Source organism: Diorhabda sublineata, chromosome 2, assembly GCF_026230105.1.
Source record: "Diorhabda sublineata isolate icDioSubl1.1 chromosome 2, icDioSubl1.1, whole genome shotgun sequence".
Taxonomy (NCBI): Eukaryota; Metazoa; Arthropoda; class Insecta; order Coleoptera; family Chrysomelidae; genus Diorhabda; species Diorhabda sublineata.
The window spans coordinates 257,903-314,023 of record NC_079475.1 but is presented as its reverse complement, the minus strand read 5'-3'; the positions used below and the strand labels follow the sequence as shown (position 1 = coordinate 314,023).

Here is a 56,121-nt window from a genome sequence, read left to right as displayed (position 1 = left end):
CTGGAAAGTGAGTCTGGAATACAAATTAGAGCTTGATTAAAAAGTATTTCAGTTACATTAAAAAGTTAATTGTGAAATTCAATTTAATTTGAAATAAGAATTTTATCATTTTTTTAAGTTATAAAGTTTTAATTTAAGTTAAATTTATTTTATTATTAAAAGAAAAAATTTATTTAATTATAGTAAATTGTATTGTGAAAGAAAATTTTATCATTAAAAAAAGAAAAATTGATTTTTTGTACCTTGTGTATGAGGGTTTATTAAATAATATTTATATATTTAATTTTTTCAAATTTAAAAGAGCTAAAAAATTAAAATTTTTATTGTAGAATAAATAATTTTAAATATTTTTTTTGTAAATAAATTTTATTCGTTTTTAAATATATATAGTTTTTTAAGAGAAAAATTTAATTTATTTATTAACTAATATGAATATTTTTTGATATTTTTATATTATTAATAGTTAATATTTTTAGGGATGAGCTTAAAAATAAATTTTTATTAGTATATTAATAATTAAATTATAAAATTTGGATTAAAAATTTTCATATTTTGAAGTATGTTATAATTTATAATTAAAATTATATAATTTTCATTTGCTACAAATTTTTTATTAAAATATAAATTTAAATATAAAAAATTTAGTAATAATGATAAAATTAGTATATAAATTTGTAAGTTTGAAATTTTTTTATTAGGTTAAATAAAGGAATTCGGCAAATATTTTTTCACCTGTTTATTAAAAACATGTCTTTTTGTGTTAAATTTAAAGTCTGGTCTGCCCTCTGAATATATTGAATGGCCGCGGTATTTTGACCGTGCTAAGGTAGCATAATCATTAGTTTTTTAATTGAAAGCTGGAATGAAGGGTTGAATGAAAAAAAGACTGTCTCTATTTAATTTTTATAATATTTTATTTTTAAGTCCAAAAGCTTAAATAATATTAAAAGACGAGAAGACCCTATAGAGTTTTATAATTTTTTTATAAAAGATTTAGAATTAATTTCTTTATATTTAAAAATTATTTGATTGGGGTGATTAAAAAATTTAATGAACTTTTTTTATATTTTTATATTAATTAATAAATAATTGATCCAAATGTTTTGATTATAATAATAAAGATTGCGACCTCGATGTTGGATTAAAGTGTATAATTGGTGCAGAAGCTAATTAATTAAGTCTGTTCGACTTTTAAAATTTTACATGATCTGAGTTTAAACCGGTTTAAGCCAGGTTGGTTTCTATCTTTAATTAAATTTAACATTTTAGTACGAAAGGACCAAATGAAAAAAATAATTTTTATATTTTGAATTAAAATAATTATTTTGGCAGATTAGTGCAATGAGTTTAGAATCTTTAAATGTAATTTATATTACAAATAATAGATGATATTAAAAGATTTTTTAATAATAATAATTTCAAAATTAATTTTAATTATTTGTGTATTAATTAGAATTGCTTTTTTAACGTTGTTAGAAAGTAAGGTTTTAGGATAAATTCAGATTCGTAAAGGTCCAAATAAAGTAAGATTTATTAGTTTAATTCAACCTTTTAGGGAGGCCATTAAATTATTTAGTAAAGAGCAAATTTATCCTTTTATAGCAAATTTTAATTTATATTATTTATCTCCTATTTTTAATTTATTATTATCTTTATTTATATGAATATGTATACCATTTATTAGAATTAATATTAGGTTTAATTTAACAATTTTATTTTTTTTAGCTGTTTCAAGTTCAAGTGTTTATACAATCATATTAGCTGGCTGATCTTCAAATTCTAATTATTCATTATTAGGTAGGCTTCCTTCAGTAGCACAAACAATTTCTTATGAAGTAAGATTAGCTTTAATTTTAATATCTTTTTTATTTTTAATTTTAAGTGTAAATTTAATTGATTTAATTAAATATCAAGAATTTATTTGATTTATATATTTATTATTACCATTATGTTTTATATGATTAGTTTCAAGATTAGCTGAAACTAATCGGACTCCTTTTGATTTTGCTGAAGGAGAGTCAGAATTAGTTTCTGGATTTAATGTTGAATATAGAAGGGGTGGATTTGCCATAATTTTTTTAGCGTAATATGGAAATATTTTGTTTATAAGAAAAATATGTGTTTTTTTATTTATATGTAAGAATATCAATAATTTAGACTTATAAGTCTACTAATAAGAGCAATTGTTAAAGTTTGTAGTAAAAGTATTAAACCACAAGTTAATACTTACTACTAATAAAAATAAATATTAATGATAATATAGGAAAAAATATAATTATATCAGATATTAGTTTAAATAAAATATAAATTTTGGAGATTGATGATGAAAATTATTTATATCTGAAGTTTTAAAAGAAACCTTATTTTTGGTTTACAAGACCAATATTTTATTTAAATTATTAAAACTTTAATGTTAATATATTTATTAATAATTATATTTTTTTCTGATGGGTTAATATTTGTTTCAAATCGAAAACATTTATTAATAATATTATTAAGATTGGAATTTATTGTTATTTCTTTATATTTTAGGTTATTTTTATATTTAAGAAATATAACTTATGAATATTTTTTTTTCTATGATTTATTTAACAATAAGAGTATGTGAAGAAGGATTAGGACTGTCTATATTAATTTTAATTGTTCGTGTTCATGGTGATGATTATATTACAACTTTTTCATTTTTATGATAATATATTTATTAGGGTTATTAATATTGATTCCTTTAAGTTTTAAGAGCTTTTGGTTAATACAGTAATTTTTTTATCTTATCTTTTTTTAGGGTTACGATATATTATCTTATTGTTTAATTTTTCTAGGTTTTTGAATTTGTAGCTTAATAATTTCAGCTAGAGTAAAATTGTATACTAATAATGAATATTATCATTTAGTTATAATAATTTTAATTATTTTATTATTAAGCTCATATTTGACATTTTTTCTCTTAATTTATGAATTTTTTATTTATATTTTGAAATTAGTTTAATTCCTACGTCAATGTTGATTATTGGTTGAGGATGTCAACCTGAGCGTTCAGAGGCTGATATCTATTTATTATTTCATACTTATTAATATTATTACCAATATAAATTATGATTTTTTATTTAAGAGAAAAATATTATTTAACTATATTATTTGTATGCATCAAAATTCAACTTCTATTTTTACATTTTTATGTATTAATTTAATTTTTTTTGTTAAAATTCCAATATATTTTTACAGTTATGACTTCGTAAGGCACATGTAGAGGCCCCTATCTCTGGTTCAATAATTTTAGCAGGAATTATATTAAAATTAGGATATGGACTTTTACGGTTTATACTTATTTTTAAGCAATTTTTAATAAATTTAAATATTTTTTTATAATAATTTGTTTATTAAGGGGTTTTATTGTTTCTTTAATTTGTATTCGTCAAAGTGATATAAAATCTTTAATTGCTTACTCTTCTGTTTCTCATATAAGTTTAGTTTTAACTAGAATAATAACTTTAAATTATTGAGGATTATGAGGAGCTTTATTAATAATATTAGCTCATGGTTTCTGTTCTTCAGGTTTATTTTGTTTAGCTAATATTTCTTATGAACGAATTCATAGTCGAAGGCTATATTTAAATAAAGGTTTATTAAATATTATACCTAATTTAAGGTTAATTTGATTTTTGTTAGTTTCTTATAATATGGCTGCTCCACCTTCATTAAATTTAATAAGAGAAATTATATTAATCAATAGGATTTCATCTTTTAGTTTATTTAGTATATTATTTTTATCTTTAATATGATTTTTTAGAGCTGTTTATTCATTGTTTTTATATTCATATACTCAACATGGTCAATATTATTCAGGATTATATATATTTAATAGAGGGTTAATTCGTGAATATTTACTAATAATTTTACACTTACCTTTAAATTTATTGTTTATAAAATTGGAATTTTTAGTACAATGAATTTAATCTAAATAGTTTAATAAAAATATTAGTTGGTGATACTAAAGATATAAATAAAGATTTTAGATTATTTGTTATATTTATTTTCTAATATTTTTATATTTGAGATTAATATTATTAGGATTTTCATTATATTTATTGATTATAAATTTAACTTATATTTTAGTTTAATTTGTTTCATTAATTTGTATTCGTCAAAGTGATATAAAATCTTTGATTGCTTATTCTTCTGTTTCTTATATAAGTTTAGTTTTAGCTGGAAATATAACTTTAAATTATTAGGGATTGTCGGGGTCTCTATTAATAATATTGGCTCATGGCTCGTGGCTCATGATCTTCAGGTTTATTTTGTTGAGCTAATATTTCTTATGAGCGTATTCATAGTCGAAGTTTATAATTAAAAAAAGGTTTATTGAATATACCTAATTTGAGATTAATTTGATTTTCATTTTCTTCTAATATAGCTGCGCCTCCTTTGTTAAATTTGACAGGAGAAATTATATTAATTAATAAAATTTCAGCTTTTAGTTTAATTAGAATATTATTTTCATCTTTAATATCATTTTTAGGGCTGTTTATTCTTTATTTTCATATTCTTATACCCAGCATGGTTTATATATATTTAATAGTGGGCTAGTTTGTGAAAATTTATTAATAATTTTACATTGAATACCTTCAAATCTACTTCTTATAAAAATGGAGTTTTTAGTTCAATGCATTTAATCTATTTTATATTTATTTATCTATTTTATATTTATGTATTATATTTACATTACTTTTATATTTAAGATTAGTATTATTAAGGTTCTCATTATATTTATTAATTATTAATTTATCCTATATTCTAGAATTTAATTTTTTAATAATAAATTCTAGTTATATTTATTTTGTTAGATTGGATATCTTTACTATTTATAAGTTTTGTTTTGTTTATTTCTTCCATAGTAAGTTTTTATAGAGAAGAGTGTATATCTGGGTATATATATATATATATATATATATATATATATATATATATATATATATATATATATATATATATAATCGGTTTATTTCATTGGTTGTAATATTTGTTTTTTAGGTTTAGTTTCTCATTGTTTACTAATTTATCATCAAAATTTAGAAAAATTCAGAACTGGAATATTAACTGCTTTAAGAAATCTAATTGGTGATTATTAGTGTGAACATTAGTAAAATCGATTGTTTGAATATTAAATTTTGGTAGTTGAAATTTTATTTTTTATTTAGAAATTATAAAAGAAGATTATATTATACAATTAATTAGATATTTAGTAGTTTTAGCAGCAATAACAAAAAGAGCTCAAATTCCTTTTTCTTCTTGGTTGCCTGCTGCTATGGCTGCACCTACTCCTGTCTCTTCTTTAGTTCATTCTTCTACCTTAGTTACTGCTGATGTTTATTTATTAATTTCTTTTAATTTTTCATTTAGTAATAATTTAATAATAATTTTATTATTTATTTCATCAATAACAATATTTATATCAGGTTTAGGAGCTAATTTTGAATTTGATTTAAAAAAAATTATTGCTTCATCAACATTGAGGCAATTAGGTTTAATAATATTTATTTTAGCATTAGGAGAATATAAATCAGCATTTTTTCATTTATTAATTCTTGCCTTATTTAAAGCTTTATTCTTTATGTGCTGGTAATATTATTCATAATTTATTTAATTGCCAAGATATTCGTTCAATAGGAGATTTAGTTAAACATTTACCTTTAACATGTACTTATTTTAATATTTGTAATTTATCTTTATGTGGTTTGCCTTTTATATCAGGGTTTTATTGTAAGGATTAGTTGTTGAATTTATATCAATAAATTATTTACATATTTTTATTTATTCAATTTTATTTTATATTTCTATTGGATTAACAGTCTCTTATAGATTACGTTTAACTAATTATTCAATAACTGGGTCCTTTCATTTTTTATCTTCACATGTGATTCATGAGAGAAGAATAATTATATTAAAAGTAATAAGGGGCTCTATTTGATTTGTAATTTTTGGTGGAAGAATATTTTCATGATTAATTTCTTCTATCCCTTATTTTATTTGTCTTACATTTTTTATAAAGTATTATAATGTTACAATGAAAATGTAATGTTTTTTTAATTTAAATGCAACTTACATGTTATAATTAATTATTATCCTAATTAATTCAATTTAAGGCTCCCTGATTTCATTCATGGTATAATCCTCATAATAAAATGAAAATAAAAATAATTAAAATTATTGAATAGTTTAGGATATTAGACATTTTTATTGTTATAATTAATGGTAAAAGTAAGGTAATTTCAACATCAAAAATTAAAAAAATAATTGCAATTAAGAAAAATGTAAACGAGCTGAATTTTTTGGATCAAATCCACATTCAATGGATCTTCTTTTTACTCTAAATTAACTTTAATTATTAATAATATGAAAATTAAACAAATTATTGTTATTAATCTTATTTAAATCTTAATTATTTATACTAGAATCTAGATTTTTTGATTGGAAGAATAGAGGAGAAATGATTTAAAAATTGACGAATGGTACAAATTAATAAAAATGTACCAATAATAACATGAAATCCATGAAAGCCTGTTGCTATAAAAAAAGAAGATCCGTAAACAGAATTTGCAATTGAGAAAGGGGCTTCAATGTATCCATACCCCTGTAAAATTGTAAAATAAATTCCTAAAATAACTGTAAAAATTAATTCCTGGAATCCTTGTGTAAAATTATTTTCTATTAACCTATGATGAGCTCATGTTACTGTTAATCCTGATGTTAGTAAAATTAAAGTATTTAGAAGGGGAATTTCAATTTGATTAAATGTTTGAATTCCTTTAGTAGCGACTAAGGATCTATGAAAAAAGCAAAAAAAAAAGGAAATAAGGAAATACTTCGCATGTAATAAATAAAATTATTCCTCAACGATGACCTTTTGTAACAAAGAAAGTATGTAATCCTCGATAGGTTTCTTCTCGAACAATGTCTAGTCATCATTGATATATAATAAGTATTGTAATTAATAAACCAATTGTATAAATGAAATCATTTAATTAATCCTATTATTGTTGTTATAGCTCTTAATGCTCCTAATAACGGTCATGGACTAATATCAACTAAATGAAATGGGTGATTTTTATGTATCGAGATTAATTTACTTCTTTAAAATATAAAGTTCTTAAAATAGCAAAAACATAAGATTGAATAATTGCAACCGCCGATTCAAGAGTAATAAGTAAAATTTGAAGAATAATTAATAAATTTACTAAAGTAATTGTTCTAGTTGGTCCAGTATTTCCTAATTAAGTTATTAATAGATGACCAGCAATTATAATTGCTAAAGTTCCGGGGCAGATAATATTTCTAATAGTTTCAATATTATAAATCTTAGTTATATATATATATATATATATATATATATATATATATATATATATATATATATATATATATAAATCTGGTTCTTATGAAAATATAAGGTAATAAGCATAAAAATTATTAAATAAAATAATTGAAAATAAGGAAATAAAAATTAAGGATCTTCCTTGAGATTTATGATTTCCTAAAGAAATTTTAAATTCTTCATGTGAAGTTATAATAATTTTATTTTAAAAAATATTAAACCGCGATGGGATTAATCAAAATAATGGGGGGATAATTCTTAATCCAATAAAAGTTTTTAATCAATTTAATGAAAAATTAAAATTTGAAGTTGAATCAAATGATGAAAATAATTAAAATTATTAAAACAAAACAAAATTCTTAAAAAAAATATCAATTTTAATAGATATAAAGGTTTTATTTGTGGGATTAAAAATTATCAAAATGAATCAAAAAGTAAAAACTGCATTGAAAGAAAAATAATTATCCGGAAAAAGTGATAATCAACATATTCAAGAAAAAGGTAAACATATACTACAATCAATTAAAAAACAAAACAGAAATTAAAAAAAAAACCAAAGAAGTAAGTGTATCAAGTGGCTTGTTCTAACGCTGTCTATATGAGGCAGACATCTCAGTATTTGGAAAATAGACCAAAAGGTGATGAATATGATAAAAAAACTACATTAACGAACAATGAAATAAAAAAAAATATAAATCCAATTATAAAGATTAAAAAATTCTTGAAACAGAATCTAATACACGAAAAAGAATATTTTTAGAAATATAGAAATAAATATATATATATATATATATATATATATATATATATAGAGAGAGAGAGAGAGAGAGAGAGAGATATTGTGAAATTATAACAATCATTAATTTTGTTGGTTGTTCGATGTTACTATAATCTTTTTATCAGGAATTTATTACGTTATTCTATTTTTAAGGCTGATATCATACAGGTATAGATATTATATAAGATGCCGGCATGTACTATGTGGCTTTATATATTTGAGTCACGTGACCGTCCAGACATTGGGGCGAAAATCGAAAAGGATTTATCGTCTCTTCTACACAGAATATTATATGGGGCGAAAAGTCGATGTCATAAATGCATTGAAAAGGTATATATACAGGACGAAAAAAAATATCATGTGAAAAAGGGTATATACAAGAAGTATCGAAAATTAAGTGGTATAAACAGAGTAAAAATTATCAATGTCAAAAGGGGCATGTTACGACTTCTAAATTTTATATGGAAGCTAAACCTGGTAACGCTGCGACCACGAGGGCCCAGAAGAGAGACAGCAAAAACCCAGGTCATTCAAGATACACACAAGAGTAGCAGACGTAAAAATTTATAAAAATTCGTTTAATGTATAATAATTCAATATCAATATATGAGATGCAAGGATAATATAAGTAATTAAAGTTGTGCGTTTACGAAATACAATAGTGTATCATTATTATTATAATAAAAGAAGAAAAGAACAAACACCGACACCTAAACAGGGCTTATACAGGATATATCAAAAATCGATGTCAGAGGGTATATACAGGGAGAAAGATCGATGTCGAAAAGGCATTATTATCTCTACTTCACATATAGAATATATTCAGGGTCCAAAAAATGCTATCGATGACAAAGAGACCTCTGGTTTCACGAATGGCCATCGTCGAGTAGGCATAACATGAATATAGGTACAAAGGGAAAAATCAATGTCAAACTATAATTCTTCAATGAAATTAACGGTACATAATTTACGTAAAGAACGAGAAATCATATACGTTTACGAGCCAACGTAACCCTGGTAAGTGAAGACGTTCTAGAAGCTAGATGATGTTGCTGCAAAATAGATTATACATACCTTTACACACAGCAGGCGGCACCGGTGCGCATATAGTAGAAAAAAATTTGTAGGATTATCACTAAAACAACTTCTATACACACAAATTGGATTTAAGAGTTTAAACAACGACGAAAAAGCTTGACTTTAAAAAAAGCGATAATCGAAACTACTTACATTATTCAAAATTAATCGCTATAAATAAAAATTATTTTTCAAACAAACCAAGCCACGCCCAAAATAACAATATGAATGGATTTTAAAAATAATAATTTTGGTGCGTCATTCACACACCTAACACCATGGGATTCACAATTTAATAATTATACATGATTTTTATTAACAAACGAATACACACATTCATACTCGTATTATTACATTTTTTCGAACGACGATTTTTGTCCTAGACACATTTAGACATTTTTTTTTGTATTGGAGACTCCAAATTCAAATGAAAGTGAGAGAGCCTTATTTAAACGTTATAACATCTCCTTTCATGATAGATATACCAGCAAGTGCATGAATCTTGAAAATGTCATTGTTTATTACTACATCACCATCGGCGTTATAATGAGATACACTTGAAATTTTACAACTGTTTGGAAATTTGAATGCAATCCCTCCATTATCCAATACATAAAATTCCTTGTTCAATTTAATCTTTTGTCCTTTTATATATATATATATATATATATATATATATATATATATATATATATATATATATATATACCACCACCCTATGTATCCCCAATATCTTCAATATGTGGTAGCAATGCAAAGTGATTCGTATATTTGTTGTTCAATTTAATCTTTTGTCCTTTTATATATATATATATATATATATATATATATATATATATATATATATATATATATATATATATACCACCACCCTATGTATCCCCAATATCTTCAATATGTGGTAGCAATGCAAAGTGATTCGTATATCTCTCTACTCGTGCGTAGCCACGATCTTTCTTGTGAACATAAAATTAGGAAACACGGTGCATTATTTGGTGGTGATTCTAAACGGAGGTTAATCATTGGACCTAGCGGAAGTGGTAAAATGAATGCGATGCTTTCATTAATTGATCACCCCAACGGATTGAGATTTGAAAATATTTCTGTGTATTCTAAGAGCCTACATCAACCAAAGTATACTTACTTGCTGAATCTCATCAAACCCATGAAAGAAATTAGTTATGAGGAATTTAATATTTAACTAGATGTAATTCATCCGAAGGATATTAAAAATGGCTACATGCGATCAAAAAATTATTCAAAACCTCTTTTGTTTTGGTGGCCATAGATCTACAGATTGCTTTTATCTATGTCAAACATATTCAGCAATCCCTAAACATTAGGAGAGGGACAATGTGATCTTTTTACTTATATTCCAACAAGATTTAACCAACCTCAAGCACATGTATGATGACCATCTGAGTGTTGAGGTATCTTATCGAGATTTCAAAAATAAATGTTTTTATTACTGGAACAATCAATATATGCTTCTTACGATAGATAAAGACTGTCGCCTATCTTTTGGTAGATACCGAAAAACATTTGATAAGTATATATACAGAAGAAACGAAGAAACAAATTCGTCAATCAAGATGAATAATAAATTAAATGCACAGTTAGTTAAATCTAGGAAGGTTCTATTAGAAAAAAATACAAGAGTCTTAAAAGCGATATTGCCCAGTCATAAACACAACTAGAAAAAACTTATCAACCAATAACTGAACCCCTTAAGCAGTTAGTTACGCCAATTGAAAGACCTATTAAGCAGGAACGTGTCAAATCAGAACCACCGGAATCTACTAAACAGCCAGATGTGTTTACTACACCAGGTTCGACCTATAGACAACATACTAGATCGTTTCATAGACTAGTATATGTAACTCCCGGTGAGCATCTTAGCAGTACACTTATGAAGTAAACCAATTTTTCAAGAAATGAAGATACTTATGAAACTAGAAATGATGATGGCGACTTACCGGATCGTATTAGAGTAAATGAATACAGGGTCCTTCACGACCAGCTGAATGGATATGTATATGGGAAAGTACTGGGCTAGAGTTCTGAAAATGTGCTTGCATGGGTTTTCCGAAATGTTCGTTTCAGCTAAAATTTGGAAACTTCAGGAAATTCAGGAAAATTTGGTAATTCAGAAATTACTTCCAAGCCTATAAAACAAAATGGAAGGGAGGTGCTGGTACTAACATCAGTGTTAAGGGCGTTTCATATCCTGGAACACCTGGTTTGTATGAGCTACTGTTCAAAAAATCGCCCATATCCTTCATAAACTATGATGTCATTAATCACGTGAATATTATTAAACAGACAAATGCAAATCGTCGTGAAAATAACCGTTTTTCCAATTAGAATTTTTTCCAGATGATATCAAAGGCAAATATAATTCCACTATACGACCAGTATCGTAAAAGGAAAAGCAAGGAGTGAGAGAAAGAACTGACTCCATACTATGTTCATTTTTGAAAGGAGTAATAACCCGAAATATGAAAACAACAAGAAATTATAGATTACAATGATATAGTAGCTTCTCAAGATGCTTGAAAATATTATGAAAGGCAAACGTAAAATGAGGTGAGGCGAAAAAAAGGTGGTACAAGAAAAAATGTATAATTCGATCACCTAAAAAAGGTGAGTTTCTACCGCTTTTGCAACCACTTCTTGCAGATTTCAACACCATACAAAAGATACGGTATGAAATTAAGAAACTCAACCTCTACTAGATAGTAGAGGTTGAACATTATCGATGAAGAAAATGCTTTAATGGAGTTTATATTGAGAAATGAAAATATATATCCAATACGACAAAAACCTGACGATACTCGGAACGGGGTAAAATCACTTTATGCAAGTAACGCTCAAAAATTACTCGAAACTCGATGATGACTACAACGCTCAAAGATAGTGTAAAAACTGGAGGAAGTTCTGCGAGGGTACCCTACAAATATCCCAGATGACGCTCCTGTGCAAGACTCTAGCTAGGAATCACAGTAACAAAGTAAGCTCAATATCCTTTCCGGATGGCGGCTATATAAAGAATCCCTAGAAGGGATAATTTGAGCTGTTAAGTACTTTACCACAATGGAAAATGGTATTGTTTGTTTGTTTAAAAGCCTGGAAGGATCGATAGGTATTTGAAAGAAAACATGTTGATCGAGAGATCATTACATGCTCAACAACATACTGACCAAACGGGAAAATTAACGAACCCGGTTCCGGTGTAAAGGATGGAGAGACTATTGAGCTGGTGGCATTCCTTGTTGAAGGGAAATTTGACAATGCTACATTCGATTAACTAAGTCGAACATTCGAGAGATATAGCGCAAAACTCTATCTCATAATATGAATAGATGCAATGCTCTCTTAACGTTTGGTATCCACCTAATTAAACAGCATAGTTGTGAAGATGGTAGTGTCCTGGGTCTGCCCGCAAAGCGGGACTGTGTGTGGTCGTTGACGGCTTGATCGCTGACCTAAAAAAGGCAGGCTTGTAGATACAAGCTTATGCTGATGACTTCTCATCCTTTTATTTTTATTTATTATCCTCTAGAGCTGAGAAATATCTGAAAGTAACTTTGCATACAAAACTGCTCTATCAGAAACATGTTGAAAACAAAATAAAAAAGGCTAACTGCGCCCTCTGGGCATGCAGAAGAAAAGCCTTCGATTATACATGGTGTCTTTTACCTCCACAGGATTTATATCTCAATGGATAAACCCCTTCTCACGTACAAGGCCATCGTGTGGTTGCCCTATACGGAAAAAGTGGTGTCAAGCGCCTCGAGTGTCTTAGTATCACAGGAACGATGCGTACGGTCTCAACTAAGGCCCTTTCAGTCCTACTGCGTCTCCCAACTACCGGATATAACGATGCAATTTGAAGCCAGAGAAGAGCATATGGGTTGACCATCCTCAAAATGATTGAAGGTAAACTGTTGACCGAGTCTCAGAGGACGATAGTAGTAGTGTAAACAATTTGTTCAGTTTTCCTAGTGATCAAATAGAAACAAGTTGTTTGGAGAACTGAGTTTATCCATACAAAGCTGTCGAAGCCAAAGGTACGATAACAGAAAATGCTGTGATCTCCATGCATGAATAAGGAAAAAGTACATTGTAGAATTTCTTCCATGTGCAAGCCATTCCTTACACCTAGCTGGTTACTTTGCTGCTAAAAAATTCTGTTTGTTATATATAGGGATTCTACATTTTCAGCCGAAATATTATATGCATAGAATCAATGAAAATAAGATGAAAACTGAAAAGATATTTCTTATGTTGGAATAAATAAGTAGATGATCTGCAAAGGCAAAATTTTTTGGAGCTAGACATAATAAAATCAGAAAATTTTTTGATGATTCTATTCGACACAAAATAAAAACTCTTAGCAAATAAGAGATTTAGATTCGAAAAAAAAAATTTATTATATCTATAAAAAGTTAATGAATACTGAGACAATTATTACTTAGAAAATTTATTTAAAATATTGACTTATCGTAAGTTGATTAATTCAAAGAGTTGTAATTATCTTTAGACAGATTCATTAAATCATGCTGGTGCTCGTTATCTAATCATAATACTGGATTTGATATTAAGTCGATTTTTAATGTTTGATTCTTTATTAACTACCTATATTAAGTATGCGTAATAAAACTTCAAATGCAAACAGTTCAGTTTGAACCAAAAAGCAAAAAATCTTGATGATCAATCCGGGCGGATCCAGTCGGATCAATGGTAATCAGCTCAGAACCGGTCGGATTGCAATTGGACCATAAAAGAATAATCTAGAAATAAGTGTAGTAAACATTTGGCAATAGTTTGGTATTTAAATAGTTCTGACTGACTGACAGAGAAAAATTTAGCGAAAGTTATAACTTATCATATTAAGTTTATGTTTGACGAGCCTTTGATCTCATTCAGCAAAAAAATTCAACGAAAGGAGAATTTTCGAATGGCTCTGGAATCGGTTTTGTGACCACAAATAGAATCGCTCCACGGCCGGGGAGCTCCTTTATAGACTCTGCGATCACAAAGGAATCAGTTCCAGGATCGTAAATAGAGTACCTCCGAGGTCTAGTGAGGGTTTCGCTCTAGTGGTGATTTAGGTGAATTATTGCAGCGAGGTAAGCGAAGGCCTCGTAAACAGTGGAAGTGTCTTTTCAAGAAACGCAACATACTAGCTAATATCCAGGAAAATTCCATGTGAGAACCTATCTATTTTTTTAGTCGGATTAACGTATTGGAAAAGGTGTGACATTCTCACAGCGAATGCACTAGATTTCGTTCTAATAGTTCATTCTTGATACAAATCCAGATATTTAAATACGTCCGTGTTATATAAGCAAGAAATATTAGATAGTTTATATATATATATAGACTTTTTTTGGTAAAAAAATAATGTGAGTTGGAATTTCTGGAACCGTTGGTGATATTCATACTGAATATACTGTTTACATCACCACTACACCAACACTAACAATTACACTGTCTGACGCGCGTTTCGATAACCAAGTTCTCGTCTTCAGAGAATGAAGGTAAACTGTATAATTGTTAGTTTTGGTGTAGTGGTGGTGTAAACAGTATATTCAGTAAGAAAATAATGAGAAACTAGAATATTGTCAGGAAATTCTAGACAATGGCCATATATACTTCTTTTTGTTAACGTTCAGGGGTAAGATTTTTTTATTAAAGTAAAGCTTGATGCCGTTCTAGGTCGTTGCTTAGTAAGGAATTTAATTCATTTTGTTATACAGTATATAAGGAGGTGCGATATTGTACCCAACGGAAGAATTCAAAAATTCGACCCGACTCAGTCAAACCTGACTTTGTGGTTGCTGGAAATTGTTTTGAGAGCAGCTGAAACTCCTCTTCAGGTACGAGTTCGTTCAGAAAGACAAGCTACGCTGTAAGCAGTTAGAAGAGTGATAGAAACGCCAAAAAAATCGCATGCGAAAAGAATTAATAATGGAGAAATGCATAAAACGCGCCGTCAAAATTTGTAAGATTGGTCGGTATTTAATGGTACTAGGTTTCAAGATGATCCTTCAATTCAATATCATAATCATTCTTTGATTATTATTGGCTCAATTAATAAGAAATGACATTATTGCAATGCTTTCAAATGGAAAGATGAAACCATTAGAATGTGTTGTTCCAGTGGTAAAGTTCCACTTCCATTACTTGGTGAACCAGGAGAGATTTTAAAAAGCAATTCTTAAGCAAAATAAGAAAGTATAACTCTTGGCGCACTTTTCAGGGGAAAATGGTACCGCGATCAAGGGTAAGGTAGAAGCGAACAAACTGGAGAACCTCATCGGGGAGAATAGAGGACTTCGTAGTTTGTAAGCCATAACGAACCACAGAGTTTCATGGGGAGCTAAGTAATCCTCTAACGATTATCTTTCCGCTCAGACTGCTTCTTTACTGAGAGGGTAACATATAACGCTTCTACCTTTGTGCCGTTTCCGCACTGGTGACAACTGCTGCCTTTCTACTGAGAAATAAATTGGTTTGATTACTACCCAGGGTCAAACCTCACAGTGATTGTACTGGAGTAGATTGTTTGCGCAAATATTAGACTGGTGACAGTGATAACGGAAACTTTGTCTCAAAAAAATCACCAGCTATAACAATTTATATGCAGAAGTAATTTGTAGTTACATTAATATAGTTCATAGTTACATTGTGAGCAGCCAAGGGGCCGTTGAGCACATAGGCCTTCCGATAGGCCCGTCGTGCCTCACTTGTCGTTACCAAAGGCCGATGTTCTTTGGCAAGCCTATCGGTTGCTTTAGCCTGAACCTTTTGATGTAATTAGGTAAGCTGTGAGGCTTACATAAGTTTTTGAATCGTGCTCGTGTGAATGCAGGGCACTCACAGATTACTGGGCCTGAGGTTTAATCCTCCTCTATACACCAACGGCACCTCGGATCGTCCGTGATGCCCATTGTGTATAGGTGTTGTCTTCAACATTTTTAGATACTCCAAGGATGGGTTCTGGGCCCATTGGTAAGTTCACAAATTCCAGTCTGGTGAGTGAATTCGCCTCGCCTCACCAGCTTTTATAGGACTTTTATAGGCGTATCCATCTTACGAGGCAGAGTTCGGCGCCACGTCTATCGAGTGCTCGGTAGATAACTTCGAAAGGTGTATTGTCGAATGCCCCTTCAATGTCATGAAATGCCACATTCCGACTTTTTCACAGTCCAATTCGCTCTCTACCTTCCTCACTAGATGGTGCAGAGCCAAGTCCGTGGAGGTATATTTTTGGGCATGTAATGATCAAATACCGATCCAGCAATTTCTCCACTGATTTCAGTAGTAAACTGGTAAGGCTGAGATTTGCAAAGTCGTGCCATCGGGGATATCTTCGCAGATATGCTATGTCACTCCGGGAATATTACTTCCAATTTTGGCCACAGGTGACGCTGCAATAAATGGGCGTGAACGACCTTATCGTCGTAGTATCCTAATCGTGTCACGTCACTGCTGTGGTCATAGACATTGTACAGGGTGTAGTTGGAAAGAGGTCGCGGGAAGCGTAAAAGAGTCGTGTATATATAAATTTGGATATTCAACCGCATAATATTGATTTTTGCTGAACGTAACTAAATCCCCCACAGAGTTTTGGAACACGTGCGAGACATTTGAGTGTCTCAATTCTTTAGGTAGGTAATCGACAATTGATTCTGAGGTTTTTGGTATATGCATATCGTCCAAATCCAACTTTTGTATTGTAGGTGCTAATGTTGATTTTCCTGTAGTCGTCACCGGCGCCGTAGTAATCAAAGTAGGTAGTTTTTATTATTTTCTCTGCTTCCCATACAAAGCTATCATAGCGTTTTTATCGTCTGTATCCAGTTTTACAGTATCTATTTGATACCAAGGATGCATGAGGGTTGTTTTGACACTGCTATGTCCCAAGCCGAGAGCATGTCCAATTTCATGAATTAAAACCATTAAAAAACAATGAAATATCAAGGCATATACCGTTTAGTGCAGGCTACTACGTAAAATATTCATATGATGATAATATGTCGTACTTTAATAGCTATAGAGAAGATGGATTTGTGTGCTGATGAAATGGCTAAAATTTCTAAATTCATTAATTCTCAAATTAAAACGTATGTACCAATGGCTAAAAAGTCTTCTTCTTCTTCTACTTGTGACAAAACAAACTGTCATATTTGTGAAAAAGACTTTTCAGCCACAAATGCTTTTGTTAGAGATCATGATTATTTTACCGGTCATTTTAAAGGTTTTGCGTGCAATTTAAATTCCAATTCAAAATCTAAGTGGATACGACAGTCATTTTACGATTGTTAATTTACTTCCCATTAATAAGGAAAAATAAATATATTTGATAGCGTTTCAATACTGGTGGATATATATCGAGAGTCGGTTTTATTCGAAACTAACTAACTATGAAATCATGTATGCACTCTCTCCATACAGTAAATTACAAATTCATAAGTTCAGACGATAACGAATCGATATTCTCATAATTTTAGGGGTGTACTACAATGTATGCATGAATGGAAAATTCTTCTCTTTCTTTAAATATTGTAGAGATCCATTTTTTACGTTAAGTTTTAATATCAAAAATATTGACGTAAATTTGCATATTCGCTTTAGCCAGTGTATTATCTGATACATTGAATTATCAATTGTAAAATACTGTTAAATTTACAATTTAAATAAAAATGTTTAAATATTTCGGACCTCTTTTCTTTCCCATGTATTGTGCAAAAAGAAAACACATGAAAAATATTGACTCTTGTCTTATAAAAGTAAATGATTCCCTTAAGAGCCGCATTTAAAAAATCATGCTGCACTATAGAACAAAAAGATTACAATATTTGCAATTGACTTTGACAATCATTAGCATTATTTATACAAAAATCCTATAACACCATAATAATATTCACAATAATTTAAATTTCCTAAAGAGAAATTCGTTGAGATATTAAATCATTGTTCAATTTCAAAATTTGATAAACTTCTTCAATCATATAATAGTTTTCATCGTGTTTGTTTATAAAAATAACTTTACTGCCTTGGAGAACATCTTGTTTAATGGTACAGTATTCATCGCGTGGAAACGATATGGGATAGGTAGGTAGATCTTGGTAAACAAAATCATAGACATCGAATGATATTTTACCAGGTCTTAAGTGCTCCCTCAAAATCACTACGGGTAAAAATGATCTGGCTGGACTGATTCCACAACTAATGTTATAACTGCAACCTCTGTTCCTTTTTTTTCGAATAAATAGTATAGTTAATTTTTCGCAGCCTTTTCATATAAGTTAACAGTACTGTCTATATTTAAATTGTACTCTTCAAGATGTAGATTGTGGACATCAGCATAAAGACCTGGCATGTCTAATCGGTAGGTCAAAAATTCATCCTTTTCACTGGACTCGATACTGCTATACCCGCTATCTGACGACATGTTGATAACAACTAAGAAGGAACTTGAACTGACTGAGAATACCAAATCGAAAAAACTTTAATTTATAAGACCTTTCTAAGAGAAATAACATTCTTATCGGTTCTTTGGAGTTTTTTTCCAATAACTTATTTGGAGCTAGTTTTCAATAACATGTTTGTCGATGGTACACTTCTGATTTGTAACCGTAGATGTAAACAAAATTTTTACCAATACATTAAATTTTACAATACATATCTTTAAACTTTTTTTTCGCCTGGTCGATAACAAAAACGCCTAGTTACACTACATCCACGTATTCTATCCCACTACTATGCTTTTTGTCTAACCCAAGTCATTTGACCTTTCCTTCTGAGTTCTTTTTCAACCAAGTAAATATCGGGGTTTGATGTTTTCTGCAGCTCTTTTTCATAAAAACCACCGCTGTTTTGTGTGCCTTGCATATCCTCTATTTGCCAAAGATCATCTAAACCTTCAATAGTTGCACGACGCCGTGTATAATTCTTATCTACAGGTATGTGGAGTGTTTCTTCTTCTTCTTCTCTTTGGAAGACATAATAATAGTTGTGTGTATCATAAATTCTTCAATTTCGTTAATTTTATTCACCACATCATCCACATATTTTTTAGTTGGCATATTTTTCGCAATGTCATTTATTTTATTGTAATATGTAATTTGGGGATTTTTGTTTTATGTAGTTCATTCCGAATATCATTAAATCCTATCGCCAACTCCTTTATATCATTATGTTGTTGCTCAAATTGTAATTGAGGTTGTTCGTAACCGCATCATTATCGTTTGTCGGATCATTCACATTACAAATTTACAAATTTTCAGCTTCAATGATACCATCGAGGATATGCGGAAATGTAGTTATAGATAGTCTACTATAAGGCACCCATCTTTTTGAAAGATATCCGAATTTATCGACAGATATGATTAGAATCAATATATTTAAATACATCATTATATTATATCTGCTTCTTTCAACTCATTTATAATAGCAACTATCTCGTTGCCGTGAGATGTGTTGCCAGCTTCTTTAAAAGCAATCAACAACCTAAATCTATCTCCAATTTCATTTGAATCGTCCTTATAAATATATTCCATTAAACCTTTTCCCAGCACATTCTCGGAAAAGAGCACGAATAATATTTCTATACTTGAACCGTTGTGAGGCTTTCAACCTTGCCTGCAGAATATCAGTGAATTTCTGTTGTGTGGAGAATACTTTTATAGTAGTTTGGATGATCGTAAAAAATAAGATTATATACTTCTGGAGCTCCTTTTGTCCAATACCCCAGTCCATCATAACCTAGTATTCTAAAACTTCCAGTTTTTTATCGAAATTAGTCTACTACCCAACATCCACCAATCCTGTTCAGCGTCATATCTCGGGCCACATATTTCATCAATTTTAGCTTTATGCGACCAAAAGTCCATAACGTATTGCTGGCTAACTGTAGGATATTGATCAACGTATTGTTGAATGGCTGAGGTGAAGGTTGAAGTTGTGATTTAGTGTCATCATCATCGCTAAGTTCTTCATTAACAGGACGACCGTCATCTTCAATTACACTCTCTAGGGGAAGAAACTTGGAAGATGATGTTCCTTCAGGCCAAAAACGTTGTGAAAAATATCGTTTTTAAGTGGAACTGATGAAATGTGGTCTTCTTCATTTCAAGTGGAATGTCATTTCCTTTAAGGTAATAGTTATGGGCTTGAATAGCTTATTCAATTACTCATTATGCTCTGATTTACCCAAATTTCATGCTAAATATTTCTTGCGCATTGCTCTAGCTAGTTCATTAACTTTGTTCTTACGGAAAGCCATAGCTACTGCATCGTTAAATGGAAAATATGGTAGCTGTTTTAAAGGTTCATAAATAAAAAGCTAGAACAAAATTAGAAAAGAGGCTTGCACGTGGCGACCCCGTAATTAATCCTTTGGATGCAAACAGCACGATATAGCTTATTCTCTAAAAAAATCACTTTATAAACGATACATAGCAGATCGGATACTAGAAGAAGAAACGTGGTAAAGAGTTAAAGCGAAAGACGCCTCTCTGGGAGAAAAAACTGCTGCTTTTTTAGTAACATGTGGAATGAGGATAAAAAGAAAACTGGGAATGGATTGTCGTCGTCGTCACTCAAAGAAATGCGGAATGGGATCGAAGAAGCGTTGTTTTTTCAATGTTGTTTTGAATGTAAAGAAGTCCATGAAGAGAGGATCATCCCTAAAAGATACTGCTATGATTGCTTTACGAGCAGCTAAAGCACTTATTAAATAATTTGGAGGATCCACGAAAGTTGATGTTCCTCGAGTAATACCCGTATCAAAGTCTGGAGGTTTCTTACCCCTCATCCTCTGTTTGCTGGACTGTCAGCACTTGGAGCGTTGTCAGGTGAAACTGGTGGGATAGCGAAGACTGTAATTAACGCTAAACATGCTCAGAAGAAGTTGGAGGTAGACGTACCTGAAAAAGTTAATCAAAGGTGGATTTGTATTATATTTGAAATTTAAATACTGTTAAAATTTTCTACAAAAAAAATGACAACTATTGAATTGTTAATGCAGCATATTTACAATCAAAAATCGTTGAGAAGTTTTACAGCTGAAGTGTGATGTGTGAGACATTCAGAATTATTGGATATATGGGATAAGCTTCCCTAAGAATATCAAGCAAATTTCGGGGTACTTACAAATACGTCTGCCTTGTTTCGTTCACTATAATCGACCTGACTGGACTACACATAGTGAAGGCCCTCCAAGTTCTCAAGCATCATGTTTTTTTTGTAAACGAGCACTTGAATAAATTATCTATTATTATTATCATAATTTAAACCGACACGCTCCTCAAGTTGTAACATTCATCATGTCACAGCTGCTGCGAGTGAACAGTATCAACCATATATTTATTTTTCAACCTCCCACTCCAATTGTATTAGAGAACAGATTATGGAATTGTACTTCGGTCTTTTCATTCCTATCATAGCATACATAGCATAAATGTGGAAAACAACAAATTCTACTACTTTGATCGAAACACATAGCATATTGTTATTCCGGCGGTCTGGGATGAAATTGCAGATATCGAGGCATTTATTCAAAACAAATTGGGTGCAGCCAATTCGAGTAGTCCGGAAACTATATTTTCACTGAAACCAAACAACAACACGCTACAATGATAGATTTTTAGCAAATATGATATTCCATTTAAAGAACCCGACGAGAGCCTAGGTAGAATGTTGGAGTTTTCTCAACAAATCAGGACAACTGTACTATTTAGACCTCTCCGTTAATACTATAAAAGTATCCAGTATACGTTTCGAATGTAACATTAGCACTGGAGCCTTCGATGGCAGCAGACCTGCACACACCATATACCAGTTTGTATTGAAAGCTGATCCTGGATACACCATCGACGAAACGCCTCAGAACTTGTTGTATCTAGCCGTCATACCTCAGCGTGAAATACCTTATATCACAGTACTGGCTTTAGATCAAAATGGAATTCCAATCAACTTTCGATGAGAGCTTAGTACTTTAATCCTGGCAGTTGGAGCCAGAAGCCGATGGGCCTAATAATAGATAATAAAAAACCATCGACTACACATTCTTCTCCATTAGTACATAAGGCGCCCCAACGAAAGTATCTTACATTCGCAAACAAATTGTTTCTACAAGTTTTGGGTTATTCAATAAAGACGAAGAATAAGAAGGATGATTAAACGACCACATCTAAACGACATGCATCCAATGTTTGATATTTATCGAAAGCCGAGAATTGATGAGTCCATTCGAAAAACAGAATGTCGAACTTATTATACATTAAAGGATCTCTATATGTACCGAGTGTCCCAATAAAAATGGCTCTCGGCCATATCTCGAGAATATAACAAAAGTGACCTCGAGAATAACCTGGAAATGATTTACAGAGTTGTAGGTCCACCGCCAGAGGGCGTAATTAAATACCAAAAATTATAAAATGAATGATTTACAAATATTGCCTAATTAAGATGCATTTAAACTATGATTATCGTATTGTTAAAGAAATGCAGCGTATATTTGATTATACAAGTTTTAGTCTATCTCTTCAAATAAGAGGTGAGAGGAAGCGGGAACTTTATTATGAAAAAACGCCTGTAAGTCCAGTTCTACTTAACCTATCTATGAAAACTTAGTCTTTTTGAATAGAGCTCCTTTCTACCAATGTAAGAGTTATAATTATGAAACAACCTAATGAGTAACGTATATGGTAGAGGGCGCTATATATTTATTTTTTTAAATCTAGCTATCCTTGAAAAATGTTAAATGGAAACATGCAGTTTTAATTAAGAATTATAAAAGTAGACCAAATTAACAACAGAATAGAGGAAACCGCATGTCGATATCTTTTTCTTATTACGAGATATCCTAAGAAATGTGTAAATTTTAAGCATTTTCCTTTAAACATCAATTACTCCGGTTCGACTGAACGAATTTTAACATTTTTTGACTCCTAAAAATTGTCTTTCCTTGTTCTATTAATAATAGTTCCAATTATTACTTATGCTGTCACCGGGAAACTGCGTTATGGAAGTTAAAATGGAAGTATATAAAAACAAGTAGTGGGTCATGAAAAAAACAAAACAAAAAGATATGTCTTTTGTCAAATTAATAAACCTAAGAATTTGTTCATTTACGTGTCATTGTGATTTGTGTGCATTAACTTAGATATAAAATTTACTTGAAAGTTATATAAGTAAGATGATTCTTACAAACGAAGAAGCATTTGATATGATAGGCAGAGTTTTTCGTCGACTCATGCACCGTTTAAGAACGACTGGAAATGTAAATCTTCCTGTATTTAGAAGACGCGGCAGAGGTCGTTCAGAGGAAAACACAATAAATGTTTTGACATATGTGCAATTTAACCCGCATTTTAAGTATTAGAGCAATAAGTAGAGATTTGGGAATAAGCAGAACCACCGTTCAACGTATTTTGACAGGACACAGGTAAATTATGATGTAAAAAAATATGTTTCTTAAACAAAATATACCCGCATAATATTATTTGTGGGCATGGTTATATGTTAACATAATAATTTATTTATCATTCCGGAAAGATTTTAATAGGACATTATACAATGGAGCGTCGATTATCCGAACGTCGTTTAACCGAACGTAGTAACGCGCGGGTCAATGCCCGTCCCCACCTCAGACAACGCGGGTCTCGCGCGCGCCGCCCGCGCTTCAGTTTTAGCCCACTTGGTCGCGACTCGTTCACTTGTTATTGTACTCGTATGTCACTTCTTTAGTAACCGCTAGTCGATAAACTAAATTTTGCCGCGTGAAAGTAAACTCTTTCTTTAAAATGCCTAAACGTAAACGTGTTGTCCTTCCTATGAAAGATAAATACGAGATTAATAAACGGTTAGAGGAAGGAATTTTATAAAGGATGGATTACCACTTCTTCTAGAAGATATATCACTAGCAACTCGTAGGTCTATGTTGTTTCAGCACGATGGCGCATTTCTTCAGACAAGTTAGAGAATTTTTACATAATACTTACCCTGATAAGTGGATAGGACGTGGAGGCCACCAGTGGCAAAAACTGGAAGTAGTGTTCCAGGAGTGACATAGTATATCTGCGAAGATATCCCCGATGGCGCGTCTTTGCAAATTTTTAGCCAGAAATCACAGCAATAAAGTGAGCTTTAGATTACTTCCGGATCGACCCATCAGCCTTACCAGTTTACTACTGAAAACAATGGAGAAATTGTTGGATCGGTATTTGAAGGAAAATACCAGCAGTGACAAAAATTGGAAGTAATGTGACATAGCACATCTACTCTCCAGTTCTGTCTCTTGGAATCCCTGAGAATTTTTTGTACTGCCTGAGCGTCGTTGAACGCCTACAAGTTACCTTGGAGTTCCAAACCCTCGGCGGGACGCAAGAGCCTGGATGATATTTTCCGTTGTTTCTCTGTAGAATGATCCCACCAGAGGTTCCGAGTATATTCAGGTTTCCGTCTGATTGGACAGACCTCCGAATACCTCTATGGTCGCAAGTTGTGGTTTTGCAACAGTCATCTTAATATGGACAGCGAGATCAAGTCTCGCTAGCATATCCACAAGGTGGCCAGTGAGCTCCTCTCGAAAAAAATGTGTCGGCGATCCTACATCGAGACCTCCATCGACACCCTCCACGAGCTGAACAGGCTCAATTTATTCATTGAGCATATGATGAGGTCAATCACAGACTTACCACGATTGCAAAAGTATGTGGAGACACTCCCTCGGTTGAGGGAGCATAGAAAGTCACTGAGAAAGCACCCCTTGCTTTCCCACAGACTATAATGTGAGTTAGAGTCACAACTCATGAGAAGGGAGAGCCCCATCCTTTCATATTACCTTGTGACTGCAATTACGCCCTTAAGTGTGGATACAGTTTCCGTGGAAATTTATGCTAAGCAGACTATCAGGTTTTCCAACGCACTCTTCTCTCCTTGACCACTGCTAGGTCACTGATACAGACATCTGGAAATGAGAAGCACGATACGTTCCTGTTTAGGATACAAGCACGTGGATTATGTTATACAATGATGTAGCGTACCCCCAGTTAGAACCAGTCCACTTATTATGCACTGAACCTGTTGCACATAACGGCAGCTGAAGCTTTTCCTTGCTGCAGATTCGCCTGTAAAAATTTTATAGGCACTGAAATATAAAGAGAGTAGGACTTTCCGTGAAATATCAGCGCCTGAGGTCCTTTGTTAGGGAGGGTTGAGTGCTTGGCTAACCTAACCTAGCCTCTTCTGACGGTCTAGTACCTCCGTTGGGGTCCTACCACCCTCTTTTTTCCCAATTATAGAGAAGGAGACATTGATAATGCCATAGTATAGCGAGTCTCCAGCCTCTTTTATAGCTTGGGCTGACTTGCTATCGACGTCCAGCTCTAGTATGAGGCACTTGGCCTTATCGGACTGGTTTCTTCTGCCGGGGTCCCGCAGTATCGCTTGGCGAAGGTGAAGGACGGAGATGTGATCTGCTGTCAGAGTGACTCTCTTCCAGGGTGACAGATTCTGGAACCTTCTATGTAGCTACTCAAACTGTTTTCGGCTGTAATTGATGTGATTCATACCCAGCTGGAGAGGCAGAAACCGGTTGGAGACCGCATGATGGTTCCAGTCACCGCGTCATGAAATCTAGCTGTTCTTGGCTTTTTGCCGTGTTTTGTTCGAGCCTCCGGTCTGAAAGCTCTGGTTGGAGGGTTGGGGAGGTTATTGTAGAGGTTAGGGGATCACCTTGGAACCCGGAACCATTAGACCTGATTGATCCAGGAACAAAACGATAGGTATGAAAGTCGGAGTAATATAAAACAAGATTTTATTCAATTTCGAAAATGTTCTATACCTCAAACATGATCCAAAAAATCGTATGATCTCCAGAAATTATAGAAACAAATCAGCCGAACTCTCAACACATTACTTTTAAAAATCTTCAGCATTAATGGAATCATAATTTGAGATGTGGTGGAATCCTATTAATGTTCTTATTCATTTGAATAGTTTTAAAAGGTGAGATGAATTTATACACATGGTTTATTTTACTTTTGGAATGTATTTATACGATTGCTATGACATCAAATTATTAAATGCCTTTGTCTGCTAAACTATCGTTTAATCATATCCAACAACTTTCTAGAATATTTGGGTCTAAAGTGACGTAAACAAACAAAAGTCCGTCTCAGAAATTGTCTCTATAAAACTAGTCGGAACACGATATAAATAGCCTATAAAAACCATAGAAAGATATGCTGTTTTTTAACCAATTAACCATTCACCAAACTTCAGTACCATTTAACATTATCGAATAAGACCAGCATCATGGTCTATGTAGGTGAGCGAGTTCGTACCATTCCCCTTTTCTTAGAAGGGAGTTCCTTCTGGAACTTTTGTAAGGCTAGGACTGGATGTTTAAATCGCCAATGTAATATTTCTGCACTTTTCTGTCTTATGAAAATAACAGGGCACCTACAGGAAGCATAGATGCAAATTTATATGTGAACACCAATATCCTGAAAGATCACCTTTATCATGTGAATTGTGTTTTAGTCTCAGCATCTGCCCGGTTGCAACAAATCATCTTCTGGCAGAGTGAAGAAATCTTGTTTTTTTTCAGTTTTGACTCCATATGTAGTTTACCCGGTACCTCCGTACACACCTATTAATTTTCGAGGGCTGGTTTACTTCAATTTTCCATTGGGGACCTTGCTTATAATTAAGTATGGACCTACCCAGATTTTTTTAATTTTGGAGAAAATCTTCCTCTTCATTTCGAGTTGAGTGAACATAAAGATACTGGTAAATCTGTTCCATGGGCTTCCCCTTTCTCCATATTTCTGTTCTTATGACACATTAGTTCTTTTCTGGTGTCGAGAGAAATTTACTGAAGTATCCCAGCACTCTTTTCTATCTCATTGCTTCAGTCTTCATACTAGTGGAGAGAAGCTGCGTCTGCAGTGAGTCAAGTCTTAGGTCTTCTGAAATCTTCAAATGTCTTCCAAGATAACTTTATCAAGACGTTTTCCGTCCCTCAAATATTCCGAGCGCATTACAGAGACCGAATGGCCTGATTTTGAATTGTCAAAGTGAAAGTAGTAGTCAAAGTGGTAAAAGTAGTCATTTGAACTATCATCAATTCGGGCTAGATTCTTCCTTCGTAACGTTGTTTGAGTGACAATTATTGATTATTATTAATAGTGATTATTGAATCAGTTATAAATTATAGCAGCAGCATTAAACTCTTAAATGTGATTTGCACAAGACGTCCCACCGTCAAACGTTGAGGCTTTTAATAGGTCACTGCAAATGTCTTCTAACTTGGATTTTATATTTATATGTTCGGTCCTCTTTACTTTTGCAGAAATGTCTTCTGCTCTGACATTTGACATCTTTCTTTTTCAATTCGTTGGTTTTTTTGTCCACAATTGTCATTTTACTCTTGATATCCGATTTCAGTGAAGAAATTCTATTTAACACGTCAGCCGTAACGTCAATTTTCAATGATAAAATGTCGGCAGAAGTATCATTCTTCATAGTCGTAATATTCTCGTCTATATTAGCAGAAATCAATGAAATTAAGATGGAAACCTTTTCTTTGAGAAGAAATATTTCTTAATTCCTAATTTAATATATATTTTACAAACACAACTTGATTTCTAACAACCTTATCCTTGGCCAGTTCGTAAAAGCATTTCTGACCTTAGGCGTGAATAACCTCCACAAGCCTCCGATTTCACAGTTGGAATCTTATAAATAGTGAGCGCTAAAAGAGGTACCCATTTCTCACAACAACTTCCTCAATAAAACAATAATCCTTCCATCAGTGAAATTCCAAGCTTTTATAATGTTCTTCTTGTCTCAAAAGCATGCAATGAACTCAATATTTCCGATATATCTGGTGCACGTTTTAGGAAAAACCAACACACTTACATGAACCCTAATGCGAAGGGTTCAAGTGAAAAGCAGTGATAGTTTCTCTATTCGTTTCTCGTGACAGGAAAAGTGCAACAGCACTCTGGATCGTGATTCCGGACCAAAATCTCGTTGCTTACAAAATATTGGGCGATGAAGAAAAACTCAATCACCGATCAAAGCACGTACCTCTAGGAATTTTTGTTTTACCTTCAACAAACCTCGAGTACGTGAACATTGATATTATCATCATGCCACTGTCAGTGAGAAAGAAGTACTGCTTGACCTGTGTATATCGTTTTTCTCGCTGACCAGTACCTATCTCAATGATCAGGAAGCCAAGACGGATGACCGCGCCTTCTGGGAAGGTTGGGTCAGCAGCTCTGGGACATCGCTGACGTTAACAACGGATCAGGAAAGGCAACTCGAATCGGATTTATTTCGGTTGACGGGCACTACCCAACTGCATACCACAGCATACCGTCCACAAGCCAATAGGATGATCGAGTGTTTCCACAGGAGCTTCAAGGCAGCGATATGGTGCCATCAAAACCATCAATGTACAAAGATCGTACCATAGGTTGTTATGGGCATTCGCGCAACGAAATCCGAAGACGTTTTACTGTACGAAATGCTATTCAGACAACCCATGCATTTACCCGGGAAAATCTTCGAGCCAGCGAACCCAGAAAATGAACCAGCGGAGTGCATCGAGGAATTACGCTGGCATTTCGATCTTTTACGATCAATACCCATCAATGGCACACGGACACCGTTTATCTTTAAAGATCTGGTCACAGCAAAGTTTTTCTGCACCTCGACGGTGGTAAAAACTCATTACGCATGCCTTACGACAGACCTTATGAAGTGATTGAATGACGGGAGAAAACTTCCATTATCAAATTCCGCGGAAAAGAAAATACCATAACGATCGACTAAATGAAACTGGCGTACACGCTGTACGTGACATTACCAGACGACAATGGCGTTACTATCCAACTATGGAATCAGCAGCTCAAAATTCGGAACAGCAGCCTGACAATAACCAACCACAGCCGATGAACTTCCCTCCAGAGAACGACGCACCAGCTCAACTACAGCATCAGCAAGAACTTTGGCGTTAAAAGCGACGGGTTCGCTTCGTACAACGTTATCAAGCCAGGCTTTCGTGAACACACAAATACTCATTCACACGTAGACACATATACACAAGGACGTACACGTACATACAAACACAATCTCGTGATTTCATCATTGGAAGTGGGGTTATGTGGTGACCATGATATGTACTCCGAAAATTCCTAGCTTTTATAATCTCCTTATTGTCCAAATAGCATGCAACTAACTTAATATTCTCCGAAATACTTGGTCCACGTTTTACGAAAAACCAACACACTTACACGAACCCGCGCGAGACGTTTTGAATCGAAGATAAACTCATTCTCTCTCGGGATAGTGAAGCGAGCAGTTCTCGAACGCTCATATCTTCCTTTAAGTAGTTACCAAACTTTGGTCATTGTTCTTGAAAATCCCGGACTAACGCCCATAATGTATTTTCATGGCACTCTAGGATCACTATATTCATTTTCTCTCTTTGTGTTTATATAAACAATAGGCTCTGTGTATTGTTTGTTAAGTTATACATTTGCTTCTCATACTCGTATATATTTTAGTCATACCACTGCATCCCATTATTCTGCTTCCAGAATACGTAAACTTCTTCCTAAGGAAGCGAATTTTCTAGAGGTTTTTTGTCCTACTTGCGAGGTGTTTACACTACTCCTTCGCGGTGCCTAAGTCTTTTGCTGGAATGGGCAGTCGATGCTCTGGTCTCTCTATGGCATTTATCCTCTGCCTCCGTCTATCGTCCTAAGGTAGTATTTGATATGGCAGTGACATCAGGCTATCAGTTTATGTCATTTCTGGACATTTCAAGAAGTTCGTCAGAGTTCTTTGTTGATGTGCCTATGAATCTTTTGAACTATCTTATGCTTGTAGTGGTTCTACAGTAGTACTTCATCTATTTTTTCAGCCATCCATTATCATCGTTGTTGATGTGACAACTCATTAAGCCACAATAGGGCACTGGCTCAAAATATAAGTTGTTGCTCTTTTTTGACAAGGCTGTCTCCTTCCTCATTGCCTGGTTTACTCTGATAGCCTGTTAGCCTCATTATAGTTATTTTGATTCCATCTACTAGTGCTTTTGAAGATTGCTTATACTCCTACGGCAGCTTGAACGTCAAAAAAAATAACTTTCACGGTTTTCAAGGCTATCGAAGAGGATGTAAATGTGCTTTGTAGGGAGGTTTCTATTCAAACACTTCTGATATGTTCACTGTTAGCACCTCTACTTGGAAATAGTGAGTAATTTTCTCAGTAGAGTTGAGAGCTTTGCATTTATCGACTATATAATTTTCAGGTGACTTGTCACATTGCTTGTCCTAAATTTTTTGCCTGAATTAGTTTACAGGCGCCACTAATACCTTTTCCCACTGGCGAAGGGTAAACAGCGTCTCAAAGGCTGTAGTGCAGTTGACAAGTCGACATGCTCTTGTTATACCTAAACAAATGAGCCTCTGAATTTTGCTCAATTTCCAGTATCAAACCAGCAATGCATGTGTGATCAAGAGTTCGATAACCATTTTGTTTACCCAGTATATATTCCCCATGCTATGTCTACGACTTTGAGACAAATCCTTATAGTCGCAGTTTCTTTGAATATTACCTTTTCCTAAGTAAGTTTTTCATCCATTATGACTCCTAGATTTTATTACTTTATTGGAAAGTATCAGTTAAGTTCCGTGAAAGGTAGGTGCATGTATATTTGTCTTTCTTCTTCTTTTAAAGAAGACGAGTGTTGATTTATCATGGTTGATTGAGATTTGCCTTCCGTCAATCCAATTTTCAAATAGGCTTAGCACCATTTGTATTCTGACAGAGATTATGTCTTCATGCTTGCCCTTTAGTACTACTATCAAATCATCGGCATATCTTAGAGCTGTGAAACTAGACTTACTAAGTCCATTACCAGTGACCACACTAAGGATGATAAGAAAGTCCTTCATTGTGATAAACTTGGAAGTGTTGCCGTTAACTTTCTTCTTTTCTCGTCGCGTCTATGACCGTAAGTTTCTTGCCTTTGTTAAAAATGTTTTTGGGGTTTGAGTATTCAAAAAATACTAGTATCTTGCATTGTTATCGGTGCCCTCCTCCAATCTGCTGGTGTGCGTTGGCTTTAGCGCCAATAATCAAGTGACTGTCCAACTCTAAGCACCACTTAACGAGATACTGGACTATTTCTCATAGATCTTGATTTACGTCGTCAGGAAAGTAGGCAGAGGCTATCAATATATGCCTGGCACCACCCACCATTGGCACTTCAGTAATAATAGTAATGAATTCTGGGACAGGTGCAAATTTAAGGTTATTTGAAACTAATCCATATGGTTTCATGTAAAAGCCTTGAATACGGACACTATTTATCTATTGCTCTTGTCCTTCAATAGTACGCCTGATGACCGTCCAGTTTCTAACATTAAGATCTTTGTTTTGGCCTAATATTAATTTGGAATTTTTTTTTATAGATCTGAAGAGACTCTCTTATCCAGGGTTTTGTAGTTTTGCAACTAGCTAGCCTGGTCTATTATGGACACTGATTAATTTGAGCTTTGTTTGTTCTAGAGAAAGCCGTGGTCATAATTTTTCTCATGCTGGCTTCTTTTGAGGCTTGAATCTACTACACTATTGAAATTTTATCTGGAAAATTAGTGTGTAGTATTCCCACCTTCATGCCTCCAGATATTTTGCTGTAAGTAGGTTTGAGAGCTTTAACTACAGATGGGTGACCGCTATCTGTGTCTATTTCAAAGAAATAAAGAGTAATGCCTCTTTGTAGCTCTTTTTCTCTCTTGAGGTTCAAGGGCCGTTTCTTTCAATCGGAATATTTTGAATCTATTATTGAAAGGTTCTTTCCCTGATTTTACATTAGGCAAAGTCTATTTTCTGGTGTAAACTGGATCAAAACTTCCTACTGGCCGCTTCGCTCAATTTGGTCTTCTTATCGAATTTCAGTTTTCTTCTCCAATCACGTTCAAGAATGAGATTGGATCGAATCCCCTTCTCCACGCTGTGCCCCTAATAAGTTGAGCTCCTTTTAGCCATCACTTATTTATTGGTGATGGTTAGAACTAGAGCGGTTGCTCTAGTTCTCCATCAATGTGAAGATGTGCAGCATCCCGAGAGATTGGTAGACTTGAACACTTTCAATGTCACATTCTTCAGCTAGCGACATAAGAAAGCTATTAAGACTTTACCGTACAATCACTTCTACATGTATCTACATCTGATTACAAAATACCTACGTCACAGTAGTTGAGGGTCATCAGATATCTAGCAGCCAGTTGCAATAATCCAAACTCCTGTCGAAATCACTAACAATAAAACTTTGTGGTACTAAATAATATGGATCAAACCTACAAAATGAACAATATCCTTTTACAATTAGCATAACATAACATAGTAAATTTGACATATGAAATTATTCATTAAATCGCAAAGAAACGAATATGAAAAAATTACTGTTTAATAATTTGACTTGCAAATTCTGATAATTAAGTGATGAGAATTATTTTTTTGTCACGCTTATGGTAACCCAAGAGAAGTTTCTTCTCAGATGTGTATTTAAGCGGTACTCGTCATAAAAATGAAAAAACAGAAATCTCGAGCTTCGCGTAAAGTCCTATGTGAATGTTTGTTGCTGATTATTCTATGGGTCGTGCACAATTGCTTCGTTGGCATAAAATGTTCAAGAAGGGTCCTGAAAAACCAAACACAGTTTAAGTGTACGTGATGTAATCAGATAAGATCATTCGTGAACGGATCAAATCTTAAAGGATCAGCTACGAGAAACCTCTCTGCAAACATTGTTTCGAAACACATTCGAGCAGAGCAAGATAACATAGAATGTCTATCGCAGAAAAACCGGGACAAAGTGATCTTACACTGCTCGATCGCGGTGACGCACGGGTTTTTACAGTGCGATCCAGAAAAGAAGAGACAGACTCAAAATTAGCTATCAACAAATGATCCAAAATTGAAAAAACGGCTAAAAACATGCAGCTGCAAAGCCTGAAAGAATCTCTAGAGTCGTTGTATCATTACTAAAGGGAATTACTTTGAAAGGGATCAGGTTGTCTACGAATAAAATTGCATAATAAATAGTTTATACTATTTTAAAATCTTTCTATTGCCTACTACGTGTTCTTAAATATCTATGTACCTTAAATAATATGAGCATCGAAAGTAATTTAAATTATTATTAATTGGGTAGGGCAAGTCAATTTTAATTAGTTCTTCTATCTCATACGCACCCAGGTGTAATGGTCTAGAATTCCATAATCTCTTACACTCCTAGAGAATTTGGATAGAGCCTCACAAGAGTTACTATTCGTAAATTGTCCACACTTATGTTGATACTTTTAATAGTTCTTTGATCATAGTTTCCAGAAGTATATTTGCTTATATGAGTCCTTCTAGATTGTTTTATTAACTATTGTTTTTCCTACACACTTTTTGCAGATTTGATGAAACAGTTCAGACCCTACTAAGGGTTAGCCATATAGTAATTTACGATAGGCCCAATATAGGCCCAGATTTGAGCTAAGTATGTACAACTCTAACCCTAGCTTGGAAGCCGTTATTGGCCCAGACTTGGTGGAAATCTGGAATGACACACATACAATTTCCCTCGAGACGAGCCCGTCCCTCTAGGCATCCACCCCCGGATAAATCCGCGAGTGGGTGCGAAGAAGAACATTCCAACCCCCCCCTGTCTTTTCGAGAGATCCTCATCCTCTTTCACGTCGCAGTTTCGCGTGTAGAATCCTTCCTCTCCCCTGAGGTCTATGGGAGATTCTGGGATATCTTATCTTTTTGTTAAGAGATTAGCCTGTTGGCTATACACTCTTGGCTTCTTGTTCTGGACGTCTTCGTGCGTGTGTGTGTTTCGCGGCCTCGGGTAAAGCTCTTCCTACCTCCTACCGGTAGGAAAAGATCTAATCCGAGTGGTCCTTCGCCTTCTCTATAGCTGTCCCCGATGTATAACTCTGCATTTGCTTATGAAACGCAGAATTACCGTGTCGGGGGGTGTCCTCTTGTGGTTTACTTCTGTTGGGCAATGAGTGTTGCTATGAGTGTTTGCATGCTCTGTAACATACTCAGTAGCTCTGGTGTTTTTTCTCCTGTCTTTGTTGTTTTCCTCGCAGCTTGTGCGTAAGTGCGTCCTGTTTGCGTGGTGTTCCTAGCTTGGCTGTTCTCCATCTTTTTCGGGTGTTTCGGGCACCCCTTGTAGTTTGCGGGGTGTTCTCCTCCGCAGTTCCTGCAATTCGGTTTTTCCGTCTTGCTGAGCGTGCATTCCGCCGCTCTATGCGCTCCCGCGCATCTCACGCAATGCACGTCCATGTTGCACGTGCTTTGTCCGTGATGGAATCCCTGACACCTGTAACATTGTACAGGTCCGTCGTGCCTTTTTTGTTCTATCACACTTATTTTTGTATGGCAGAGGTATCTCAACTTCTTATATGTTGGTTCTTCTGTAGGTTCTATTACTACCATATATATAGGTAGTAGTTTTCGGGTGTTGTCCTCCTTTCTTTGAGTACGGCTTGTCAGCTGCCATACTTTCTTTGGCCTCAGTCCATTTTCACTCAGTTCTTCCTCTACCTCCGACACTGGGGTGTTAACAGCCAGTCCTTTTATGACTAGCTTCTTCTCCTTTTCCTCATTGAGTAGGTAGGTATACCACTCAATCTCCTTATACTCGCTCAGGAGCATCTTCATCTTGTTAAAGTCGTCTTTAATTGCTGTCGTTATTTTGCCCGTGTGTATTCCCATTTTACACTGGGCGTCGATTTTTCTTTGCACTAGCTGTTTGCGTAGTGCTGTCCACATCAGTGGGGATTTTAGAATTATCGGAGGTGGCCTTCTCTCCGGTTTTGTCTGTTTCCTTTGTTCGTCTTTTTTTATCTTCTCCAATTCTTCTTGGATTTGTTTGTCCGTTGCTATTTCTTCATCAGAGAATTGTCTCTCTGCTTTCTTTCTTTTTTTTTGTTTTTCACTTCCATGAAGTCTCTTTCCATGGGGCAGTCTTCGTTTTGTGTTTCTTCTTTTGTTTTATTTTAAGTTTTCAACTCATCTCTCAAATCTACTATTCTATCTGCCAATGTGTTGTTATCGTCATTGAGTTCTCTAATATTGCCCTCTAAGGACTTAATTAGCTTGTCTTTACCGATGATCATTTCTTCGTAGTTTCTCATCCTCTCTTCGAGGGATTAAATTTGCTGTCCCATCGTCTCAACTAGCGCTTCATAATCAGCTTTTTGTTGAATTATGATTTTAGATAACTCAACCCTATTTTTGGAGTTTTTAGGCTCCATGCCTGTTGCTCTCGGTCCCGGTTTTCCTATTTTGATTTGGTATCTAAAGTTACCTAAAAGAAAAGTTTAAGCCGTACTGATAAGTACGGCTGTTTCGAAAAAACGGATAATTCCGCACAATCAAATATGTGTTGACAAACACAATTCTTTCATGCAGAAATGTTTTTTAGCATTATAAATAAAAGGCTGTGTCAAAGCACAGTTACCTGCAAAGAAAAGAAAGTTTAATCAGGGTCTCACCTGACTACCTGAGTCCGCTTTACTTCACTTCACTGTCGCACTTGTTCACTCGTCGAAGTCTCGGAGTCAACTAGAAGTCATCTGGAATGATAACAATGTCCCTCGCTTATATTTGCAAGCCTGTCTGCCTAGATAAACCCAAGACTGGTCTGCATCCTTGGATCGCTGGTTGCTTGTAAAAATAGATTTTTAATATATTGTTAATAGGATAATATTTTTATCACAAGTTTCTATTAATGTACATACAAATATTAGTTGAATAATTAAACATATAAAGAAGTGATACTATTTTTTATTATTCTATTTTTCTGTATTTTATGCAAAAAAGAATTTTATTCATAAAAAATTATTACTTTTAATGTTAAGATATCTATTATGGTAAGATATCAGAACAAAACTTTATATATTTATTTAGAGTTCTGCCAAGCCTCTCTGACAATAGGATGGCCGAGGTCGGTTTTCCCAAAGTTCAGCCAGGCTTGGATGAATATGGGATGGCCGAGGTAAGGTTACATTTGATTCGTCCAGAAACCTGATAACTGAAAGAATGCGTTGAACATCTAGACTGATTTTCAGATCTCTTTCTTCTGTTGTAGAGTATTTCATCAATCTCTCATGCATAATATCTTCCCTTTCTTGTTCATCAAATGTTTAAATTTTTTTCGCAACAAGTTGACAAAATAAATCGACTTCGTCAAGTTACCTATTTGATTTCTGCGAAATATTTTTTCGGCGGGTGTAATTTGAGCGCTAACCATCCTTCTTTACCTGTTTGACCAAGAAGGGTAGATAATCCGACATGTATTTTCAGCGCTAGGTAGGTCGAGTCATAAAATAACCCAATAGAGGGAAAGTTGATAGATTTTTAAGTAGGTACTTAACATATTTTGGAAATACCCAGTAGATATAGGGTTGACTAGATTTCTTACCTAAGATCAGATTCAGTTGTTGTGTCGTATAGGTACTTTACATTATTGAAATGGCTCAAATAGTGAAAAGTTCGCTTGGTAAACTCTTCTAAGCTTAGGAAATTTTGCGTTTTTTAACGATAAAGTTTTGAAAAGTGGAGAATTGTATTGGAGGTGCGTGAAAAAGAATGTAAAATGTTCTGCCAACGTATTTACTGTTGGTCCTGAATTAACAATTTCGAGACGAGAAGAAATTAATCAAACCATCGAAGATTATTCGCAGGGAATTGAGTTCCAATTTGCCACAGACCATGACAACGACCGATGTAGACTATGTACGAAGAAATATTTATAATTATACGCGCAAGTTGTCACCAGGACCACTATCTAAAAATATAAAGGAAGTGCATAGTGCAGTGGAAAAATTAAATCCTAAAACAGGAAAAGGTGAATGCTTTTTGTACATCAACAGTCCTGAACATAATATTATTGTATTTTCTTGTGACAGTAACATTCGTGTAATGTGTGATATGAACATTTTTTACATTCACGGTACATTTTCTTATTCCGCAAAATATTTTTTACAAATGTTTACCATACACGGGTTTAAAAACGGTCAAGTGGAACATACACTTGCGTATTGTTTACTACCTTCGAAATTTATTGATACATATATCAATTCATTTTCTTTATTAAGATCTAAGATGTTTGATCAACTTAATGTGATTTTCAAACCAATGGATGTGGATTTCGAAAAAGCCATACATAACGCTCTATATTTTACATGGCCGAATATAAAAATAAATGGTTGTAGATTTCATTTACACCAAGCTTGGTTTATGTGGTCAGATGCAAGTCCATCAATATTTCACACAACTAATGCATGTGAGTCATTTCACTCTAGATTTAATTCTTCATTTTATTCGTCGCACCCTGCTATATATCTACGTTTTTATAGAAAAATTGAAAGAATTTCAGATTGATACTTATATCAAAATACAGAGCTTACATATTCCAGCAAGTATTAAAGATGCAAAAGTTAAAAATAAATTAAATTTTTTAGATCAAATCAAATTACAAGATTAGATTTTGTTAAATGTGTTTCTTATTATTCATAAAATAAATATAAAATTAAAATAAATAATTGTTTATGTTAGAAGAGTAGTGTGTATGTAAATCTCTTATTTTATATGTAATATGTACTTAAGTGCTAAATACAAATATAAAGAAATATAAAATTTACTTTATTCTGTAGAGTGTTACAAAAATGTTGTGAGGAAACTTTATTAAGGGCAGATTTTTCATTTAAAAAAAGTGCAAAATAGCCCCCTCTAACGGTAATTTTTTTCAAACCTTAAGTGATCATTTCCCTTAAAGGAAAATCTAAAAATACAGAAATATATCTTATTATAAATGTCCGCCCTATTTTTTAAGATATGAACTGCTTCATCCATTTGCTTTTTCGTATGTACTAACTCTGGTGCAGTTCGCTTTCTGGAGGGAATGGTGGTTTTGGGTCGCAGGGTAATTACGTTCAATGTCATTTTCTTCTTCGAGTACCTACATTCTTAAGTACCTACATTTTGGTCAAAGGCTGCTCCAGTCTGAAACAAAATGCTTTTCTGTAATTTTATATTTAATAGTTATTATTGTTTTTTGTATTAATGTTGCTTTTATTATTATTTCAGATGCCTACAACATGTGAAATCACAAGCTCCTATCAACAGCGGCTCAGAATTTATCAACTATAAACAAGACTTTAACATGATTTTGCTAGCATTAGCTGATAGTGTCTATAATTTCTTATTTACCGATATTGGTACTCATGGACGTATGAATGATGGTGGGGTTTTTAGTGATAGCCTATTATATCAAAAAATTAATGGATATGATGAAGTTTTTTCGGAATCGATTCCAATGCCTTATAGAAATATGCCTTTGTCATATGTTTTTGTACTGATGGTGCCTTCGCTTTATCAAAGAGACTAATGAAACCTTATCCTGGTGTACCACCACAATGTGGCTGTAAACAGAGGTTCTTTAATCAGCAACTATCACGCGCACGAGTAGTACCCAATTATACCTAATAGTACCTAACCTATGTTGCTACAACCGGAAAGTCCAACAATTATAACTCTTACTTGTATATTCCTACACAACTCCTTAAAGAGAATTAGAGCCTCAAGGAATTTGTAGGTACATACCTGAAGGAATGATAAACCGCGTTGTCCAAGAGCAACACAACGTTCTAGTGCCACTGGAGCAAATATTATGGCGACCAACAGAAAACTAATAAGACAAATAAGGGACGAATTTTTAAGATACTTTTTTTTAAGTAGACAGATCTATCTAGCATGTTTTAATTAAAGTAAATAAAATAACAATTTTTTATTACTTACCACTGTGTTTATTGTAGTAGTGTTTTTATTATACCTTATGACCGTAGGAAGCTGTCCATAAATTCATAATCAATTGGTTTGCTGGTTTGAAGACCTCGTCTGAGTATGCACCTAAAAGAATACTGTCTTCTATTTTCTTGGTATAAAGCCTGTACGTGCTCATTAAAGACTCTCTCTATATTTTTTTAATTCAGCTACAGCATATTTGAGGCTTAAACTGACCTGTCTACGTTGACATGCATCGACAACAGCTTTTCTATTTTTATGGTCTTTGACTGTTGTATTCCATTAAACTGGTTCCGCTTAATAAAGCTCCAAAAACAGTAAAACGTTTTAATTTGACCATATCCTTCTGGGGTGACATTATTTACTTTGAATAATAATAAAGTTATTACGACGCGCACTCTCCCTTCGCAGACTAAGCAAGTTAAAACGATTTATAACACTCCAATATGTGGCCGAATACACAAAAATTGGGACAAATTCCCTTTGATGTCTCGTCAAAAAACCGACATAAGACGGCCAACTCCCAACGTTCGAGCCAAGGTTGGCGCCAACAGCACCAACACCATAAATCTTGATCTACACATAGGACGAACGTAGTTGGCCAAAAGTAAAACATATTATTCCAATTAAAATCAAACAATAGGCTGTCCCTCCCACTCCCACCAATTAGACGTGTTGACGTCACTAGACCACATCCACTCAACGTTCGGACTAAAACTACCATTATTTTAGTAGTGCCCGTGCTTCCGAATGGTGAAGAAGTGCATACGATGAGAAATCAAAGGTTGTACAGGAGTGTATTGGTAGTTTGAAATATGTGAGTTTTATATTTTTATTTTCCATTCATATTTTATTTTTAATGTAAATAGAAGCAGTTTTGCTTAATTTATATAATTACGGGAAAGAGGAAATTATCTTTTCTAACAGTCTCTTAACAATATTAATAATAACTAATATATAATTGAGTCAATATTTTTTAATGTATCTATTGTAAAATATATTAGGTTTTAATTTTCATTTAATTAGTATTGCAAACACCTATTTCAATATACCTTCACAAATATATCGTCGAGAATAATGTATCTTATTATCAAATATCAACATTTTATGAAAATATTTTTGACGTTATTATCTAATCAAATTCTGACATAGAAAACTTCAATACCTAATTTATTATACGAGTGATTATTTCGTTCATCTTAACAGTCTCAGACATTTCAACAAAACCATATTATACGAGGTATTATGAAAAAATTCATCGATAATTGGTGTATTTTTATTTTAATAAGAATGTTATATTTTATTAACTTACTTTAATACTATTGTGTGTTTGATACTTTTTAGGTATTTTTTTCTGTATTTGTTTTAAAGTTGTCCTCCTGGAAGTTTTGTTCTTAAAAATAATACTATCTACTTTCTATAACCATTAGTAGGTAATTGAAATATGTTGAGTTTTTGTGATGTATTTTGATTTGTTCGAATGGTTTGTTCTATTTATATTCAGCAATGTTTTTCCAAAGACTTTATCTTTGTCAGCTAACTGCTTACCGTCTATGTGAGGGGGACATTATATACTTAACTTAATTGTTCGATTTGTTGTGCTACTTCTATATACATGTCAATAATTCCAATCAGAACCGATTGTATATCCTGCTTTTGTACTACTTTTTACGTTAGTAGAAACACATTAGAAATTTTCTTAGAGCATTCCAACCAATTAGGTGTATCATTACTTATTTTCAAATAGCAAATACCTAGTGAAGCACGAAACTTTCTTCAAAGGTAATCAAACACAATCACGATGATGAATAAACTAAAGCGTAGCCAAAAGGTAATAGGTTTCAACTTGACATTTACTCGTTTAGCATAGCGGAGAAAACGCTTAAACTGAAACAATTCCTAGAAACAGTTATTACCATTTTCGGGTTGAAGTTACCCCTTCACACTTTTAATTGAAATGATCCTTCAAAATTCAAATAAAAACTAAAACACTGCAATTATTCAAAAATAGTATGTTTGTTACAAACTAAAGTGTTTATTTTATATTTTAATAACTATTTTTCAAACGTATAATTTTATTCAATGATTAAAAAGTGGTATTATTTTTATTATTTGAATTTTATTCCAACTGCTCTCACTAGATATTTATTTGACTATTGCAATTCCATTAATGCGTCCTGTTTTTAAACTGAATTGTCCTGGTTTGTTAAATTTGAGGCTGACAACCCTATTATAGTATAATAGTAATATCTTCAAATATTAAATAAGTCATAGCAAAAACCATTCCGATATTGAAGTTGTAGATGGCTTTGTTTTTGTATCTTCGGCATCTCTTTGTTATATATTATAGTTGGAAAAGATTAGAAATAAGACACAAATTTCAAATAAAAAGTTGTTTACAAATTCCAATTCCAAGTATTGGTCTGCTGTGCAAAAAAGTTCTGTCTCCTCTCATTAACAAGTCTCAAAATTTTTTGTTCGTGTACATCATAGGTGCCGAATCCGAACTGTTACGAAATTTTCCGATTCGACTGAGTGGAAGGACACATATTTTAGTAGTGCCAATGTTCTTCATTATTGAAGATGTGTGAGATGTATAGAGTAATTGTGGTTATAATTTTACGTAAGTTTCAACAAATCTTTTTAATATTAATATTTGTTATTACAATTCTGCTCTGTATTCATAGGAAGAAATAATTGTTGAATATATACCTTTTTTTCTAAACCTCTTTTTTCTAAATGATATTTAGATGCCAATGAGCCTATGATAATAAATTAAATAGCAAAGTTGTGGGTTATAAAAAATTCAAATAACTAAGTTTTTGGTTGTTCATCTATAAAAAAATATTTTTTACGAAATTAGGTGAAAACTTAATTCTGATTTCCTAGATATACTGTAATATATATATATATATATATATATATATATATATATATATATATATATATATATATATATATATATATATATATATATATATATATATTGATACCGAATAAGCATTTTAATTTTTAATCGAAAAAAAATTCCACGTCAAAATATCGGCTTTCTCGAAAAAAGTCTGAGAGCTTTTTGTTCTTTGAAATCTTGATTTTTTATTATGTGAAGTATTATGCTTTGTTGCTATGGTCTTAAGAGTCTTAACATCCCCATGAACCCCTTGCACTAATTGATTCTGAAGTAATCATTTAATCAAATTTAACGAATTTTGTTTCTGGTTTTATCCAAATTGATGATTAAGATGGGTGGAAGGAGGATTCGAGGTGGTTGTTCAAATTGTAGAACAACTTCTTTTATTAGCAAATAAGAAAATGTAAATACAAATTAATAATATTGAAAACTTTGGTATCGATCTATCATTTTGAATAAACATGAATTTCGATTAGATATATCCGAGACATTTGGTGAAAAAACTCATCAATTCTTTGTGTACAGCTAAAGCGTTTCTTAAATAATGTATTTAGCAATATATTGTTTATATTGATCTTCCATAACGTGTTATATTATCACGCAAATCTTTACTGAGCATCTTTATATTTTGAGTGTATATTTTGGTTTCTGGATCTACGAAATTATAACTGCGATAAACCGCTAAATGCATCCTTCGTTCTGGACACAAATTATTATAGCGCAATCAAACATAATTGTTGCACCATTATGTACCCGACGCATGATGATCTCTTAAAGAATTTGTGAAGATCTTGATGGAACTGGCTCGATAAAGAAATATTTTGACACCGGATCTATCCTTTCAAACACTCATGATCCGACCCTGATGATATTCCCGTCGACCAAGGGTTGCTTCATCAATTTGGACTGTATAATTGGCAAATTGACAAATCTTCAATAAAAAATGAAGAAAATTATGATGCTATTATTCGATAATGGAGACATGTGATGTTGAACTATGTTGTATGAAATCTTTTTCATCTTCTGGAACTTCCAAGTAGAAAATGAAAAACTATGTGAAGTTCTGCTTTCCGCGCCCTATATATATCTTTGTTCAGCATAATTTTCTTTATAACATACTGAAATTTTAGCAAAATCTGAAGGGTGTAACTAATCAAGATACCTAATTACTGTTACTTTTAAAAATTATTTTTTAAAAACCCAAGAAAAATCAATTCACTCGAATTATTTAAATAAAAATATTCACATTTTTTTAATTTAATAAAGTCTGATTAAATTATATTCAATTATCTATGTTATAAATTCAAAATAGCTAAAATCAATCCTTAATCTTCAATTATCAGTATGCAAATCTTATAACGTATCTTCAATATATGTCTACAAATATTCAAAGGAAGCGAAGTATTGTAAAAAATTTGTCAATACATATATAAAAGTTGGGAAAGAATTTGTTTTTGTATTGTCGGTATCTCTTTGTTACATGCTGTAGTTAGAAAAGATTAAAAATAAGACAAAGGTTTCCAATAAATGGTTGTTTACAAAATCTTATTCTAGGAATTGGTTTTTATGTAAAAACTTTTCAGTTTGGCTCTCATTAAACGTTACATTTTTTATTCAACAGACGAATACGATCAATCACGAATTCTTCCGATTCGCTGTACGAACAAACCTCACAAACTTGCTGGGTTAAAGGATGTACGGACCCAGACATTAGTAGTGCTGATGATTTTGAACGTTAAACATGCGTGGAGGTGTCTGGAGTAGTGATTGTTCGGGATTTATAAATTTTACTGTAAGTTTGTTTTATTTAACGAATGTCCAACTTATTAATATAGATGTTGTTTCAATTTTGCCCGGTACTCATTGAACATATTTTTTTGTTGAATGTCCATAGGTAAAAATTAATATTTTTTTACGAGTACCCAAATAAGTATAATCCATCAAAAAACTACACTCAAATTATCTATATAATTTTTTTAATTCATTGTGTAATACTTTGTTAGTTATTCATATTTATAGTAGTTCTTATATTTTCAATCAATATTCAAATTTAAAAAGCATAAATTGGTTTTTAAAAACTTTATTCAATACAAAAAAACACAGTTTGCAGTTTCATAAGCGAATTAATTTCTTGAGTGAGTCAACTAACATTCATTGAAAGGTATTTTCAACAATCCTATTTTATAATAGAATAAACACTGACACATGTTTATGAAATATTATCTTCTTACGTCTTAATTTCTAGAATAATGTAGATTTTTCTTCATGTAACTGTCCAGATAAAAGTCGTGAAATATTTTTGTATCGCCGACATTTATTTGTACTCATTATATACCTACTGTAGTTTGAAAAAAGATGCCGACTCGAAATAAAAAGTTGTTTACAAATTGGTCAGAGTATAAAATTTATACTGTAATGTTCTCATTATTTTGACGAATTTCGAAATGTTTATTAGGTATACTAAATCAAATTGATTCCTTAAAACTTCTTAAAGAGGAATTGTTGAAAAAAAAATATGATTAGCTCGCCATAATCAAGTAGCCATTTTTAAATTTCATTAATAAGATACAGTAATTAACCCCTTATTCAGACGTTCTAAATGATTCAAACACTGATTTCAATAAAATTATTAGCGTTTAGAAAGTTAGCATACTAATTAGCATTCGAAATGGGAGTCTAATAGGGCTTAGATGTTTCAGTCGCATCCTCTAATACTTAAGGTCTAATGCTAATTTCTAATTTATCGATGGGAGTAGCCGCTATCTACGGCAAAATGTGAACATGTTACGATTAAAATAATAATTTTATATACTTATAATTTTGGAAACAAAAACTATAAAAATATCAGAAATAAGATTAAATAAGAATTGAAATTTAACATTTTTAACGCTGAAACATAAGCAGCAGGTGTTTAAGGGCGGTATTATCTTCTCAAAATGAAATTAAAAAATAATTATTTGACATAGGTATCGTTTTAACGAAAATATTGAAAATAGAATTATATATGCCGAATTTTTTTTCTGTCTAAAGAATGTTAAAGGACAAAAAAAATTGTCAAGAGAAATCACAATATCTAAAATATATTAAACATCGCCCTCTATCATTAACGATTCAAATTCTATCGTTTATTCATCTACCATAAAATTTTGTGGAAACCGAACATAGGAAACACCATGCTGCAATTTGTGCTATATGGTAAATTCGCATCAGCTATCGAGCAACCCCCGACTTTCGTCCCTTTTCGGTCCTTTTGTGTACACACTGTTGCAGTGAAAAATATTTTTTTTTTATTAACAATTTCAAATTATTACTTATTACTAATAGAAAAATCAAGAAAATATATTTTGAACCGGTTCAACGGGAATTAAACTTTATAATAAACATTAGAAGAAAAAAATATAACATTTAAAAAAAGTAAAGATTTCATACATAAATTTTAATGCCAGCGGTCCCCACGGACCGTACATTGCTCATCCCTGGTATAGTTTATTGCCATACCCAAATGGGCCTGCGGCTAATGCTAAGAATTTTTATTATACATTTTGTTGTAAACTGGATTTCCCAGATGTTGGTTTCCAGTATTGGTAGATATTTTAAACTTTATTAGTTTATTACAGTGATGCTAATAAAAATACCGACAAACGTACCGATTTTCATCTGAAATGTGCATTGCCGAGAAATTCCCATCTTTGTAGTTTTTACACTATCCACCCTTAGTGTAAGAATTCGAGTATTGTAAAACTATTTTTTTTAATCAGTGTCAAATGCGACGGCACATTTATAGAAAGTGGAAGTTTTAGTTAGTGAATAAGTTCCACACAAAACTATTGTATGCATATTAAAACCTTTATTACATACAATGTAATAATAAGATTAATAAGTACTACTGTTAACAAAATATTCTATGCACGCTACCTACAAAGTCAAAGTGTCGATTAAAAAGTGTTAGTGTCAATTTCGCATATTTCTAAGAACCTCTCGCTACAAGATTACGTGCGCATCATATATATATATATATATATATATATATATATATATATATATATATATATATATATGTAGTAGTTACATTTTCCTATAATCTTTAATGTAATAAACTTAAAATGTAAGTATATTTCATTTTCATTATTAATAAAAAAATGTCCGTTTTTCTTTCCTATTAAATAATACTATTTATTTTATTGTAATTTCAACAAGAGTGAAAAAAGAAAAAATAGTAGCATCACCGATTTTTTAAAAAAGAAACTAAAAACTGGCAGCGAAGATGAGTCAATGACCCAGGAAAATGCGACATTGAGCCAATATCCAACACCAACTGCAACGCTGATCAACTGGAATCTGTTGAACTTGCAACCATAGCATCAACGTCAACAAGTACTTATAATGATAATGGTTTTGACGAAGTCACGTGGCTTAATATTTGGAGTGCGGAAAACAGCGCACATTAATTCAGAAAAAAATTTAAGCGGCGAACAGCATCAGCCAATAGAAAATGTAATAGACAATTTAAATAAGGCGTCTATTAAGAGCACGTCTTTAGTATTTAGAACTGCTTATTATTTAACCAAACACGACCGACCATATTCGGATTATTATAATTTATTGCAATTGCAAGAATTAAATGGAACAATTTTGGCACCTGGTTACGGTCCAGATATACCTGCGCAAATATAATTAATCACATGTCCAAAAATATGAAATTTATCATTTGTTCAGAAATTATGAAAACAAATGGAAAGATTTCGATTCTCATTGATGAATCTACAGCATTAAGTAAAAAATCTATTCTAATTATATTTTCAAAATTTGAAATGAATAAAATCATTGAACCACGATTCCTTTTTTTTTGATTTAATAGAATTTTCCGATCAAACAGCATCCACCATTACAGAATATAACTTGGAGAAATATGGCTTCGAACGAGAATTATTTGAAACAAAATTTAATTGCATTTACTAGTTAAGAAGCAAGTGTAATGTTAGGAAAAAGGTCAGAGATCCGGCTACAAAATTATTGAATAAATTTCCAAAAATAATCACGTGGCACTGTTTAAATCATCTCTCTGTTAATGATGCTGTCGCGGAAGTAAATGTTATTAATCATTTTCACATATTTATGGATACATTATATACCATTTATCATCAATCTCCTAAAAATCAACGCGAACTAGAATCATGGGCGGAAAATTTGGGAGAAGAAATTAAAAGAATAGGACCTGTTTTAGGAATAAGGTCGTAGCTAGTTCATTCAGAACTGTTAATGCAGTTTGGCAAAATTTAAAATCTCTTGCTGAACATTTTCATTAAGCCGCAACTGATGAAACTCGTTGAAAAACTGATTAGATCATGTCTAAACAATTTATAATTAATTTGGCATTAATCTATGACGGTTTGTATGAACTTTCCATCTTGTATGAAGCATTACAGAACAGAAGTGTAACGATGATATATGTGGACAAATTAATCCGTCGAACTATTCGCTATTTGGAATCACTAAAAAAAGTTAAAAAAAGGAAACAAATTCATAGAAGCATCAGAGGCTGTTCAAGTGATGAAATTAGGAACATTAACTTTAACAGATAATAAAAAAAATCTTATTATTAACAGAAATCAATTCCTTGTAAGTCTCATTAATAATATGACTAGAAGACTACATACAGAAAATGATTTGATAAGTGAATTTCGAGTACTAGATCCAGCGGAGTGGCCGGCAGATATTGAAATTGGCTATGGAGAAAATGAAATCCAATCATTATGCACCAGATTTAATTTAACATCACCGATGCAATGTGTCAATGCATTTAGAGATTATATTGATACTGGAGGCAAAGTAATTCCTGGAGATGTAGAAATCTTAATTCGATACATAAATAATATTGTACCTTGCAACTCGGCAGGGTGTGAGCTGGGATTTAGTAATATGAATATTATTTTAAATGAACAAAGAAATTAGGAATATTAATTGAAAATCTAGCAAATCTTTTATTTATAAAAATGAATAGCCCACCGCAACAATTATTTCAACCAGATGATTACGTAAATGCTTGGTTAAGGTCTCATCGTTAAGCAGATGACAATAAAACAAGGAAAATTCAACCACAAGATCCTGAACATAATCATCCTATTTGGAATATTTTATAAAAACCATCGGTGTTTTCATGTATTGTTGAAAATATTGTTTGAGTATCTACTATAATTTGTTAACTAATTTTTATTAAACGTTTCTAAAATAAACATATATATATATATATATATATATATATATATATATATATATATATATATATATATATATATATTCGTTTTTGTCTAATTGGCATTTCTTAAAACGCATATCACTTAGTCCCTTAAAAAACCGGCATCATCTTTTCATAAAAACACTTATTATTTCCTTCAGTTGAAAATGGTTAAAAATTGACGCCAGTTTGAAATAAAAACTTGTTTACATTCTCAAATTCAAGGCGTTGGTCGGTTGTGTAAAAAAAGTGCCGGTTCATTTAACATTTTTTGTTGAACATGAGTGTCGAACTTAGACGAACCAAGTTGGTCCGCTGTACGAAAAAACATCGTACCGACCGGCAGGGACGAATCAATGCAATCGTAAATTTATTTTAGACATTCAGTAGTGCGGGTGCTCTCATGAGACATGGGTTTGTATGTGGTCGGAGCTCTAACAGATGGAGATACCTGATTATGTGAGTTTTAATTTTTGAATTTACCATTAGAGTTTTATTTTTAATGCGAGTGAATATTGCTTCCAGTAGAAACAATTTTTAACCAATTACTATATTATCATGAATGAAGAAACTGAGAGTTGGCAATTTTTTTGGTGTTATTGTGATTTGAAATTCCGGTGGTCAGGTATAGATCAGTCGGTAGTTGAAGTGTCTTGTTTTATTGATAAAATAATACTGAGTAATAATAGAAAATGAAAGTTTTCCTATAACAACATTTATTGTATAAACATTTGTTTAATAATTTTAGTTTCATGTGACTTCAACTTTAAAACTATTTAATATGGAATTTATATCGCCTTGACAGAATTTTTATTTATTACATTGGGGGAATAACTATATCTATAAATATAGAAATTTAGGAAATTCATTAATAAGTAATATTAGCGCATCCTATATACTTCTAATCTAATTCTAATGGCCTAAATTATTAAAAAAAAAACTTTTCTGCACACCAAACAATTGCCATAGTACGTTACTTAATGAATACACGGTATATACAGAAAGTTTAGATTTTGTACTACAATTTTTTTAACGTGACTGATTAATATTGATGTTACATCACTAATTAGAAACATCTATTATTTTCTTAATAATCAATTGTGCCGTTTTATAAATTGAAATGACACAAGGTGCTCTCATTTGATATAACTGAACATTTGATGTTTTAATTTACTCCACTTTTCTAAACTAAATGGATTAAAACAAATATTTCAAAACAAACAGATCAAGAGGTATATGGGACCTTTTCCAAAGTTTATTCAAATATATAAGTTTGTTCAAGTAAATATGTTACATACTGTGAGTTTAAATTGATATTATGAGTGACGTTTGCAGGTAATTCCAAAAATGCCGAAGTTCGTTTGCTGAAAACGGAATTAATACAGATGAATCACCCTCTTTACACAATTCATCATACAAATAAAATTAATTTTAGTTACACATTAGGGTTTTATAGTTATTCCAATATCACTCGAAGATTATAAGAACTCTTGACGATAATTTTGTTTGACCTACTATAGGCGTAGATACCTCATTTTATAAATTTATTATTTTAATAAATACTTTTAGAAATCTGCGTATCTTATGCGAGACAGTATTCGCTAAAAGACAACCGAACCATTATAACTTGAATGGCATTAAACGACGTTATTTTGACAGATGCACTTAATTGTAGTCCTACTTGGAACTTGAAAAAACATTATTGTACTTTGTTGATTTGCTACAACTGAATGTTGAATTATAAAACGTAAATAGACGAAAAAAATGTACCTGCCTGGTTTAAACATGGTACCAGACGTGAACTGGGACCTTTTTGTAACACATTCGTTTTTTTTTTATGGAAAACTAAGTGTCAAAGAAGAAACCAAAAGGGGAAAATGAATTTTTTGCAAATAAAGAAAGAACATTCTAATTCCAAATTATCTTTAAATAATCAGAACATTTAATTGAATTACGAAGGGCTGTAAAGAGGGTGATACCACATACTCTTATCTTCTTCTTTATGAACATGTTCAACACAGTTTTTCCAAAGCTCTCGGCGGTATTTTGCTTGAAGTTTCTTTACGAGTTCTACAACCTCTTTAACTCAGTTCTGAAAACTGATTACATTTTGGTAATTTTGATTTTACTTGTTTTTCGGTTCTGTGAATGATCCACAGCAACCTTTTTCGAAACTACTCGATCTTTTTTTAAACATTCTAATATTTTTAAAATAACTTGCTGTGTTTGTATAACTAAATCTTCATTATTGAATTCATACCTGAATTTATTCTCACTACACCGTGCAATTTTATTGTACTTATTCGCTCATGGTCTAAAGAACGCAATATTTCTATTTATTTAAAGAAATTTATGAATTGAATTAATCTCACCAAGCGGCGCTACAGGAATATTTCGACAGCTTTGATCAATAGAAATGCATCTATGTTTACGATTCGATGATTTTATTATTAAACAGTAGAGATGATGAGTCCACGTGGGCTGACGGTTTATTAGATGTCAACTGAATTTTATACGGGGAGTTAACATAATTTTTTAATTTCCTATTTATATAATAATTGTTGTTCGTATAACTGTCTTCTGAAATTGATATTGGAAAAACTATAAAATTATAAGTTTTTGCAAAAAAATGGGGAAACTGTTGATATTATTGAAACAATTTCCATTGCAAAGCAAAGTTTTGAAGAAACAAAATATATGCCGGTTCTATATATAAACAATAAAAAAGTATTTCGATTTCTAGATTTTTAAGTCCAACAAATGTAACTAATGATTAGTCTACAATTTCAATTTGAAAGAAACAAAAAAGTTTTATTAGTATACTGGTATGGGATAGAAAGTATGTTTTATTTTCAAATTTCACATATATATTTTCGTGAAACTGTTTCCAAAAAGATTTGTTATGTTGTGATTTAATTTATGTGCGTGGAGTTGCCGTCACATAAAAAATTCTCCTTATTTCTATCCAATCTAGATGTCTGTAATGAAAATTGTGGATACCAAGAAAATTCTAAATTTACGATTTACTACAGTTTATGATGTGGTGAGGAATTTCTCTAGTTCTCTATTAAAAAGCATACGTTATATATATGATATAAAATTTAATGAATATAATTTAAAACTCCAAAACAAAAACTTGAATCATAAAAATAATAGGTTCGTTCGTTTCAACAGACTGATCATGCGCGATATGAAAATAGCGTTCCAACAGCATCAAGTTCAAGTAATGAACAAAAAATTTCACTTTCTAGCAACAAATTGAGCTTGTTCACTTGTTCATTAATTATTTTTGAATTTGCGCATGTCAACACATTTTACATCGAATATCGTGCTATATTATGCCGCAAAATATGGAGATATAGATAGAAATATAGTATTTAGTCAATAGTAAAGATGAAATTGAATGCTTTAGTGAAACTTTATAACAAAAATGACTATTTTCTTCTTTTTCCCAATTTTGTTAAGTTACTATTCTAACAACAATTGTTAAGTACGTGTTTGTAATAATTCAAGTCATGCGTAGTGCATCCAAATCCGAAACATGATCCAAGCATACAGTTGGAACAAATCTAAACACAATTGAAATCCGTTTATGTATTATGTACATACATGTTTTTAGTAGAGGTTTTAGTGCGCGATTCGACTCGAAAATTTCAACACGTTAACGAGACGAAAAGTTTCAAGTGAGCGATCGATAATGCGGTTTGCCGAAAGGTAGGTGATTGTTGGATAAATAACAAAAATAAAAATATGTCTTATTATTTTACAAATCTTTTCAACCAGATATTTTCACAATTCTGAACCGAACTGCTAGTGTGTGTATATACGGACACATTAATTGTTTTCAGCATTATTAAACCTCCAATAATTATGCCTGAAGAACTTAATTTTGTAAAATTAATTCTTTTCCAAATTCCAACTTTTATAATAAGAAAGCAACACTCCAAGTCAAATTTTTGAGATGAATTTTCAAGTACGATTTTAATTGAAATGTTTTTATTTTTGTTATGTAATGAGTGTGGTATGAAAATTAATTTTAGAATAATTTTTTAGGGGTTTACATTTATTACAGGATTCCCAGGAATATTTTAATCACATACGAGGGTTACTACTTAAGTTTTGAGTTAGACAAATAAAAACAAATGTTTATCATTGAGTATGACTATTGTTTTTCAAAACTTTCATTAAGATCGATACACTTTTCCATGCATTTCCGATTAATGTACTTTCCAAAACATATGATTTGAACGCTTCAATCGCTTCTTCAGTTGTAGGGAAAACCTTGGCCTCGCAAATTTAATTTTGATCTGCGGCTATGGGAAGAAATAATTGGTTGCCAAACAAGAACTGTACGGGGAATGACTCATTAATTGATGGTTTGACTGTTTCAAAACCTTGTTTGAACTAATTTGTGAAGACTCATCCATACTTTTTTCCTTGCCCATATTTTCAAGAAAACTTTTAACAAACAAATGCTGATGTACCATTCAAAATTTGATCATTCTACGTTGCTCTAATGAAACCGTGGCTGAAAAAATAGGCGACAATTGGCTTCGAAGTGCTTCGTGTACGAACAACAAAACTTCTTTTGAGTAATTGTGGTATTCAACGCGAACAAATGTTCATTTAATATTGGGAGTGCTTCATTCTCACGATATGTCACATGTCGATATTGCAATATCAGTTTACACATAGAATCCATTTTTTCTGACACAACTGTCGATTTTTGATGACCTTCATGAAATTCATCCACTTTATCACCAAAAGTCGAAGCAAATTGATCCACACAATGCTGCTGTTTTTATTTTTTACATTTTTACAAAATTCACATCAACTCTATGCTGGTTATTGAGTTTATTATCGAAATCCGTCTAATATAAATTTTGATGTTAGTAATATTGTATTGGGGATGAACATCTTTCTGCGTTAAAAATGCAGTTGTTACATTTAGGTTCAGGTTCAGTATGGAATAAGTAGTTATGTATGTAGTAGTAGTTAGTATGGGTTAGTCGCGAATGACCTAAACAGAGACGCATTAGAAAATTTTCATCTCTACGACTTTTCAGTATCACTGACCACGGTTTCATGGAGTCCTTCACTTCATAAAGCTTGTATGTGGACTTTGATCATTTGTTCTCATTCTTTGAGTACTTCACATTTTAAGATTGATTTAATATCGACTCTAGTTGAAAAGTTCACGCACTTCCTTAACTGCTATTGGTTTAATCTACATCGAAAATGTTCTCGATTCAATTCCATTTTTTGACCAAGATGAATGTTTCAAGTGTCTGTAAACAACTCAAATAGATTCGTGTAACAACACGTTCTGAATATTTTCACCATTAAAAATGTCATACTTTATAATGGTTTTCAAATTTAACATATTCACTCTCAGTGTTGCTATATCTGAAAACTTAAGTAACAACCCTCGTACGTACGGAGAAATATTTTCGAATTCGTTTACATAATTTTTCAAAAAAAATGAATATTTTTGGCACAATATAAAAAAATTTGGTTGGAATATCAAAAAAATTAAACGGAGGGACTAAATATAAAATAATTTTTCAGGAAATTTCTTCTGAATACCAAGATTATTTTGAATAACTTTGATAAAAAAACTGATAGAGTAGATTGAAATAAGTAGGCGAAGTCTATAGGGAACTAGCAAAAAAATTATATTAAAAGCGTTTTGAAAATCGAGTTTTAATGTTTAATTTGTTAAGATTATTCGAAAATATTTTGAATAGGTTCAAATAAATGAAAAATTAATTTAGATAAATTTAAACCGAACATATATTTATATCTAGGTAGATACAAAGAAGAGTTGGAAGTATTTTGATATGTGGCATTTTCACATTTTGTTAATTTAGTTGTAGTGTTTAAACAAGCTTCAAAATTTGTTAACGATGTTTGAATAACGTTATGATAAAATGTGATCGCATGGTTATCCCCGGGTACAATAAGGACTTGTAGTTTTTAGAAAATCTCCTTTTAATTCATAATTTACGCGTTTTAAGAAAATTTATCAACACTCGAAACCGGATTACTCAAAATATGTCGCAAATTTGGGGTATTCCATCATATAAGTTAAGTTCGAAATCGAACGCGTATTATATAATATATATCTGATCAAAACTATTTGCCCGATTTGTGAAGATAATTAAATAAAATCTGAAAGTTACTGATTTAGACAACTGTCGATTGATCCATGATTTCTATCGTTTACTTTTATAAATCTGAATCTAGTAAATATTTGATGAATAATGATCCTAATATTAATTACATTTGACTTGCTTCCAAGGGATAGCTAAAAATTTGTTGATTGATTAAATACTCTTTGTTATCTCTATTATGTAACTTATAGATGCGATTATCATTCAAATGACTTTCTGAGTAATCTGTTGAGATTTTCTTGAACTATGAGGACGAGGCTGTTGGGTAAAGCTAATTTTTTTTCGGAAAATTAGTTCCCTATAAACAACAAGTACTGGCTTGAGGTCTCTCTAATGTAGTGGACTGACAAGTCTGTACTATGGGGATGATTGTGTGATGTATGTATTTGGAATTTGATCATAAATGAGGCAGGCAACCGCCGCGATATGGAAAAGTGATTCGTAAATTTCGGTATCGGTGGTTTCGGTGTGTCGCGAATCGATTTTAAAAGTGTTGGACAATATGGAAACTGGTATATGGTTATGGAATATAGAAAATATGGATATGGAGATTCTGTTTCGTGGATAATAATAAGTGAGTACATTTTTTTACTTATCAAATTAGGTTAGGTAATTACGTTTTTTAATGACAGTACACGTTGATGATTATCACACAAGTATAAATTGAGCTTTTTTGAGTCAGTCGTTTGATATATTACTCTGTTGGAAGTCTTTTCTTTTGTTCATTTCCCAAGTGAATGATTGAGTGTATGCAGATAAACAGTATCTTTCATAAAATGCACAATTTCTTTCAAAATACATCATATGGAGAGTAAGCGCGTATAAGAATTTCAAGTTTGCTATCTTCAATTCGATACCCACTTCATATATTATAAATTTTCGTTTCACATATACATATCTAATTTGAACTTTATAATCTTAGATTCACCAAGTAGTCACCATATTTTATCTAAACTACGGCAGATATGAATGAATATCGTATTCTTGTCGATTCAAGGATACTATTGATTTCTTGAAAAGTTTTTTATTAAGTATTTGAAAATATAAATTACGTTTTTATAAGTGTGATTATAAGAAATACAATATAGAACAACCAAATTTGGGTTGAACTAGGCGGCCATTTTCATATAACCACACTGTATTGCAAACTGGTATACGAATCAGTTGTCAAAAAGCGAAAAGTAATAGCCAATTTTTTTTTCGCGGTACTGTAAATGTAAAATTTATTGTAAGAATATATAGTTAATTAAATTTTCTACACTTTGATTTACTGCGTAAAAACTTTTATGGAAAATTTATAGCGAATCAGAAGTTTCCCAAATTTTTTTGGTTCGTTACACGAACATACCTCGCGTCCGATAGACGTGAGAACCATTAAAGCGAATGTTAGTATTTAGTAGCATAGTAGTAGCGTTGCTGCTAAAGTAGCTGCTGCTGGCTAAGTAGGTTTGCTGATCAAGCTAGCGGCTAAGTTTACGTCGAAATTTTAACGAGTAAACATCTGTGACAGTGAAGTGTAGTGAAAGCGGACTCGGGAGAGACCATGATAAAACTTTCTATTTAGGTACATCCTTTATTTTATATGTTTTAAGATTTCTCTTCGCACGAAGAGAGTTTGTTAATAAAGCAAATTTGATTGTGCGGAGAATTCCGTTATTTAAAATG

General features: G+C 32.1%; 2 pseudogenes; both read left to right on the top strand.

The window, feature by feature from the left end:
• Positions 1-1,341: 1,341 nt before the first annotated feature.
• LOC130453075 (NADH-ubiquinone oxidoreductase chain 4-like) lies at positions 1,342-3,719 on the top strand (annotated as a pseudogene).
• A 924-nt stretch (positions 3,720-4,643) lies between these two features.
• LOC130453073 (NADH-ubiquinone oxidoreductase chain 5-like) lies at positions 4,644-38,721 on the top strand (annotated as a pseudogene).
• The last annotated feature ends 17,400 nt before the right edge of the window (positions 38,722-56,121 follow it).